The following is a 71,298-nucleotide window of genomic DNA, read 5'->3' as shown; positions in this document are numbered from 1 at the left end:
CAGGAGCAGAGCAGAGCTTTGATTAACCTCACTAGCTGTGGAGATTTATAAAGAGAAAGCTTCCTATATAGTGAGGCAAAATGAAAGAATAGGAATTAACTGAAGAGTATTGTCTTCACTCACCCAGGGATTCAGAGGGTTTCTGCTGAGGATTCCTTGGATAATAGGCATAACCCAACCAGACAGCCTAGGACTAGGTTTCCAGTGTTAATGTTTTCATCTTGTATTCTTCCTGATGAGTATATTCTGTCTTTTTAGAACCCTTCCCGTCTCAAGTCAAATTCGTGCACGAAAAAATTTTAAATATAAAATAAATCTGTTACTCTTGTCTTAAGAAACTTTCTATAGATTTCTCTGATATTAAAAGTAAAACTTACTGACATAGTCTATATTCTTAAATGTCTTTGCTTCTTATTTAACTCTATCTCACCCTGAATAGATGAGTGACTGTTGGATTGCTTTTTCTATGAGGTGCTCCTTTTAAATTTTCTTTCTTTTTTATTGAGAGGGAGAGACATACAGACAGGGAATCCACTTATTCACCCCCTCAAATGCTTGCAACAGTCAGAACTTCAGACCAAGGCTGGCAACCAGGATCTCAATCCACATGAGAGGCAGGGACTCAACTACTTGAGCATCACCTGGTGCCGACCAGGGCCTGCATTAGCAGGGAGCTAGAATCAGGAGTGGAGCCAGGACTTGAACCCAGGCCCTCCAGCATGGGAAGCAGCATTCTAGGTGGTGTCCCAAGTGCTGTGCAAAATGCCTGCTCTGGGAATACTGTTTAAACAACCAGAAGATAATTAATGATATGGGTGGATTACAACCTTGCCTATCAGTAATTACTGTGACTGTAAAATGATTAAGTTATCCAATAAAAAGACATACAGAGACTAAATAGGTTAGAAAAGAAGGAAGACACAGGGTATGCTGCACACAACAGATTCACATCACCGGTGAGGATGCATGCTGATTGAAAGCAAAGAGACAGAACACATATGTCATATAAAGAGGAAGCAGAAGAGCAGGGGTAGCTCTACTTACTCCAGACTAGACAGACTTTAAGTCAAAAACAGCAAAAGAGACAAATATCATTTTATAATGACAAAAAGGCCAATTCTAGAAGAGCATGTAATGGTAAATGCCTATGTACACAACAACGCAGCATTTGAATACACGAAGCAGGAGCAGGTGTTTGTGCAGTGACAGAGCTGTTCATGGGATTCCCATACCCATACTGGAATGTGTGGTCATGCCTGGTCATGGCTTTGTGATTGGGTTCCTGCCACCCACATAGGATTGAGTTCTAGGCTCCTGGGGTGAGGTCCAGGCTCCTGAATTCAGCACTATAGCCTTGGCAGGCATCTGGAGAATGGGCTGGAGAATGGGAGCTCTCTCTGTCTCTCTAATAAGTAAATGGGGACACATAATACACATAGGAAGGAAGTTAGGAAGGGAGGGAGGGAGGGAAAGAGGGAGGGAGGGAGGAGGGTGGGAGGGAGGGAAGGGGAAAGGGGGAAGGAAATGAAATAGACATGGTATGCTGCTATAAAGAAATAGTTTTAGGCCGGCGCCGTGGCTCACTAGGCTAATCCTCCGCCTAGCGGCGCCGGCACACCGGGTTCTAGTCCCGGTTGGGGCGCCAGATTCTGTCCCGGTTGCCCCTCTTCCAGGCCAGCTCTCTGCTGTGGCCAGGGAGTCCAGTGGAGGATGGCCCAGGTGCTTGGGCCCTGCACCCCATGGGAGACCAGGAAAAGCACCTGGCTCCTGCCATCGGATCAGTGCGGTGTGCCGGCCGCAGTGCGCGGGCCGCGGCGACCATTGGAGGGTGAACCAATGGCAAAGGAAGACCTTTCTCTCTGTCTCTCTCTCTCTCACTGTCCACTCTGCCTGTCAAAAAAAAAAAAAAAAAAAAAAAGAAATAGTTTTCAGCCTTTCAAAAAGAAAGAAATCCTATGTCATTGTGATAGATGCCTGCCCCTGCAGAACCTGTCAGTAAATGAACTAAGCTGGGAAGAGAAGCATGCTACTCGTATGAAAAGGGAAAAGTGCAACGTTCCGCTGGCTTGCAGTACCTGAAGCCCCACAGTCACAGAAGTAGACAGTGGTGGTGCTACGGAGGGGAGACAAGAGACAGGGAGCTTTCCTCCAGCATGCATTTCAGTTATGTGAGAGAGTAGGTCAGGAGCTCTTACAGCGCAGTGCCTGCAGGAGCGCTGTCCCATGCACCTGGAAAGCTGTCTCGTGCTGTGTTCTCACAGTACAACAGCAAAAAGGAGGTGCAGCGAGGTGTCTAAGGTGATGGACGTTCCACTGTCGTGGCCGTCATCTTCCCCTGTGTGTGCACGTGTCATGACTCAGCAAACTGCCTGCACTAAAAGTTATGCCTCTTGCCTAGCAACTACACCTCAATAAGGCTGTTTTCCAAAAAAAGGGAAATCATGTGTCTTGAAGTCCAATAATTCTATTGATCTAATGAATGAAGAGGTTTAGAGCAAAGTTATTGACCCACTTTCCAAAGGCACATATCCACAACGCACAGAGTAACCTTCAGACCCCTAAAGAAAATGAGCTAAGCTGTAAAAAAAAAAAAAGAAAGAAAAAAGAAAGAAAAAGAAAAAAAACGATGCTTTGAGTATTTCTTCTCTTCCACCCATCTTTGAATTCTGAAAATATATTTTTAAATAAGAAACAATCTATGGAGAAGAACAGTTAATATGATATCCCTCCTATCCAGGCACTGGGACAAATTTTCTGCCTGACAGAGGAAGCACATGTAGAAATCTGTCATTTTGTAACATGCAACTTTAATGTGTGACATTATGAAGTAAATAAAAAGTCTTTGGCCAAAAACTAAACATTTCACTCAAATTATTAAAAACCTCATAACTGAGAAACCATTGTTAGATATGTAACATTTAATTGTTTGAATTTCTGGGAATAAGTATCAGAAATAAAGTTTGGGACCAGCATTGTGGTGTAGCAAGTAAAGCTGCTGCCTGTGATGCCAGCATCCCACATGGGCACCAGTTCATGTCTTGGCTGCTGCACTTCCAATCCAGCTCCCTGTTAGCCCACCTGGGAAAGCAGTGGAAGATGACCCACATACTTGGGCCCCTGCACCCACATGGGAGACCCAGATGAAGCTCCTGGCCTCTGGCTTCAACCTGGCCCTGCCCTAGTTGTTATGGCCATCTGTGGAATGAACCAGCAGGTGGAAAATCTCTCTCTGTCTCTCCCCCTCCCTGTAACTCTTTCAAATAAGTCTTTTAAAAAATAAAGTCTGAACGTTGAGGTGAGGCTCCCAGGTTACACCCATGCAGAGATCTCTTCCCTGAGTCTGAGCTCCTGGTTAAATAGCACACCTTCCTTGGTTACAGGATGAAATGAAGGGATGGCAACTGCACGGGCATGGTGTTTGGAACTCTGAGTGTGACCAAGACAACGCTGGGTCACAGGGCTCACAACCAGTGCCTGGAGCACCACCTCCATGTGGTGCACAGCTGTCCGGAAAAAAGTCTCTTTAGTGCCTCTTTAATGTCCTTGTTCCTCAACGTGTAGATGATGGGATTCAAGGTGGGGGTGACCATGGTGTAGAAGAGAGAGATGAACTTGCCTTGGTCCTGGGCGTAACTGTGGCTGGGTTGCAGGTACATGTAGATTATGGTGCCGTAGAAGATGACCACCACCGCCAGGTGGGAGGAGCATGTGCTGAAGGCTTTGTGCCTCGCCTCCACTGACCTGATCCTCAGCACAGCCTGGGTGACGAAGCCATAGGAGATGAGGATGAATGCCGGCGGGAGTACGAGGAACAGGACGCTCACCCCCAGGAGCACCAGCTCGTTGATGGTGGTGTCCACACAGGCCAGCTTGAGGAGAGCTGGGACTTCACAGATGAAATGGTCCAGCCTGTGGCTGCCACAGAGAGGCAACTGCAAGGCAAGGGTGGCGTGGACCAGGGCATTGGCCAAGCCACTGAGCCAGGAGGCGCAGGCCAGCTGCCAGCATATGCGTGGGCTCATGATGACAACATAGTGCAGGGGTCTGCATATGGCGATGTAGCGATCCAAGGCCATCACTGCCAAGAGGACGCATTCGGTGGAGCCCAGGGCCAGAGAAACGTAGAGCTGCACCACACAGCCGCTGTGAGTGATGGTCTTCTCTGGTCCTCGCAGGTTGACTAAGGTCTGAGGGGCAAGGCTGCTGGTGAAGCAGAGATCCAGGACAGAGAGGTTGCCGAGGAAGAAGTACATCGGGGTATGCAGAGGGGGATCCAAGTAGGAGACAACAATGATGGTGAAGTTCCCCACGAGGGTTAGCAAGTAGAAGAACAGGACAAATACAAAAAGCACAGCCTCCAGGTGAGGGTGATCCGAGAAGCCTACGAGGATGAAACCCACCAGGGCACTCTCGTTGGCCCATCCCATCCCTCCAGAGGAAGTGGCACCTGCTAAGAGAGGAACAGAACATGTGCGCTTGGCATCCTTCATTCTAGAGTGACAGAGTGCGAGAGCTGAGAGGACCACGGAGGCTGCCGGCCCGGCCCATGATGCTGACTCAGAAGACACGTCCGAGACTCCTCTTTGAAAACCATGAGCACTTCCAACATTGGAGTTCTCTGGGGACTGACTGTCAAAGCTGATCAAAGTGGGTATTCCCAAGCGTATCCAAAAATGTGCCAACACCGACTCTGAAAATAAGTTAATTGCTCTCAAGATAAAGAAGTGGGCAGCATCTTGTGGTAAACTGTTGAGGAAATCCTGCATGCAAAATGCAATATTGAGGTCTGGCAGGCACAAATGAGTGATAAAAATTTAAAAGGGATGTTTGAAAGCTGACCAAAGTAAGTGCTTTGTCAAACAGATTTGCAAAATGATATTATTTTCAAATATAGAGATGGGGAAGCTTTTATTGATGAAATTAATTAATTAAAACAATACCTTTAAAAATGACTGACATTTGTATGAAAGAGAGTTTATGATTTTTTATATATAGGAGAACATTATAATAGGTAGAAAATATAGATGTGCTTGTGGAACTAAAATATATGATATTTCAAATTACCTCATACAAGTTCTCTTAATGATTAAACAGCAAAAAACTCTCATTTTGAAATATTATTTATTATTTATACAAACCAGAAAAATAAATCATACTCCAAAGAGCCTACAGTATTAATAAAGAAATTAAAATAGTTTCTTACAAATATATAATTTATTTAAAAGAACTCAGGTAAATCTATCAAAACTCCTTAACTTTCAACATGACAAAAGCACAAGTGGAATCACAAACAGAAGTGAGAGGAGGCTGTGTGGGCCACATGGACGGTCCTCTTGTCTCTGTGAGATCAGGAAGGTGAGTGTGGAAGGTGTGCCCTGGAGACAGCGTCTGAGGCAAACCGTGACATACTGAGTGAAGCAGAAGCCTGGCTTTGCCAAGCAGAGAGCCATGGGCCACGCAGGCACCCAGGAGGCTGTGTGGGCCACATGGACGGTCCTCTTGTCTCTGTGAGATCAGGAAGGTGAGTGTGGAAGGTGTGCCTGGAGACAGCGTCTGAGGCAAACCGTGACATACTGAGTGAAGCAGAAGCCTGGCTTGCCAAGCAGAGAGCCATGGGCCACGCAGGCACCCAGGGCACAGCAGAGGGGCGTTTCCTGTCCCTGCTCTGGTGTTGGCAGGAAGGTGGACAGCTTAGACAAGGACGGCAGGGAGTTATGTTGTCGGCTGGGTTTGTGCATGAATAGACAAGAACCACCAACAGTGACATTAAAGAATGACAGAAGAAAAGCAATCAAATGAAAATAAGAAAATTAATGCAATTCTCTGTGGAGAGGGAAGCAGACTGAGGCTGCACGCTGACCTCTTCCCTGCTGTTAGCACTGGGGACTGGGAATGAGGGAGCACAATGCCTGCTCTCAAAACCTTGTCTCATTTACCCAGATTCCCAATTCAAAACTGGCCTCCCATCAGCCGGCACAGCAGGGGGAGGAGGGTGGCAGTCCCTGTGGGGCCTGCGGCTCCCTGCCTCTCTGGGGAGGGAGCTCTGCTTCTGTTTGTCCCTGTGCCTGAGACACTACAGAATACGTGACAACAGGGAATGAAAAACAGACCAAAAACCAGCATTAATGCAAGCTTATCACACGCACAGTTACAGAAGTGGGCAGTAAACAGCCACAAACACACAAATTAACGACAAACAGAACAGGGTTCAGGGAGGGCCAGGGAGGGCGAGGAACCTCAGAGAGGGACTTCTCGTGTTTTCCAAACATGACAATGACGTGTGTGTGACTGTGTGTGCATGTGCATTGTGATTGTGTGCATGTGATTGTGTGTGTGGGTTTGTGTGCGTGTGCATGTGCATGTGCATGTGTGTGCGGATGCATATGATTGTGGGCGTGTGTGCATGTGTGATTGTGTGATTGTGCACATGTGTGCATGTAAATATATGTGACTGTGTGTGTGTGTGTGTGTGAAGGGGAAAAATGCACATTGCACAGTGAGAACTATAGTTTAGCTTGCGAAGGACTTGGAAATTCACATTAAGAAAGCAAAACTATGAATGGTTTTGAATGAGACTGACTTGAAACATCTTAATCTGACTGCATAGACTTGATTGGAATAAATGACGGGGGTCGGCACCATGGCTCACTTGGTTAATCCTTTGCCTGCGGCACCGGTATCCCATGTGGGTACCAGTTCTAGTCCTGGCTGCTCCCCTTCCAGTCCAGCTCTCTGCTGTGGCCCAGGAAGGCAGTAGAGGATGGCCCAAGTGCTTGGACGCCTGCACCTGAGTGGGAGACCAGGAAGAAGCACCTGGCTCCTGGCTTTGGATTGGCTCAGCTCTGGCTGTGGCGGCCATTTGGGGGGTGAACCAACAGAAGGAAGACCTTTCTCTCTGTCTCTCTCTCTCACTGTCTAACTCTATCTGTCAAATTAAAAAAAGTGACAAGAGAACGAAGGTAAATAATAGTCTGAGTCAAAAACGAGTGGCCTTGGCCTCTAATTCCCCTTCACAAGAAGCCCCGTGCAGCCAGCCGGACACCAGCATCTTGGCTCTTGTGCTCCCGGCACCCTCCTGGGTGCCCGCTTGCACACACACACCTCACCCTCAGCCTCACCGAGAGCTGGCTGTGTGCTGACCATCCTCCCTCCCTCGCTCAGGCAACCGCTCCACAGGCCCTCATCACCAGCACCCAGAGCCCACCCCGCCACTGAGATCCACTCTGTGGCCCTCCCACACCCCACCTACTTCCGTTATTCACTGTGGCTGTCTGACACTGACCGAGGTCTGACACAGAGGGGCTGGGTCTCCCGATATCAGGGACGTGTGTGACGTCAAATGTTCACTAACACACCAGGAAGCGCCCGACAAGGAGATGAATGCATTTGCGGTGCCCTGTTTCTGTGCTCAGATCGCTGCAGGGTCCCTCTGGATAGCAGACACTGGGGAAACAGGAAGTGGCTAATGTTGGGACCTGCTCGGCTGGGAGCCAGCTGCACCACAGGCATCAGAGACCCAAGTAAGGCCACAACAGCAACGTGGAAGGCAGGAAGCCCAATCTCCAGATGTGATGGAGTAGCCCGGAGCCTGAGCCCCTCTCCCTCCCCGACTGTGCGTGTACATGGAGAAAGCGAGGCAATCAGCACAGCTGTGGAGTCTACACCTGAGAGCATGCTGAGAATAAAAGGTCCCTGCAGCTCCATGCCCTGGGAATGGGCAGAGGGAGTTGGGGAGGCCGGGTGTAGAAAAGCACTGCATACAAGTCAAAGATGAGAGAGCTGACTTTAGGGTCCCCTCTCCCCCTTACAAGAATGTCATGCAAGAGACCCTGAAGAAGACCCTGCCAGAGCACCGAAGAACAAGAAGGGAGACACCTAGGACAGAAAGGCCCCATGAAGGAGAGGGACCAGAGGGGCGTGAGCTGCAGCAGCCCCTTCAGAGTCCTCGGTGCTGCCTGGGCAGCAGCCGCAGTGGGCGGAGCAGCTGCCCCAGGCCTCCACGTCCAAGAAGAGCCTTTGCCACACCTGGCTCCCATCCACGGGCTGACACCAGTATCCTACCCTGCAGGACCGCCCAAGCCTCCTGCCTGCAAAACACTCAGGACAGTCTGAGAAGTCATGGCCATTGCCTCCCTCTGGAGAAATCCCATTTAAGGCAGGGTTTCATTTTCCAGTCTGTTCTACTGTGCACTAGTCTTCCGTGATTACTCTGACAATTGTTGAAAATATAAGATGGTGGTTATGGTTCCCTGTATCTGTGAGATGGGTGGTTATGGACTCCCTGTATCTGTGAGATGGGTGGTTATGGACTCCCCGTGTCTGTGATATGGGTGGCTATAATTCCGTATCTGTGAGGTGGAGGGTTATGGTTCCCCATGTCTGTGACATGGGTGGTTAAGGACTACCCCCCGTGTCTGTGAGAGGGGTGGTTATGGACTCCCCGTGTCTGTGATATGGGTGGTTAAGGACTCCCAGTGTTTGTGAGATGGGTGGTTATGGTTCCCTGTGTCTGTGACATGGGTGGTTATGGTTCCCTGTATCTGTCAGATGGGTGGTTACGGACTCCCCATGTCTGTGACATGGGTGGTTATGGACTCCCCGTGTCTGTGACATGGGTGGCTGTAGTTCTGTGTCTGTGAGGTGGAGGGTTATGGTTCCCTGTGTCTGTGACATGGGTGTCCATAGTTCCCTGTGTCTGTGAGATGGGTGGTTAAGGACTCCCCGTGTCTGTGAGATGGGTGGCTATGGTTCCCTGTGTCTGTGAGGTGGAGGGTTATGGTTCCCTGCGTCTGTGACATGGGTGGTTATGGTTCCCTGTATCTGTGAGATGGGTGGTCATGGACTCCCTGTATCTATGAGATGGGCGGTTATGGATTCCCCGTGTCTGTGACATGGGTGGCTGTAGTTCTGTGTCTGTGAGGTGGAGGATTATGGTTCCCCATGTCTGTGACATGGGTGGTTATGGCTCCCCATGTCTGAGATGAGGGTTATGGTTCCCCGTGTCTGTGACATGGGTGGTATGGTTCCCCATGTCTGTGACATGGGTGGTTATGGTTCCCCATGTCTGAGATGAGGGTTATGGTTCCCCATGTCTGTGACATGGGTGGTTATGGTTCTCTGTGTCTGAGATGGGGATTATGGGTCCCCGTGTCTGTGACATGGGTGGTATGGTTCCCCATGTCTGTGACATGGGTGGCTATGGTTCCTTGTGTCTGAGATGGGGGTTATGGTTCCCCGTGTCTGTGACATGGGTGGTTATAGACTCCCAGTGTCTGTGAGAGGGGTGGTTATGGACTCCCAGTGTCTGTGAGATGGGGGTTCTGGACTCCCCAGTGTTTCCTGAGGTGTCTTAGGACCTGGGTGGAAGTTGCCAGCCTCGTCTGATGTTGAGATAGAGTCCTTCTTTCTGCACCAGTGTTGATTCTTGCTGACTCGAAAGCCTGAGCAATACAGAGCCACCACAATTTCACCTCACAGTGGTAACAGTCAAGAAAGAAAGGACCTGGAAAGCATTTTAATCCTAGTCAGTAAAATGCAGCCATTGACTCACCACCCACCCCCTTCTGGTGGCACTTGCTCTGTTCCCCCGTCTGAGCTGGCACAGAGCCCCCAAGTGCAACCATGTGTGATGCCGCAGGACACTCCTTTCAGCTCTCCTACATGAGTGTCAACACTAGGCTGAGGTTGCTGCCCCACTGGACTGACCGTTGTGTCCTTGTATCTATCCTTCTCTCCACCACAGTCATCACCTTGATCATTACCATCACTACCTATCGTGTTCTTAGTGAAGAATTTCTCACTTTAAAGTGTGAATCAGTTGTAATAACTAACTGCATGGCTCTAACTTGCACTTACAAAGAATGACAAAAATTACCCCGTCCCCTTATTTGATGCCACTAAACGTCACCATTACTTTAATTAAACAGCAAACTCAACAGTGACAGGAACTCATTAACTTTCATAAACCCATTCAAAATGCAGAGATACTCAAGGCTAAAAAGACTGAATTCTTACTATCAAGAACACTTAAATGGATTCCCATTTTCCATCTCTCCGGAAAGCAAGTGATCCAGCATTTTCTCAGGCTTGTGTCTTGGTATCCAACTAACTTCCAAAACACGAGACACCTGGCTTAAACCAGCAACTGCCAAGACTCAGGTTTCTGGCCTTTCCTGAGAATGGTATTGGAGAAATGGGCCGCCTCATGAAAAGGCTGGGGTTTGTTTTTGGTTACCCACGCTTAGGGGAAACCTGTGTCCCCAGCAGACAGTCAACTAAGGGACTGACTCCCCATGGGGATCAATCAGGGAGAAGGCTGTGCCCATTCCCCCAGCGTGAGGTCTTCGGTCTCCCTCAGAGATTGTTCCGGAACTTTCTGCTTCACAAGGGAAACAGAAGCCAGAAACTATTATCTGATAAATGTCTACATTTACTGTCCATTTTGCAACCTCACCTTTCGTTCCTAAGCTTTTACACATTGCATAAATTCATCAGACCCCATTCCCATAGCCTCTTGTCACATCTAGACTGTGTGTGGATCCCTCTCCTGAAGACCAGCCTACATCCTGCAGTAGCCAGCTATGTCCATGATGGACCTCAAACTCGCTGAGCTTAAGTCAAACCCTGTTCTTGCTGCAGTGTTCCCAGCAAAAACCAACCTGTCTCTATCTTCCATTTACACAAGTTAGAAGCTCGAGACCATCTTTAATCTGACTTGTGATAACTTTGTCTCCTTTACTCTCTACACTCAGTAATGTGGGGGCCAGTGCTGTGGCATAGTGAGTAGAGCCTCCCCTTGTAGTACTGGCAACCCACATGGGCATTGGTTCCAGTCCCAGCTGGCTCCACTTCTGGTCCAGTTCCCTGTTGATGCACCTGGGAAAGTAGTGGAAAATGGCTCAAGTCCTTGGACCCCTGCACCTACGTGAGAAACCCAGAAGAAGCTCCTGGCTCCTGGCTTTGGCCTGGCCTGGCAATTGCAGCCATTTGGGGAGTGAATCAGCAGATGAAAGACCTCTCTCTCTCTGCCTCTCTCTCTCTCTCTCTCTCTGCCTCTCTATAACTCTGTATTTCAAATAAACAAATAAACTTTTTAAAAAGATGAAGTTACATGAGCAGATGTTAACACCTCAATATTCAGTGTATCTTAAATCTCAAGATGTCATTTGAGCTGCAGAATAGCCAATGATAATTGTGTATAATTTCTGAGCTGAAAGAAGATATCCTCTGTTAAAATGTAATTATTGTATCAAATTAAGGAAAAAGGGTGAGTTCAAAATAAGTCTTCAGATTTGTGCCTAGTAGAAGAAGAGTTGTGACTAAGACCCAAAGCTTGTCTTTCTGATTCCCATGTTCCTTGCATCTGTGGGGCTTGTCATGTGGGGCACTAGTTGGGATGGAGTGACATGCTGAAATGGAATTTATTTTACAAATGTCTGTCTCCCATTCTCCTTCAATAGCCAGATCCTGACACTGTCTTTATATTTGGTTTAAATTTTTTGTGAACTCTGGATATAGAGTCTTCAAATTTTAATTGTTTCCTATATGAAATATGCCAACATAGTTTTGATATTATTTGGGAAGAAAAAGCATCATGTCACATCTTGTTTTTAAAAATCACCTTCACTTTTCTTGGCATGCAACATCACTAATTTACCTGTGTTACATGAGCAATTGCATTAACTTGCTGGTCATGCTCAGATTGTTGTTACACTAGAGGTTCTATTAATTCATAATGCATTCACTGGCTGCACTCTAAGTGTTACCCTCACTTTTGCCACAGCATCCAGCCAAGAAGAATGGGAGAAGTAAATTTTCTCCAGGTGCTCCCCGATGCTTCTTAGGCTTGCGCAGCCCCTTCCCATCACTTAGCCACTGCCAACAACACACTTTTCCCTCTTCTCACCTTGAAACCTTTGTTCTGAAAAGGCTACATTTAGTCCCATCAAGATGTTCCTATCTCATTGATTCCAGTTGTTAAAACATGCCAGTCTGTATTTATCACGTTTCCTAATCCTCTTCATCTGCCAAAAATCTCACACGGTTGAGAAATTCCCCTCTGCTCACAGGGAGGCCATGCTGCTCTGTGCAGGCCCCCACTCACAGGTGACACATCTGGCTGCTGGTGCCCACGGCCACCCCAGCTGGGCTAAAAGCTCCAGGAGCCCCGCGAGCCTACCCCATGCCTGGGTGTCATTCACGCTTCCTAAGCGAGCTTGCTAATGGAAGAAATGTCTATCTCCATGGGCAATAAAAGAAACACAGGGGCCCCACTTTTAAGTGTTCTGAAAAGCCTGTCTGCAAACATGGAGGCCCTGTAGACCCTGGGCAGCCACTGCTCCTACCAGAGCAGGTTGGGAGGACTTGGAATCATTGCTGAAAATCCAGAGCTGCACAGCGCAGGAGGACTCATTCTGGAAACATCAGCAGACGCTTTGCACTAGCACCACAGCAGCAGCACAGCCACTCAAGGGAAGCCATTCCAGCAAACTTGAAGCTGGGACACTGGTAAAGGTGTCTGCTAGTATCAAAACACAGCCGGAAAGCAGATGACTGCTAAGACATGGGGGAGAATGTGGTGTTCCTGCCAACGCGAAGCAGCAGGGCCACTGGGAGACAGCGGGGGACTTTGTGGGTGCTTTGTCTTCTCTGAGTCTTCCCTGCTCAAAACACAACTCTGCTTCAACCATCCAAGCCCATGAGGGACTGATATGGAGCCAGAACAAGGCCTCCACTGCCCTCAGCACAGAACTTTCAGGGGTCTGTAGCACTTTGGGGAGCTTTGGGAAACAGCAGGCTGTGTCACTGGAGCACATGCCCACACAGCCTGGACTGGGGGTGGGAGGAAGGCTCTGTCTGGCAGTGGGGCCACTCTGCTTGTGCCCAGCCTTCCTCTCACAAGGCTTCATCCAGCCCCACTACTGGGTGCTCCAGGGCTGCAGCTTGGGGAGGCCCGAGAGAATGCCGCCAGCCTGCGAAGCCTGTAGTCAGCTCTTTGATGTCAATGCCACAATTCCTGTTCCTTGTTTTTTCATGGGCCTTATCCCAGTCTCATTTCTCTGATTCTCTGGTGGCTTCTGTAGGATCCATATTTCCTAATGGCAATGAATTCAATGTTATTTTTTTTCTGATTTTCTTTCTATTTCTGGCAAACAGCACTTGTGGCAATCAGTAACTTACAAAAGCAGTTAACAAAGGGGCAAATAACCAGTTGAGAAATCAATGCCCCGAACACTGGAGAGGCAGAAGCAGGGCCGGGCATCATTCTCCTGGTGATACTTCTGCTTACGGCTGGTTACCAAGGACACTTAGAAACGACTGTCACACGTGGACATCCCACACCCTCCTCCAGTATTTTTCCTCATCTCATAGAACTCATTCACTCTGAATATAGATTGCTATTTTCTTTCCACATTGATCGTGAAGTGAAATAGAAAGTATACTACTCCATGTTCACATGTTTTCCTAGAATCAAGATGTGAAAATTCTTCCATCCAGAAGGGAGAGGACAAAGGGAAAGGCTGTTCATTCAGTGGCGCCATGGGAAATGAAGACGGGCACTCAGTGTAAGTAACTGAGGGGCCTCAGTAAGCTTACTAAGCTTTTTTCTGGAGCTTAAATCTCCAAACTCTGAAGATGCAAGTGTGCTGTAGCTCTCCTGGAGGTCGACTCTGCCCCTGTGACACACTGACACCAGGGCTGGGGTGATGTTCCCACCACCAAGACACACCTGAGTGGGCAGTCACATGCTGTGTGACGACAGTCACTGCTGTGCCCCGGCCTCTTTGAAGAAGCAGGTGTGGCCTGAGTCTCTGCTCTGAAGTTAGTTACTGAAAGCAATCCACCTTAAGTGTTTGTCTTTCTCTAAACCTCCAGCTTGTCTCAGCTCATTTGCAAAAGTTCTTTTTTGTCATCAAAATGGACCTATAATCAGTGTCCTGCCACCAGGACATCATCATCCTCTCTGGTGGCACTTGTGGAGCCCTGTGGTGTAATGAAAACTCGAGGACGCTGGCGACAGAAAAGGCCTGGGGCCAAGCCCTGGTCTTCCATGCTTCAGATGTGGTACTGGATCCTGCTGGGCTTCAGTGTCTCTCACACTGCTGGGATGGTAAGGACCACGAGAAACCTGCCCAGTGGTGGGGCGAGGGCACTGGGTAAACAGGGCACTAGGTGAGGTCAGCAGCTTCGAGGGACTCACAAGCTTCCCAGCCTTGCACAGCCCCTGCCAGCCCACCCTCAGTGTCCTTCCCGCCATGCTTGGCACTGCGTCCACTCACAAATCTGCCTCCACAGCTCCACACACCCCCTCAGACTCTAGAGAAAAGTCACCTTCCTGGGACACTGCTTCACCCCCCGTATGCACTTCTATATTTATACAGTACTAGCACTCAAAGACAGTGACGGTAATGCCCAGCCTAACTCTTTGTCCTTAATATCGAGCATTTTCTCCTGCAAGTTTGTTAAGTAAGTATGTGGATTTGTCGAGCACGGCAGTGGTGTTGGAGGTGTTCAGAGGAAGCACAGGAAAGAAGCCTAAGAGAGAACGAGGCACACGCCACAGGGAAGTGGCACCGTGTCCAGGGGCGGCACACACAGCGGCATGTGTGCCACAGACCCCTACCTGCACGGTCACTGCAGCGACACCTGGGCCCACACCATAGCTCACAACACAGACAAGCAAGTACACTAAACACATGTGTGTTTACACAGGGGTGAGAATTTACATGAAGGCCTTGTCATTTATTTCACTGTATTTTCTATTCTATGTAGATGTATGTATAGTCTATTTCATTTTTACAGACCGTTCCATCCAATTATAAACTTATTGAAGGTAATTTCCCCATCTTTTTTAACAATACATTTTAAGTACTTCTTTATAGACTAGATTAAAACTATTATTTAGTTATTTCTTGCTGGACATTATTGCAACTAATCTACCCATCCATTCTCTTGGACACATGCTATGTTCCTGTCCATATGCTAGATATGAGGAATATAAAGTAAGCAAGAGATTAACTTTGCCAGCCACTTGTTGCTGCTGCATTTGTCCTGCCCACAGGGGCTGCCACCAACTTCCAGCTATGCAGGGGTTCAGGAGCTGGACACTGCTCTCAGGGTGACCGCTGACCCCTCACTTGCCTTGGGAAGTGGTGCTGTGGCCCTGGGACTAAGGATATTCATGTGCAACATGGGGCTGTTTCCTGGTGCACCTGAGACACACTGCCACAAGGAACTGAAGTCATACTTGCCGTGGGAACACGAGAGCCGAAACCAAGTCCACAGGAGACTGAGAAACATCAGGGGCTCACTAGGAGCCAAGTTATGTTCTGAAGACATTGCTCACATGAACCTCTTTAATTCCCTCCCCAGTGAATAGGGGCTATCCCACCCCATCACTGCCAATAGTGAGTAAGGCTGAGTGCAGCGGTAACACACTCAATGCAAGACCACCGGTCAGAATCTGAGCCCGCTGTTCACATCCCAAAGCTCCAAGAGACCAAAATGCACACCCTCTTACAGGTGGACACACAGGGCAGGCACAGCCCACCCCTCTAAGTCCTCTCTCAGCCCGCAGTGCGGGGCTTTCCCCTGGTAAACCACTTTTCTGGCTTATGGCTCTGAGCTTCCTGGGCTGCACCGGTTCCTTGGGGAGCCTTCAGATACTTAACACTGGGACAAGGAAGGACTGCAGCAGGAACTGTGTCCCCTGGGGCTGGGTCAAGTCCTCATTCAGATAAACCTATCTGATACCTGAATGCTCTCCCTGAGGAAGGAGAGGGGGCAGGTTCCACCAGAACACACAGAGAAGCCAGTGACAGGTGGGACTGAAGGCTGTTAGAGACTGAGGGTGGCTCTGTGAAAGGGGTGAGGGTGGAGATGTGACTGTGGAGACTCGGGCAGACAGGACACCACTTTGTCCCTCTGGGTCTGGGGACGTGAGCTCTGTCAGGCCCACCGAGAGAAGCTGGCGTGGACAAAGCCAGTGCTTATGGCTGCACCCAAGGATACTGCTCTCTGGCTTCAGAGGACGGGGGGCTGTGGGGAGCCATCATAAAATGCTCTGACATCCGCGTGGGCCTCAGCACATTTCCTCTAACCAATGTGCAGCGAGTTCTTTGCTGGCTGTACCAGAAAAGGTTCAAAATCACTTCAAAAACTCTGTAGTGCATACAGGCTTCCATGGAATGTTTCCCTGAGCTGCCCAGTGTGGAGCCACAGCCCACCCTTCCTGTGACACAGGCTCACTGGCATCACTCATGCAAGAGGCACTGAGTTTTCTCTGCTGTGGACGAACTCTCCCCTTTGCCTGAAGTAAAATGAAAGGACCCAGAGCAAAACTGAACTGTGAATCAAGTTAGCACTGGGCTAAAAAACTTCAATTTTGAGGACACCACAAGCATAAGCATTGTGTAACGGGGAAGACTTGTTTGCTACACCCTGTTTTGCACAATGCCTGCACTGTTCTTGGGAAGCAGTGTTAAAGGCGGTGCTCTCAGCCCAGAGAACTGGCAGAGCTTCCACAAATCCCAGTGTTTTCACCATGCACTGAGGCCCTGGCACTTCCGAAGCCTTTCAGGGGTGCGTCTCCCTTACCCCTGGAACATCTCCGTCCGGTCCCCCACAACACCTCGGAGCATCTCTCCTGTCTCGCATGCCCACCACAACTCCGACTTCCCATCTCCCTGAAGCATGTCCGTCAGCAACCCACTCCAGTTACCTTTCCAGTCTCCAGGGTGATGCTCATCGGAGCGACTGCCAACTCACTGCAGAGCTCTGCACTCGCAGGTCCACCTTTGCTCATCTGCATATGCTCTGAAGAAAAATGATGAACATCTTTAAGGTTTTCAAATATTATTTAACCTTAAAGTGATGTTTAAATCAATAATGTACGGCTCACAAATTAAACTGCTACAAATACCTCAGCAAGATGTCCCTAAAGCAGTAAAACTGTTATCACAACCAAATAGTGGTCGAATCAACTCTAAGTTTTTCCAATCCAAAACTCTTTTTTTTTCTTTTGATCAGAATCCCAATCCAACAAGAAGAATTCTAGGAAGTGCATTTAGAAGCTATTCTTCCATATTACATACAGGAAACACTGGCACTAAATACATATGAGACTCAGAGAGGCTGCACATACGAGGTGGGTGAGGATGCTGGTCCTCTCTTGAAATCCAGAGAACATCCACATTTTTAATGAAATTGTCCACTTAAATCCAGCATGGCAGCTTATACACTTGAGAGGGAGCTCACAGGGTGGCCCTCTGGGATATCATGCCCCACCAGGAAATGCTTGCTAAACACAAGATGGCCAAGGACAGCAAGGCATTGGAATCCCTACAGTCATAATTTTCATCATACAAAGAATTCTTTTTAGCCTAGAAAATTTCAACAGCAACTCTGGAAACACTCAGAACCTCACTGAACAGATCTGTGGTCTCCTGTGAATCCATCTAGCCAACCTTCCACCCATTCGTCCATCTACCCATTCATCCACCCACCCACCCATCCATCCACTCACCCATCCAGCTACCCACTCACCCATCCATGTACCCACCCATCCACTTGTCCATCAACCCAAACATCCACCCATCCAGCTGTCCATCCATCTATCTATGCTGATTGTACTTACTGCACTGATTTTTACTTACTTCAGTGATTCTAATTACCACCACTGAAATACATACATGAAAGTGATCAAATTGGCAATTTTAATGTTTGTATTTACTTTATCATAATAAAAATACTAAGTTTCTTTTTTTAAGATTTTATTTATTTATTAGAGAGGCAGAGTTACACAGAACAAGAGAAGGAAAGACAGAGAGAAAGGTCTTCCTTCTGCTGGTTCACTCCCCAGATGACTGCAATGGCAGGAGCTAAGCTGATTCAAAGCCAGGGGGCAGGAGCTTCTTCCAGGTCTCCCACATGGGTGCAGGGCCCCAAGCACTTGGGCCATACTCTGCTGTTTTCTCAGGCCACAGCAGAGAGCTGGACTGGAAGAGGAGCAGCCAGGACACAAACCAGTGCGCATATGGGATGCTGGTGCCACAGGCAAATGTTTAACCCACTATACCACAGCACTGGCCCCAAAATACTGAATTTCACATCCATCTCAAGATTTTCATGAAATTCCTAAGTGGACTACAAGTGCAAATTGAAAAGGGTCCCTACCACCCAGGTGAGACCTAGATTGAGCTTCCATTTCTGACTTTGGCCTGGCGCATCACCAACTGCTGCTGTGGGCATTTAGGAACTGAATCGACAGATATGAACCAGATGTGTGTGTGTGTGTGTGTGTGTGTGGTGTGTGTGCATGCGCGTGTTTGTGTTTCCTCTCTGTCTGACTCTAAAATAACAAGGAAGAAAACTTTCATTTGTACCCAGCGTAACTTTTCCAAGCCCATCTGCACTACAGGGAGTGAGGATGAGAGGCCCTCTGCTTGACAGCGCTGTTCTCCTGGCTGCTGTCACATCTCACTGAATCTTGCATCTGATTTCCCACTTTCACCCTTGGCTTCCACACTCTGTCCACAACACAGCAGCCAACTGGGATCACTGTTGTTAAAAAGCCAGATACGGGGTCGGCACCTTGGCTTACTGGGTTAATCCTCCACCTGCAGCACTGGCATCCCATATGGGTGCCAGGTTCTAGTCCTGGTTGCTCCTCTTCCAGTCCAGCTCTCTGCTGTGGCCCGGGAAAGCAGTGGAGGATGGCCCAAGTGTTTGGGTGCTGCACTCGCATGGGAGACCAGGAAGAAGCACCTGGCTCCTGAATTCGGATCCGTGTAGCTCTGGCTGTGGTGGCCATTTGGGGGGTGAACCAACAGAAGGAAGACCTTTCTCTCTGTCTCTCTCTCTCTCACTGTCTAACTCTATCTGTCAAATAAAAAAAAAAGCCAGACACATACCTTTGGGTCCAGCACACTTGTAACTTACAAATCACCACCCCATTTAATAATATGTAGAAATGAATCTAAAAACTAAAGTCCCTGCATCCTTGCCTCAGTCTTACTTGGTCACTGAGTGTCATGAGTATTTCTGGAGAGAGCTGGAAGGACCCCTCCTGCCCCTTAGTGCAGCTGCTACCAGAGAAGCCTGTTAGTGTGATCCGTGGTGTTCCAGGCTGGGAGAATGACTCCAATGCTAGGGAAGAGGGTGAAAGAACTGCAAACCGACACCTAGCACCCCTTATGCTACCTCCGTGTTCTCAGTGCACTGATTCTATCCACTCCTTCCCAGGCCAGCGTGTTCTGAAGGAACCACAGCGATAACTTCCTACTTCAATTCTTGCCTCCATGTGCTCCATGCTCTACAGTAGGGAAAACAGAATAAAAAACATATGTGGACAGCTCAATCAGTTGATAAGACAAAGACAACTATAGGGACTAAATAAATTTATTTCACAGCTCGTTTTTTCTGGAAACTCAAGCAGGTTTTCTAAGTTGCAGTCTTGGAGAGAATTCTTTCTTTCTGGGAAAACATCCATCTTTTTCAATTGATGCCTTTAACACTTGGGTAAGACCCAGCAACATTATGAAGATGTAAAAAGCTTTACTAAAAGTCTTCTGATCACATCTAAAAAAATCCCTTCACAGCAACATCTAGACTGGCATTTGACCAAACATCGGCACCCCAGCCTCGCCGGCTGACACATCAAACTTCCTGCAGTCCACCTTTTTCTACTGGCACTCATATACAACTCCTTAAGCCATAATGAATCTCCCAATAAATATTCATTCTGCCCATGACATCCTGTAAGTTAAATACTATGATTTAAAATTAATGCATCTTGTGTTACATGATAAGGGGATAAAAGAGGGAAGAAATCAGTTTAACCCATATGTATACACACATGTATATGTAATACATAAAATGCTTACATAGTATACACGTGTTTAAGTCTGCATATACATATACATGCAAACACATATGTACATGCACACAAACATGCGTCACAAAATAAAGAAGCATCAGCCACCATCCTCATTTCTGCACATGGTCAGACAGTGGTAGCTGGGATCACCCCCTGCCTCCTTTCATGGCTCTGGCTCGCTCCACATCCCGTGTCTCCTGCAAGCCCTTCAGCCCACATGTTCTTCACCTGGCTGGGCCCAGGGCATTCACAGCCCTGCCACAACTGGGTTATTGTAGTTTTTCGATTGACCCTCATCATATGGCCTGGTAAGACCAAGAGACACCTGCAGAGACCTTCAGCATCCCGGTGTACTCTTCCTTACCTCCATTGCGGAGAAGCCATCCTGCTTCTCCTTGTTGGTCATCAATTGTCACCACCACTACTGGAACTTCCTTCTTCACCTGTTTATCCAGAGAAGCCAGGAACCCAGAGTGACCAGGTGGCAGCCCTAGCTTCCAGTTTAACGGGATCTCTGTGGTGTCTCCTGGTCTAGATACTCCTCCCTTCGGAATGAAGACCTTCAGGCCAGCAGAGATTAAGGCTGTGGGGATAGGAAGCAAAAGTGAGTGGTGCGCATGGTCACTCCCATTTCCACCCTTTTGATTACAAACCCCGAATCCTCACTAGGTGAGAAAAGCCATGTGTTGAACATGGACCCAGAACATGCACAGTAATGTCCTGAGAATCATCTCCATTTCACAAGGCTTTGCCACCTAACTGATGCTGCCGGTGAGTCTCCCAAAGGCTACTGCTCTGTTTTAACAAGTCATCAACTTCAAAATGCTGAGGGCACAGTGAATGAATTCCATCAGCCTGGGTCCAGGGGCACAGCTCACTTACTCTGAAGTCCGTGTCTTGATCAGAACCAAAGCTGTGTAGGATAATGTAAATGGTAGGTAAGTGTGCAAGTTTTAGTCAGCTTTCCCTTAGTTTCATGAGAAATCTGAGGCAGACAAATTTTATAGAAGTTTAATTAGCCTCATAGTTCCAGGAGTTCATGTCTAAATTCAGGTAGCCACACTTGTCTGGTCTCTGATGAGAGTAGAACGTGGCATCAGCAGAGCACAGGCAAAGGAAGGATCCCAAGGCGAGCCAGGAAGCAAAGGGTGTAGGTGTGCCGACTCATGGTTTCCCAGCAACCCTCTCATGAGTGAGCGCCACTGCTGAGGGCACGCCTACTGTGCCCTGAGGACATCCTATAGGGCTCCATTTCCCATTTTCCCCCATTACCTCCCTTTGTGCCACCCTAGGATCTAAGCTTCTTTAACACATTGGCCTTTGAGGAACGTCCAAACTGTAGCAATAAGCATTCCGTAAGTCCACGTTCAGGAGTTCTGGCAGAAACATTTTTTGAAGACAAAGAAAATCCATCCCCAGAGTGTCTGTCCAGTAAGAACTTCCTTCCATGATGAGGTGGTGCAATGTAACCAGTCTCCCACTTGGTAGTTGGCTGATCACCCTGAGGAATGGTGCCTGAGCAGGGGCTGCTTGTAGATTGTGCACACCACAGTGGCCACAGCCAGTCATCCTCCAACAACGGAAACCCAGTGTAACTTCCATCTCTATTGCCAGGGCCACTCTGTCGTGAGCCTACTGGGTGTGACGGGGTGGCTGGAGAAGGCAGCTGACTGATATCCTCAGAGTATACTGTGCTGTTCATGCTATTGCTAAAAGCACGCAACATAGAATCTGCATATTTTCAGCCTGTCAGGAGAGGTCTGTCCACATCTTCCCCAGACCTTCTCATCACCAGTTTTCCAGTGGTATCCCTTGCAAGCTCCCCATCCACCAAACCACTGGACACACCCTATGAACTGGTAAAGAGTGGCACCCAATCTTATCTTCAATATATTTATTACATATTAAAATAGCTACAAAGGCACAGAAAGTAAATGATTTATCATTTTTGACAAAGTTGGCTAATTTCTATGGACATATTTCTGACAGGATGAATTTTCTAGAATTACAAGATTTCTGTTAACTTCTTCTATGCATTAACATCACAAGGGAGCACTAGACTTAGGCAAAACTTGTATACAAATAAGTTAGCTGAAACGCACCTATCAATTGAGGCCTGTCAATCACCAAAAGGTCAGAATATTATAACCAAATAGAAAAAATGCATCATGGATATTCTCTCAATGAAGGATTTTGTGTATATACTTTTGGGAAGTTGGTGTATCCTTTAAAAATTCCTTTAAAGGGGTCAGCGCTGTGGCGCAGCAGGTTAAAGCCTCAGCCTACAGTACCAGCATCCCATATGGGCACCAGTTCGAGTCCCAGCTGCTCCACTTCTGATCCAGCTCTCTGCTATGGCCTGGGAAAGCAGCAGAAGACGGTCCAAGTCCGTGGGTCCCTGCACCTGTGTGGGAGACCCAGAAGAAGCTCCTGGCTCCTGGTTTCGGATCAGCTTATCTCTGGCCATTGCGGTCATTTCAGGAGTGAACCATTGGATGGAAGGCCTCTATCTCTCTCTCTCTCTCTCTCTCTCTCTGGCTCTACCTTTCTGTATAACTCTTACAAATAAATAAAAATAAATAAAATAAATCTTTTTTTAAAAATTCCTTTAAGAAGAAAAAGGTTAAATTAGCTAGTCTGTTGTGAACAAAACTTTAAGCAAAGATTTATTTCCTTTTTTTTTTTAATCTTCGAACAGAACCCTTCAATTTACTATTGGACAGAAAGGCAAAGATAGGCAACTGTTTCATTGCTTTTTCTTGTGACACTTTCAGTTCCTCCTCTCAGAAAATCCAGTATTAAACACCACTGGTTCTCACTTATTACCATAAGTTCATAAGTAAGACTTTCCAGTACACAGAAAGAAGCAAAAGTGATGTATCAGGATAACAAAGGGTCTGGTCACTGGTCTTATATTTTTGAAGTTTACTGAGAAGGTTACACCTCAAAAAGGAACCAGATCACTGGAGACATTGGTGTTTGAAATTTGGAGAGCAAAGTTGGAAGTGAAGACTCTAGAACATACATTTGTGCATCCTTATTGTCCTCAGAAGATTTTTCAACATCTCTGTGTCCCAAACATCACAAGCAAAAACACAGGGACGCCACAACTGAGGAGCTGCCCAAAGTGATCTAATCAAACTATGTAACTTATAAACCCTGGCCAGCAATGAACGTGTCAGGAGCTGCTGAGGGTGAAGAGCAGTCCCAAGGCTGCCACTCGGCCTCGCCTGCGTTGCTGGAGGATGACGAGGCAGTGCGTGCGCTCTAGTGTGGCAGCACAGTTTCGTAATCATGCTCAGTGGTGTAGGAAGAGGGCCCAGCAACAGAAGTCCTCAGCAGGGCGTAGTCGGTTTCTGACCCCTCTCTCAGCACCCTCACTCTCCTTGTGGCGTCTACGTTCTCATAGCCATCATCATTGGAGTTCAGTGAGGACCTCCGGTGGCGGGCGTGATTAATGATGCTGTAGCACACTTCATCAGATCCACTGCCATTCTCAAGCTCCTACCACACACACAGAGAAAAGAAATCAAGGACCCAAGATCATCAAAACAGAACTCAGTGCCCACCAAAAAAAAAAAAAAAAAAGCCCTTGTCCAAGCCCTAGTGACTTAAGCCTCATTATAAGGGGCAAGCACTGTGGTTCAGCGGGTTAAAGCCCCACCCTGAAGCGCTGGAATCCCATATGGGCACCAGTTTGAATCCTGGCTGCTCCATTTACAATCCAGCTCTCTGCTGTGGCCTGAGAAAGCAGTAGAAGATGGCCCCAGGACTTGGGCCCAAGTTCTCCCACCCATGTGGGCAACCCAGATGAAGCTCTTGGCTCCTGGCTTTTGACTGGTGCAGCTCTGGCCGTTGCAGCCAGTCGGGGAGTGAACCAGCAGATGGAAGACTTCTCTCTCTCTCTCTCTCTGCATAACTCTTTCAAATAAACAAATCTTTAAAAAAAAAAGCATAAAATCACCTATATTGTGATATATTCAGACAAATGGAATGAAGGAATTGTTTTTCTATTTCTTTGTTTTTTGCTTTGTTCTTACTTTTGTCTAATTACCTGATTAGAAGTAGATGAAATTTCTTGCCCTGTAGGATAAAAAATAAAGCAACTTGAGACCTCTGGATCATCACAGGTTGAAGAGGATGAAAAGGAGCGGAGGCAGTGATGACGTTGCAGAGAGGTGGCTACCTAAGCTGCGGCCACTCACACATGCCAGCTTCCGCCATGTGCTGAGGGTGCCTGTAGCCCAGCTGACCCCAAGTCTGCTGGACACACCAGAGCTCGGAATTTAGTTGTAAAATATACCGCCACAAATGGTGACAATGGAGTGTGTAAAGAAGGAAAGAAGAAATGCTGCTGTAAATGTGAGATAAATTCTATAAAATATCACCAAAAATTATTATTGTAAGTTTTAAAGATGCAGTCATCTCAGGGAAAGCTGCAGAACAAGAGTAATTTTTCAAATTCCACACAAATACACAAATTCGGATCGACTGCATTGTGACTTCAGAAGCAATGTGGAATCTACTTCACAGCCTGTGCTCAGGGGCGTGCCCACTATTCACAGGAAGCTGGGGCAGATGGGATACTGCACTCACACCTGCACCTGCAGAGGCTGCCCAGGCACTAGTGCCTTGGAATCGGCATTGAGTACCACAGGACCCATCTGACCTCGCCAAGAGTCTGTTGGCTGATCCTCATACACGTGTGCACACATACACACCACACACCTGCACACACCCACATACACACCCCCCATACCACATCTGTGTGCACGCACCACACACACCCCACATATATACCACACACCTGCACACACATATACCACACACATGCACACCCACATACACCACACACCCCGCACACACAAGAACACACACCTGCCCGTGTACCCACACACACATGTACATGTGCACACACACACCACACACCCACACACGCAGTAACCATGCGTGGTAACCAATATGCTAATCAAATTTGATGCAGTAATCATAATATAATACATACATCAGACCATCACATTGTAGCCTTGACTAGGTATTATTTCTACTTGACAATTACAGTCAATGAAGCTGGAAAAAAGGAAAAAAGAAAAAACAAGGTGTTTCCCTCAGGTATACCTGTTCTCAGGTACTGAACATACTTATTCATTATCTACTTTGAGCTTTTGCATGATTGCTGCACAAAAATACTGTGGTAAACTGCAAATAATTAAGCAAAAAAAATGCACTGGTCACCAACTCATATTCAAACTGGCCCTGCTTTAAAACACCAATGTTGGCCGGCGCTGCAGCTCAATAGGCTAATCCTCTGCCTGCAGTGCCAGCACCCCGGGTTCTAGTCCTGGTTGGGGCACCGGATTCTGTCCCGGTTGCCCTTCTTCCAGGCCAGCTCTCTGCTGTGGCCTGGGAGTGCAATGGAGGATGGCCCAGGTGCTTGGGCCCTGCACCCCATGGGAGACCAGGATAAGTACCTGGCTCCTGCCATTGGATCAGCACGGTGCGCTGGCCGCAGCATGCCCGCTGCTGCGGCCATTAGAGGGTGAACCAACGGCAAAGGAAGACCTTTCTCTCTGTCTCTCTCTCTCTCACTGTCCACTCTGCCTGTCAAAAAACAAACAAACAAACAAAAACAAAAAAACACCAATGTTAAATTAAAATCTGCAGTATCTTAGTTAACTGCTTCCCACAGAAGCTAATCAAATGTGAACTGAAATAAATCATAATCAGATATTACTATAATACAGAGAAGGAGATGATCAACCTCACAAGACAGAAAGGACTACACAGTATCTCCCACAATCCTTCAAACAGCAGCAACAGGAACTGATGACATTTGCACTTCCCACAATGAGAAACGGAGCACAGCAGTGACGTACTTCTTTTGTGTTGCCCTTGAATTTCTCTTTCAGATGTAGTCACTTCTTGCCTACAAGCAAACACAGTAATGTGTTTCGTTAAAAAAAATAAAAATGAAAGAGAGAAAAAAAGAGCATTTGCTCTTTAAATCATCTTACAATTAAAAGTCTGCTTACTCTAGCCTTTCTGAAAAGCCACAAAAATCTAGGAGAAGAATGAGAAGTATAGAATAAAACTACATGCTTATATCATGAAACTGAGGAATTACGAGGCTATCAGAGTACCTAGATCTCCAGGCAGATGGAGGACACATAGACGACATGATGCTGTCATGATACTAAGATACCAGACTGCCTCTATGTTACCACGTGCGAGGAGGACACAGGATGACAGGTTTATCATGAAGCACTCAAGCAGCCAACAGTTTGATGTCCAACTTTTTCAGCTTGTAGAATTATGAAATAATAAATTTCTGTCAGATAAGCCAATGTGCAGTACTTTGTTAGAAAACTCTACAACTAAAGCAGCCTGCTGTGCAGAAATGGGACCAGACTAGACCAAAGAACCAGGTCATTGTGTCTGCCAGTTAGTTCCCTGTTCACCTTGACCTCCTGCAACATGGACCCTCCTGTTTCAGAAATTGACTTTAGGCACTGGGATCCCATATGTGCGCTGGTTCATGTCCCAGCTGCTCCTCTTCTGATCCACCCCTCTACTTCATTTTCAGAGTGAACTAGTGGTTGCAAACTTCTCTCTGTCTCTTCCTCTCTCTGTCTGTAACTGTACCTCTGAAACAAAAAAATATTTTTAAAACATAAGTAAACCACTCTCCCTCACTTCAGAGGCAGCCAGCCAAAGGATGGGATGATAAAGATTAAAACCCACAAATACTACTGCCATGAATTGTTACACATCAAAATATTTGATTGATATTAACCAACAAAAAAGAAAACATAAAAGGTAATGCAAACAAATTGTAGGTAAATTAGTCATCTAATGACAGGCAGGAAAAATAAGAAGAGACTATCTGAAATTCACTGTTAAATGTTCTCTAACTCATACACTTCCAATTACAATGTTTGGCAAAAGCTTACACAGCATGCTTTCAAAATCTGTGGACATCATAAACATCATGGTATTTTCTGAGCACTAAGCCAGCCAGGCACGCACTGACCACAATCTAAGGTGAAGGCTATTCTACAGAAGAAGAAATCAAAATCTAGAGAATGTAAAAAGCTTGTCTCGATGAAGACTAATAGAACCTACAAAGCAGAAATAACATAGACCACACAGATCCTCATGACAAATAAAATCAGAATTACATTTAGGATTGTAAAATAATGTTTGAAATTAAAAACTACCTATATCCAAGAAAAAAAAAGCAAATTTGAAAATATCAGATAATAATAGATTTTCTAGGCTGGCGCCGTGGCTCAATAGGCTAATCCTCCGCCTTGCGGCACCGGCACACCGGGTTCTAGTCCCGGTCAGGGCGCCGGATTCTGTCCTGGTTGCCCCTCTTCCAGGCCAGCTCTCTGATGTGGCCCGGGAGTGCAGTGGAGGATGGCCCTAGTGCTTGGGCCCTGCACCCCATGGGAGACCAGGAGAAGCACCTGGCTCCTGCCATCGGATCAGCGCGGTGCACCGGCCGCAGTGCGCTGGCCGCAGCGGCCATTGGAGGGTGAACCAACAGCAAAGGAAGACCTTTCTCTCTGTCTCTCTCTCTCTCACTGTCCACTCTGCCTGTCAAAAAAAAAATAAGAAAAAAGAAATAATAGTTTTGCTATAACAACAGATACAATGCAGAAAAAAATATGGAGAAGGAACTTTATACTTCTATATGCCGCCATTCCTAGGCAATAAATCTTGAAAATCCAAAAAACATGAGTTTTGAACACAAACAAGTAAAATTTTAAAACAACTTTTAAAAGCTAAAAAAAGAAAAACTAAGATGTAATAAAGATAAAAGTGTACCATGACCAGCTCAGTGGTCAGCAGGGGCTGCTGGGGAGGGAGGGAGGGTGGTGGACATAGTCCATATCTCCACTGTGCTGGTGGTTACATCACTGTCAGTGTTTATACAAACTTACCACACAGTGTATGTAAAGTGGTAAATTATATCTCTATAAACCTGCATTGTAAGTTAAATATCTTGAAAGAATTCATCTGTCCTTTCTGTAAATAGGTTTAAAGTTACGAAATGAATGATATTCTGGAAAAATGAAATAACCAAACCTGACTCGGGAAGATGTTCAGATTGTAACTCTATGCAAAAAGTCTCACCCATGGGGCCAGCGCTGTGGCATAGCAGGTAAAGTCATTGCCTGCAGGGCCGGCATCCCACATGGATGTCGGTTCAAATCCCAGCTGCTCCACTTCCAATCCAGCTCTCTGCTATGGCCTGGGAAAGCAGTTGAAGATGGCCCAAGTGCTTGGGCCCCTACACCTGCATGGGAGACCTAGAAGAGGCTCCTGGCTCCTGGCTTCAGATTGGTGTAGCTCTGGCCGTTGTGGCCACCTGGGGAATAAATCAGCAGGTCGAAGACCTCCTCTCCCTCTCCCTCCTCTCTGCCTTTCAAAGATATAAATCTTAAAAAAAAAAAAAAAAAAAAAAAAAAAGCTTCATCCTGTGAAATTAGCCAGCTGGATAGCCAACCTCCATTCCACTCCTGGAAGCTACGCAAATGTAACTGCAGTGACCAGGACACAGTTCAGCTCCTCCTCACCAAGCCGACTGCTGAAGGGCCACCGGGCTCACTCACAGAATTCCCTTCAGTACTTAATGCTCTTCATCTGGCTGTTGTCTGTTTGTGATTAAGACTTGCTGGCACTTGAAAATGTTGACATGCTCACTTCCTTGAACAGCAAGGAACTGGAGAACAGCATTTAGCACCAGCCTCATTTTATACACAATGAAGCAAACACTAGGTTTCCGTACCTAACTCAAATGCTCACATCCAGTGCCTGGCTGAGGTGGCACTGACAGAACCAACCTCTCAGCAGCAGCCTGAGCAGAACCCTGGATCAACAACGGTGCCATCCTCACTGTCTCCTCTCCAGCTACAAGCCCTCCACCATCCCTGAGGGTCAGGATGGCCTCAGCCCTCCCCTTCATGCAAAGTGCCAGGGAATCATTTTCCAGGTGGCTGATGTGGAAACCAACCACACCCAGCCCTGCCCTTTCCTACCACAGACGAGAAGGAAGGCCATCCTAGAGACAGAAACCCAGAGCTGGAGATGAAGTGATTAGCAAAGAGGGGAGCAACGCTATGAAAAGCCCGTGGCTGGCAGTCACGGCAGGGTGCCTCTGTCCATCTAAGGCCAGGCAAGATATCAATGTCCAGATATCTATTTTCCACCCCTGTGGTCAGTGTCTTAAAGAGGCTGTGGTTGGTAAAGGGAGATGGACGCCACAGGTTACGACAGCACATCTAGAGTTACAGGTGGAGATAAAGCCACAGCAGATGTTAGCAGGGTGGTACCCAGAAGTGCAGCTCCCCACAATCTAGGCATGGGGGCCTCAAAAGCCAGCACATCCAGGAGAGTGTCAGTCAGCCTTAGGTTGGAGAGCAGGATGGAGGGCAGGGGGATGGAGAGCAGGACGGAGGGCAGGGGGATGGAGAGCAGGACGGAGGGCAGGGGGGTGGGTTGGAGAGCAGGATGGAGGGCAGGGGGTGGAGAGCAGGACAGAGGGTAGGGGTGATGGAGAGGAGGACAGAGGGCAGGGGGATGGAGATCAGCATGGGGGCAGAGGGATGGAGAGCAGGACAGAGGGCGGGAGTGGAGAGGAGGACAGAGGGCAGGGGGATGGAGAGCAGGACAGAGGGCAGGGGGTGGAGAGCAGGACAGAGGGCAGGGGGTGGAAAGGAGGATGGAGGGCAGGGGGTGGAGAGGAGGAGGGAGGGCAGGGGGTGGAAAGCAGGACAGAGGGCAAGGGGGGTGGAGAGGAGAAGGGAGGGCAGGGGGATGGAGAGGAGGAGGGAGGGCAGGGGGGTGGAGAACAGGGTGGAGGGAAGAAAGGAGGCGAGGGGGAGACTGTGCAGTGGAACAGCAGCACGTGCCAGTGCCCTGAGGTGAGGCTGGAAGAGCATGAACTGCAAGCAAAGGCCTGGCAACACTGCACGAGGTGGGGTGGGGAACGGTTCGGAGAGGTGTGCAGGAGCAAGTGCTGGCGGCACTGCACACCCTGGTGCGGAGTCTGCGTGGAGAGCACAGAGTGGCGTCAAGGAAGGGAAAGGCATGACTGGACCTGGGTGTTCCACAGATCACTCTGCCACTCTAGAGGAACAGGTTGGAAGTGTGGTGTGTGCAGACAACCAAAAACAAAAATCCTTCATTCCCGCTTCTCACGCCCACCTGCTTTACAGAAGTAAGAAACAAAACAGGCACATGTGGGGTCTGCTTCTCTGGTTCAGGCAGCCGCCATCTAAGCTGCCGCCAACTCACCGAAAGGATCCCCAAAGAGGCCATCCTGCCTGAGGGACAGAGACCGTGGACTCGAACCTTGGAGAAGACCAATGGCCTCTTACCTTGTCACGCCTGGGCTTGCCTTCCTGCACTTCTTCCGGCTCCTTCCCAGGCAGCTAGATGGAAACAGGGGAAAGAGAGCTTGTTGCTGCCCCCCAGATTGTCCCACCCCCTTCTCCAGCTTCACCGACTGCTGCCGTCGAGCGCACAGCTTCCTTCTGCCAAGCGTCTCTTTTCTGCCCGTCAACAGGCACAGACACAGAACACATCTCAGAACTCGACTGGAGACCAGGCTTACGCTGTCCTGGACAACATGCCTACATTCTAACCACCGAGTCCCTGTCTGTATTTAATCACAGGTGGCTCCGGATGAGGATTGATCCTAATCAGCAAACTCCCTGGCTCTCCAGAAAAGGTAAGAGGTCCAGAAGAGCAACCCGGGAGGCTCAGCTTCTCCGCCGACCCCAGCAGCAGCAGCAGCGTGTGTGCCCTCAGCCCGGGCAGCAGAGCCACAGCAAGCACCTCTGGAGCCTGCTGAAGAAGCCATCATTACCCACTCCTGGGGAAGCTGACCTTTGGCATGTCACTCCTGTCCTTGTTATTATCTTTGTGATACTTAAGCAAACACTAAATGATGAAATTAACTCAGAGCAACCGGGTGATTTGCACGGTTAACACAGCAGATAGAAAGACCAAAGCATGTGATTCAAAAGTTATGAGAAGAGGGGCCGGCACTGTGGTGTAGCAGGTAAGGCAGCTGCCTACAACACCAGTATCCCATGTGCACACCGGTTGTTGTCCCAGCTGCTCCACTTGCGATCCAGCTCCCTGCTGATGTGCCTGGAAAGCAGCTGAAGATGGTTCAAGTGTTTGAGTCCCTGCACCCAAGTGGGAGACCCAGATGAAGCTCCTGGCTCCTGGCTCCTGGCTCCTGGCTTCAGGCTGGCCCAGCCCTGGTGGCTGAGGTCATCTGGAGAGTTAACCAGGAGATAGAAGATTCTCTGTGTCTCTCCCTCTCTCTCTGTACCTCTGACTTTCAAATAAAATAAATAAATCTTTTTAAAAAATTTATGAGTAGAAATAAATGTCATATTAGAAAATAATATCATCAGTACAATGGCACAAGTCTATTAAGATGAATTAAGGAAAAAGGGAAGAGGACTAAATATAAAATGAAAACAGATAATTTAGAATTCAGATCTACAGACATGAGACAAATATGAAAATGTATATATAATAAACATGACAGCTTAAAATGAATAATATCCTGGGGGAAAATATGTAAATATTGATACATGAATACTCTCAATAATTCAAAAAAATCCTACCTCACATGGTTGCATATATAATTTTACCAAATTTCAAGTGACACCTAGTCCCTAGAAAAATGCAAAATAATGCCAAATTCCTTAAATGAGATTCATATATTTTCATTCCAAAATCAAATAAATACAGAGAAAAAAATCACAGGCCCAATTCACCCAGGAAAATGAATGCAATAATCACCAACAACACATGAATTAATTAAATCTAAAAGTACAGTAAATATAATACACATAACAATTAAGTGGTTTTTCTCCCAGAAACTTCAGGATGGATCATAAGGGGAAAAATCCTGTTAACATAATTAATGACCTTAGAAATCTATGAAGACAGGCAAGAGTTTATTTCAGTAGTTTGAAAACTTAATTTGATAATATTTAGCCCCATTAATAAAAATTCTTATAAAACTTGTTATAAAATATATTTTGATAAAGGCAATATACCAAAAATTATATAACAAAGTTAATGGAAAAATTTTAGAGAAAAATCCATTAAAGTTAGTTGCAAGCAAGGAAACCTAAGAATACTGACATTCTTAAACATAATAATAATATAAACAAGAAAAAAGCATGAGAACTGAAAGAAATGACAAAAGATAGAAAATTATTTAATTTTGTAGATGATATATTAACTAAATAGAAAACACAGTAGAATTAACCATTAAAGGCCGGCACCGTGGCTCAATAGGCTAATTCTACGCCTGCGGTGCTGTCATACCAGGTTCTAGTCCCGGTCGGAGCGCCAGATTCTGTCCGGGTCGCTCCTCTTCCTGTCCAGCTCTCTGCTGTGGCCAGGGAGTGCAGTGGAAGATGGCCCAAGTGCTTGGGCCCTGCACCCGCATGGGAGACCAGGAGAAGCACCTGGCTCCTGGCTTCGGATCAGCGTGGTGCGCTGGCCGCAGTGCGCTGGCTGCAGCAGCCATTGGAGGGTGAACTAACAGAAAAAGGAAGACCTTCCTCTCTGTCTCTCTCTCTCACTGTCCTCTAAGCCTGTCAAAAAAAAAAAAAAAATTAACCATTAAAAGAAATGACAAATTCAGCAAGGCTGGTAGAGAGTACAATTATCTTACAACTTTCAATAATATTCTAGCAAAAGCAGACTGGGGGGGGGGCATAGATTTGTTGCTGTGTATACTATCTATGCAAGAACAACCAAAACCTTAAAGCCCCAACAGAACACGTCGAAGGTGTGGGTAAACACAGTCCCAGACCACTGTGTGACTGGACTAATAGATCTGCAGACACAGCACATAGACTTTGAATTAAACTCATCAGAAGTCAAGTGGAACTTTCCGTAAAATCTGTTTACAGTTTTACGCGAACACGAGAGGATAAAGTCCTCAGAGAGCTGCATCAGTGTTGAGATGAAGAATCATCACCCAGCAGTGCCTCATGGAGAGCAGTGGAAAGCACTCTGCCTGGCGTTTACAGTGTGATTCCCAGCCACGCCCTCCTCCCCCCGCCTCTGCAGCACCCCCACTCACACATCTGCTGGAGCCCCCCAATGCTGGCCAAAGCCGAGAAAGGCAGGGGACATCCTGGGAATAATGTGTGAGTTCACTGTGTAAGCCACACGGGGGTCTCTTCACAGCAGAGGTGACCTTGACAAGTTTTAACTCTCTCAGCTTTAATGATCTCGGCTCTGTAATTTCTATGTTCTTAAAGCTACAACAAAGCATTAAGTACAGTGCTTCTTCAGGGGCCTGTCCTTTCTAAAATCTGCTCCCACAGCCACTTCCCCTGGATGCTTCATTTGTTTTCTCTAAGCCAAGACCATAGCTTCACGCAGCTTTCCACAAATGACAGTCACCCTACCAGCAGAGAAACACCAATCACCACAGCACGTGATTTAACTCAGCTCTGATCACAGCGGCGTCGCTTCTCCACTGACTCTCGAGTCATCCTCACTCTAAACTCCCATAGCCCTTCTCCACCCACTGCCCTCCAGGCTCCTTAAGAAACAGAAACTGAAAACCCAGAGGACAAAGTTGGGGACGGCAGTGCTGGCAGCACAGGCGGCAGGGTGTGGTTCATCTGTCCCCTGACAACACCTGTCCAGTGGGCTTGGGTGAGCAGTAAAGTCTACAGTGAAGGGAGAACTGGCCCAGTGGAGCAAGTGGCATTAGGTGATGCGAGGAGGACAGAAATTGGAGTGGGAGCACTCAGAAGAACCAGCTATGGGGCGTGGAGTGGGCAACTGGCAGTCCTGCCCTGCCCTCTGCCCTCCCCACACCACTGCACACCATGCTCACACCTGGCCCAGGGGCTGTCTCTAAGGTTCCTGTTTCTGGAAGCAAACCCCACACATCTACCCTGCTGCAGCAATGGCAGCATCCCCCCAAAACCCAGGATGAGATCCCAGTGCCACTGGCTGTACTGGAAATGGGGCCTGCAGGGGATGAGTCTTGAGTGAGGCTTCTATGGCAGGGTTTCCCCGGGGTAGGCACTGCTTGACTGTAAACCTGAGTTCTGTCGCACGTGAGCCCTCCCATCCCTTCTCTCTCTGCCACGTTACGATGCAGCAAGACCTGGCTCCGTGCTCTTGGGCTTCCAATCCTCCAGCCTGAGAACTGAATCTATCTTCTTTACAAATTACCCAGTCCAGGATAGCTGAAGCAGCAAGTAGACCAGGGCCTTGTCACTCTGTCTCTGCACCGCCCCTCACACCTCCACCTGGGCTGCAAGCCCTCCTCTGCTGCCTGCTGTCTGCAGGACTCACCATGGTGCGAGTGTACTGTTCATGGGGTGGTTACCCTTCCTGCTGGAACAAGCTCCACGGGGTGGAATTCTGCCACCTGTTCTCACGGGCACTTGCCGTGCATGTTAATGCACGGCCTTCTAAATGATGATTCCTGAGAGTGACTCAGGGAAGCAATGCTGAAAACGGATTGGTTACACAGCAGCTGGCATGGACTAGTCACCTGCTGTCTCCCCTGACATCTAGCCACTGGTCCACTTATTCCTCACAATCACCCCCAGGCTCCATCAACCTTGTTCTGTCTTTGGACACGGGGCAGTGAGGCAGGTTTATGGAGGTGCAGGGACAGGGCCCAGTACAAGCCCTGAGCCATCTCCCCAGACACCACTTCTGCTGCGGGCAGCACCGTGGTAAACGTGTGTGTTCAGAAAGGATGCCATCAGCCCGTGACATAGAGAAGGCAGGTGCAAAACGCCAGTGCTGGACAGCCAGGGGCAGCATCCACCACGAGTGGAACTGCAAGGCACGCAGCAAGGCCCCAGGAAGTCAGGCCTATGGCCGCCTGGCCACATGGGCACCAGACCCAGACCCTGGGTCCAGACGTTTATTACTCTGTTCACACGCAGTCTTGATTCTAACGGAAGGAGATGGACACTAAAGCACGAACAGCCAACAGACAAGGGCAGTGGGTACCTGAGCTCGTGCAGAGACTTACAGATGGCTTTTCCGGCCTCCCGAGTTCTTAGCTGAACCGTCCACAGAGGCAGGCCCCAAGAGTTGTCAACACACACACAAGGTGTCTGTGAGGTGAAGGGTGCTGACCAGCCTGGCTGTGGGAGTCACGTCCACAGTGGACAGGTGCACCTCACTTCACACTGCATACCTCCAGCACGTACAGCTTTCATCTGTCAATCATGCCTCAATAAAGCCAGAGACAAAGCCGTCCACCACCTTTTCCTCCAAGCTGCGCTGCTGACCTGGCTTCCCAAGTTCAGCAGACACAGCGTGCTCAGCAGAGGTCGCCTCCTATGACCAGCTGCCACACGTATCCTGACGCAGTGTGTTACCAAGTGGTGCCGTCTTTTTCCCAGCTCACAGTAACAGGATCACAGTATCAACCACCTCACACAGCAGCTGCAGGAAAACCAGGGAAGCTGTCCTGGGAGGATGGCAGCTGCCACAGCTGGCAGCCATGCGCACCAGCACAAGCAGACAGCTCTGGGGCCCCCGACACTGCTGCCCTAGAGAAGGGTCGGGGCAGAGTGGGGAAGACCCTGGACTGCGCTGGGCTCCATCACACATGCCAACCATAGGACCCCTCCTCCTAGTCCTGGCTGCCTGGATTCCAAAATGGAACTGAACCCCAGGCACAGGCTCCTCCAGGGTTGCCATGTAGGAGAGAGAGGGCTGGGAGGCAGAACAAGGAGGGGTCTTTGCTGATTTCAGCAAACCCAGGCACTTCATCCCTGACTACAAATGCCCACAGCCTCTGCGCTGTCATTTTGTGAGTTGAGGGGGAGGACTGTGGCTGCCTCCAGAGAGGTGACAGGCAGAAGGCAAAGGCCTAAAACCCAGTGCAACTAAAGAGTGAGAGCCCCCAACCTCAGCATGGCAAAGCACATCACCATGTCCCTGCTCGGGGACGTCAGTGAGAGTGCATGCGCGTCAGAGCAGGCAGAGAGCACTCTCCAGGGGCCCCCTCTCTGCACACAGCAGCAGTGGCAGGGACTGCAAAGGACATGAAGGCTCCATAAGGCAGACGCACATGGACCGTGGTGCCGACAGAGCTGTTCCACGCATGAACGTCTGGACCACCCACAAAAACCCTGAAAGAACACTGCAAAGACCAGTGCTGGCAGCAGCAGGAAGACGCAGGCATGGACCACAGCGTTCCAGAGTGCAGACTGAGACAAGCAAACACGACTGAAAGTGGGCTCTGGAGCAAGGGACCCGCTGGCTGAGGCACGAGACGTGCATGGAGGCATCAGCAGTGGTCAGGTTGAGAGGACTGCAACGTCCACACCATGTGTTCATGGCAGAAAGGGCAGAAAGCTGCACCTGGCTGATAAAGCTGAGCTGCAGAGAGGCCAGGCTCTCCACAGCAGCACCTGAGACTCCCTGTTGGACACAGGAAACTGAGTTAGAGTCTGGTGCTAAGAAAGATGGCAGACAAAGCCCTAGGGGTAAGAGGACAAGAAGGGAGGGACTGGGGCCTGCGCTGTGGCATAGCGGGTAAAGCCACATCCCATAATGGGTGCCAGTTCCAGTCGTGGCTGCTCCACTTCCAATCCAACCCCCTGATAACACTCCGGGAAAACAACAGAGGATGGCCCAACTGCTTGGGCCCCTGAATCCACGTGGGAGACCCAAAAGAAGCTCCTGTCTCCTGGCTTTGGTCTGGCCCAGCCCTGGCTGTTGCAGCCATCTGGGGAGTGAACCAGCTGGGTGGAAGGTCTCTCTTCTCTCTCTCTCTCTCTTAATGAATAAATAAATAGGGAGTGTTTAAAACAGGGTCCCGGAACCTTGAAATCAACACAAGTATGGGGTGGCTGTTGTGGTACAATGGGTTAAGCCTCCGCTTGTGATGCCAGCATCCGATTATCAGACTGCCTCATTCAAATCCCAGAGGCTCTGCTTCCAATCCAGCTCCCTGCTAATGTGCCTGGAAAACAGCCAATGATGGTTCAAGTTTTTGAGTCTCCACCACCCATGTAGAAGACCTGGATGGAGCTCCTGGCTCCTGGCTTCAGCCTGGCCCATCCCAGGCTGCTGTAGCCATTTGGGAAGTGAATCAGTGGGTGGAAGATAGAGCTTGCTCACTCTCTTTCTCTCTCTCTCATTAATAAATAGTTTATATAAAAAAATCTAACATAAGTCAGGCTAGTGGAGAGTGAATGTCCCCACTGGAGCACAGGCACATGAGCAGGGTCTCGCCCTGAGCAGATCTGTGTGGCCTGGGAGGAGTGAGCAGATGGGCACAGAAGGCTGCAGAGCCAATAATCTAAGACTCAGCAAAAGGTCGGAACAGCATTCGTCCTGTTCTATAGCTTATAAAGCCGAGGAAGAATGCAGGCCTAAAAAGCACTGGTTACACTCATTTCAGTGCATATTTGGGGATGCATCCTTTTCAAGACCCCGACTGCTCACCTTCACACTGACCCCATGCAGCTGATGGTTTGGAAGTGAGCCCTACACCCAGTGAGAAAAAAACGGGCAGAGAGATTCAGGAGACCATAGCCCAGGGTTTCTGGATAGAGGGCAGCACACATAGTCAAACTGAATTTCAGATAAACCAGGAGTAGCTTTCTGGTGTAAAGATGGCCCATGCAATGACGCACAGCGTGAGACACACAGAGACACAGCCACAGTGGCCACCCTCCAGCCTCAAAGTCAGGGCACTGTCTCCACGCTCAGCCTTCCTGAAGCTCGGCCTGCTCACCACCTGGACAGGCACCCACTCCCAGCCACGTCCTGGGCTCTGCCCAGAGTCACACTCACCGTTGCTCCCGCAGGAGGTAATTGCCCATCCTCTCCCAGGACCCAGCTGCTCAGCTGCTGTTCGGTTCACTAGGGGCTGTCCCGACCACAGCAACAGCGGCAAAGTGCGAGAGGCAGGACGCTGCCCTGACCACTGGCTTCTGCCTGCCAACCGCCAGCTGCCAGAGGGCGGGCACTGCAGAGGAGGCAGGAGCCACTCCAGGGGAGGGGACAGAAAGCTGTGTGTGCGCACGCATGTGCGTGTGTGTGAGAGCACACGCACAGGCAAGTGTGCACAGTGTGGGAGAATCAGGCTGAAGGTTTACAGAAGCGTTCGCTCTGCTCCCAAGTAAATTCCAGGATTGTGAGACCCAGCAGGCAGGGCTTGTCCCTCTTCTCAGAAGCCAGAGGCCCCAGGACACTGTGTTTTTCCAAACATTCCTTCTTAGGAAAAGAAGAACAAAAAAGCAAAAGGTCTTTCTGTGGTTGTGGCCACAAAGTCTGGTCCAGTGTGCCAGTCCTGAAATGCCAAAGAGTCCATGGAAAAGAAGGGAGAACAGGGAGACGAGACCCAAAAACTGCAGGGAGGGTGTGGAGCCCCCGAGAAAGCCCCGCTCTTGTCCCCACACCACAGGAACGCATGCAGCCCCGCTCTTGTCCCCACACCACAGGAACGCATGCAGCCCCGCTCTTGTCCCCACTCCACGGGGACGCATGCAGCCCCGCTCTTGTCCCCACTCCACGGGGACGCATGCAGCCCCGCTCTTGTCCCCACTCCACGGGGACGCATGCAGCCCCGCTCTTGTCCCCACTCCACGGGGATGCATGCAGCCCCACTCTTGTCCCCACACCACAGACACAAGCAGCCCCGCTCTTGTCCCCACTCCACGGGGACGCATGCAGCCCTGCTCTTGTCCCCACACCACAGACACAAGCAGCCCCGCTCTTGTCCCCACACCACGGGGACGCATGCAGCCCCGCTCTTGTCCCCACACCACAGGGACGCATGCAGCCCCGCTCTTGTCCCCACACCACGGGGACGCATGCAGCCCCGCTCTTGTCCCCACTCCACGGGGACGCATGCAGCCCCGCTCTTGTCCCCACACCACAGGGACGCATGCAGCCCCGCTCTTGTCCCCACTCCACAGGGACGCATGCAGCCCCGCTCTTGTCCCCACACCACAGGGACGCATGCAGCCCTGCTCTTGTCCCCACACCACAGGGACGCATGCAGCCCTGCTCTTGTCCCCACTCCACAGGGATGCATGCAGCCCTGCTCTTGTCCCCACACCACAGGGACGCATGCAGCCCCGCTCTTGTCCCCACACCACAGGGACGCATGCAGTCCCACTCTTGTCCCCACACCACAGGGACGCATGCAGTCCCACTCTTGTCCCCACTCCACAGACGCATGCAGCCCTGCTCTTGTCCCCACTCCACGGGGACGCATGCAGCCCTGCTCTTGTCCCCACTCCACAGGGATGCATGCAGCCCCACTCTTGTCCCCACTCCACAGACGCATGCAGCCCCGCTCTTGTCCCCACTCCACGGGGACGCATGCAGCCCCGCTCTTGTCCCCACACCACAGACGCATGCAGCCCCGCTCTTGTCCCCACTCCACAGGGATGCATGCAGCCCCACTCTTGTCCCCACACCACGGGACGCATGCAGCCCCGCTCTTGTCCCCACACCACGGGACGCATGCAGCCCTGCTCTTGTCCCCACTCCACAGGGATGCATGCAGCCCCACTCTTGTCCCCACTCCACAGGACGCATGCAGCCCCGCTCTTGTCCCCACACCACAGGGACGCATGCAGCCCTGCTCTTGTCCCCACACCACGGGGACGCATGCAGCCCCGCTCTTGTCCCCACTCCACGGGGACGCATGCAGCCCCGCTCTTGTCCCCACTCCACGGGGACGCATGCAGCCCTGCTCTTGTCCCCACACCACGGGGACGCATGCAGCCCCGCTCTTGTCCCCACTCCACGGGGATGCATGCAGCCCCGCTCTTGTCCCCACACCACAGGGACGCATGCAGCCCCGCTCTTGTCCCCACTCCACAGGACGCATGCAGCCCCGCTCTTGTCCCCACTCCACGGGGACGCATGCAGCCCCGCTCTTGTCCCCACTCCACAGGACGCATGCAGCCCCGCTCTTGTCCCCACACCACAGGACGCATGCAGCCCCGCTCTTGTCCCCACACCACAGGGACGCATGCAGCCCTGCTCTTGTCCCCACACCACGGGGATGCATGCAGCCCCACTCTTGTCCCCACACCACGGGGACGCATGCAGCCCCACTCTTGTCCCCACTCCACGGGGACGCATGCAGCCCCGCTCTTGTCCCCACACCACGGGGATGCATGCAGCCCCACTCTTGTCCCCACACCACAGGGACGCATGCAGCCCTGCTCTTGTCCCCACTCCACAGACGCATGCAGCCCCGCTCTTGTCCCCACACCACGGGGACGCATGCAGCCCCGCTCTTGTCCCCACAGGGACGCATGCAGCCCCGCTCTTGTCCCCACTCCACGGGGACGCATGCAGCCCCGCTCTTGTCCCCACTCCACGGGGATGCATGCAGCCCTGCTCTTGTCCCCACACCACGGGGACGCATGCAGCCTGAGGACCTGGCCCACCATCTGACTCAACTTCCTGTCTGCACCACCCACAGCCACCACAGCTGAAACTGGCCCTGCAGATAAGCTCAAAGACTGGTATCAGTGGCAGATCAGTAGCAGCTGACTGAGCCGTTGGCCTCAGGCAAGGAACAGCAGGCAGCTGGGTTTCTGCAGCCTTCAACCAACAGGAAGTCAACTTGCAGAATTCAGAGGCCAAGGCTCATCTATTCCAACTGGTATTCCCAAGGAGGACACCAGGACCCAGGAAGTTCAGGTGACTGCAAGCCACAGAGTGCGGGTGTTTTCCAGTCATCCCAAAGTTTGGAGTGATTGTTTTATTCATCGATCATACACATGATAAACAGATGTCAGAAGCAGGACTGCCACACACCCCTCTCAGATTTGGGGTCCCCATAATTCACACTCCAGCAAGACACTTCTCAAAGCTGCACAAACCTTTGCAAATCCTGCGGGGATGACATCAACTGCGGACTCTGGGGTCCACATGCTGCCTCTGGGTGGCATTGTCCTGCCACTGTGGGCAGCACCAAGGCCAGCAGGTGCTCCTGTGGTGTGTAGGAAATGCAGGTGCCCAGGATCTGCCTCAGACCTGCAGAACCGGGAACCCGGAGTGGAGTCCTCCTGGCCATGCTACTGTGAAGGCTATCCTCCTCTCAGCTGGTCGCTCACCACTAGACACGCCAGCACCACATGTGTGGTTCTGGGGGTTTGTGCAGGTGCCTCACACCAACTGCCCCTTATCTGTGGGAGGCATCTCTCCACAGGGAAGCTCTTTTGTTTGGGGTTTCCCTGGTCTATGGAGCAAGGAGTACAGGGTCCATCCTCTGACAGAGACATGTTGGTCACCAGGAACTGTCAACTCTCTCTGTGCTTATCTAATGCTCATATGCTTCGTGTACAAAGCCTAGACAAGTAAGCACTTACCCAGCACAGTACCCATGACCCAAAGCAGCCCCTTGTGTGTTCTGATGCATACCTTGACAGTCTGCCCTGGGGACATGTGCCAGCCCCGCTGGTTTAACAACAGCCAGAAAGAGCATCCTCTGCACGTGTCTTCCCACACCATCAATGCCTTTCAAACATTGCTTTTACTTTGTTCTCCATCCTTATTAAGGTTTACTTAATGCACCAAAAAATGGAGCATAATTAATGTATACAACCTGACCAGTATGGACCTTTGCGTGCATTTCATATGACCAAGGGATGAGTCACTGCATCACCCATCACTACACGTGAGATCTGCCCTCTTAACAGATTATTAAGTGAACGTTGCCTTACTGTTAACTCGGAAACTGTATCATGACAATCAACAGATGGAAAAGGCAACTGATTGGATGAGAGAAAATATAAACAATTGGGCTATGCTGTGGCATAGTGGGTAAAGCTGCTGCCGGCAATGCCAGCATCCTATATGGGCACAGGTTCAAGTCCCAGCTGCTCCACTTCTGATCCAGCTCTCTGTTTTGGCCTGGGAAAGTAGTAGAAGATGGCCCAAGTCCTTGGGGTCCTGTACCCATGTGGGAGACCTGGAAGAAGCTCCCGGCTCCTGCTGGGATCAGTCCAGCTCCAGCCATTACACCATTTGGGGAGTGAACCAGAATACAGAAGACCTCTCTCTCTTTCTCTCTCTCTCTCTGTCTCTTTAACTCTACCTTTCTAATAAATTAATTAATCTTTTAAAAATATATAACTGATCACTTTCCAAAATACACGAGGAACTCACAGAACTACTAGCTTAATTAATTAGTTAATAACAGTTTAAAATGGGCAAAAGACATCTCAATCAAAAATGTGCAATTGTAAGGGCTTCCAAGATGGCAGAGTATGGGGGCAGCTTACTACTCTAATCTAGGAGAAGATAGTTTTAAAAAAGTGGAGAGAGCGCAGTCTCAGGGAAGAGTTAGGGAGAAAACCAGAGGAAAGTCTACACAAATTAGAGGGACACAGTGGACCTAGGTGGAGGATGTAGACATACACAACTCAGGACCCCAGCAGCTGAGACCCTACACAACAGTGTTGGAGAATGAGGTTAGACCAGACTGCAGCAGCCCAAGCCACTGGCAATCAAGCTGCAGGAAGAGCCTAGAGGCAACCTGACTTGGATCCCATTGGGGGATAGTGTACCTGCCAAACTAGAGGAGCAAAAAATAAAAAGGAGGGGCACATTTCTCTCTCCCCCAATCACCTTGCAATGGCTTCCTGTAACAAGCCGATAGAGCGGGTGTCATTTTAGACATATGTAACAGCTGCATCAGCTTGTATCCATGCCCAAAAACCAGCCAAGACTCCTGACTCCAGAGGGGAGAACTAACAGGGGTCTGGGAGCTCATGACTGTGAGAGGCTTGTGTGCCGGGACTGTGAAAAAACTGAGGCTGTGTGGGAGGGCTCACGGTGTGGCTGGAACTTTGGGCAATCACTATGGGAGGCTCCACATGCTCAGGGCTCCCTGGTTACCTGGGGAGGGACATTGCTGGGGAATCTGAGCTTATACTGAGGACTTCACAGATCTTTTGTGTGGTCCTTGTGGTAGAGGGGACATATATTATACCCTCTAGGGCTAGCCCTCAGGCATTGGTCTCCTTTGAGGAGAGGAGCTCAGTGAACAGAAGAAACTTCCCCTCTGATAAAAAAGAAAAAAGAGATTTACCACATCAAACCTGGGAGTGTCACCTCAGACACACCTTTCACCCTGGAGAACTGAACAGAGCTCCCTGGACACACCCACCACACACCTCTAGATATTCACAAAAAGAAGACATTCCACTAATCCACTCAGACATAGTACAAAGATAAAAAGCCACCACAGTGAAAAAACAAAGGAGAAACCAACGAATATCTCCACAAATACCAAATAATAAACATACCAATTCAAGAAACAAAAGTAAGGAAGACAACATGACACCCCCAAAAGAACTCAATACTAGCTTGTGAAGATGATGAGATTGAAAAAATGCCAGAAATGGAATTCAAAAAATTGATCATAAGATTACATAGAAGTAATCAGAAGCAAATGCATGAGCTACTGAAAATTGATTTGAAACAATTTTCATGTCAATCATGACATGAAACAAAATTTCTCCGATGAAATTGAGATCTTAAAAAGAAATCAAAATGAAATGAATAATTCTACAGAACAAATAAAATTGCCATGGAAAGCCTTAACAACAGAATCGGTGAAGGAGAAGAAAGAATATCTGACCTGGAAGACAGAGCACAGGAAATTACAGTCAGAACAAAAACAAGAAGAGGAAATCAGAAAACTGAAAACACTGTAGGTAATCTAGAGGACACTATCCAATGACCCAACACATGGGTCCTAGGAGTTCCTGAAGGCATGGAAAAAGAGAGTGATTAGAAGGCCTTTTTAGTGAAATAATAACAGAAAACTTCCCTAAGAAAGAAAGGGGCATCCAAGTACAGGAAGCACAAAGAACTCCTAATAGACATGACCAGAAAAGATCTTCACCAAGACACATTGTAATAAAACTCATCACAGTAACCATAAAGAAAAGATTCTAAAATATACACAAGAGAAACACTAGATTACTTTCAGAGGATCTCCAAATAGATGCACAGTGGACTTATCAGAAACCCTACAGGCTAGGAGAGAATAGCAAGATATAGTCCAAGTTTTAAGAGGAAAAAAATTGTCAACTCAGAATACTGTATCCCGTAAAATAAAGCTCTCACTTATGAATGAAGGTGAAATAAAGACCTTCCATAACAGAAACTCAAAGAATTTGTCACCACCCATCCAGCCCTGCAAAAGATACTTAAGAATGTGCTACACATAGAAACACAGAAATGTGGTCATCAATATGAAAGAAGGTGAAGGAAGAAAATCTTTTAGTAAAAGTACAAAAGAAATCCAAAGTAAAAAAAAATAGGAATATTTATGGAAAAATGGCAGGGCAAAGTTGTTACTTATCAAGTTAAAAGACACAGACTGGCCGATTGGATTAAAAAACAAAACCCATCTATTTGCTGCTTACAAGAAATACATCTCACCAACAAAGATGCATGCAGATGGAAAGTGAAAGGACAGAAAAAGATATTCCATGCCAACAGAAACCAAAAAAGAGCTGGCATAGCCATCTTAATATCAGACAAAATAGACTTTAACATAAAAACTGTTAAAAGAGACAAAGAAAGGCATTATGTAATGATGAAGGGGTGAGTTCAGCAGGAATATGTGACTATTATAAAGATATATGCACCTAATTACAGGGCACCTGGCTATTTAAAAGAAATGTTACAGGACCTAAAGGGAGATATAGACTCTATTACAATAGTAATGGAGGACTTCAGTACCCCACTTTCAGCAATGGACAGATCAACCAGACAGAAAATCAGCAAGGAAATAGCAGAGTTAATCAACACTGTAGACCAAAAGACCTAACAGATATCTACAGAACTTCTCATCCTACACTTGCAGAATATACATTCTTCTCACCAGTGCTTAGAACTTTCTCTAGAATTGCCACATGCTAGGCCATAAAGCAAGTCTCAACAAATTCAAAAAAATCAAAATCATACCATGCATCCTCTCGGACCACAATGCAATGAAGCTGGAAATCAGCAACTTAGGAATTTCTAGAACATATGAAAACACATTGAGACTGAACAACATGCATCTGAATGAACAGTGGGTCACAGAAGAAATCAAAAGAGAGATCAAAAATAAAAGAAGATGACAATACAACATATCAAAACTTATGGGATACAGTAAAAGCAGTGTTAAGAGGAAAGTTTATAGCAATTGGTGCCTACATCAAGAAATTGGAAAGGCGCCAAATAAATGAGCTATCAATGCACCTCAAGGGCCTAGAAAAACACAGAAAACCACACCCAAAACTAGTAGGAAAAAGGAAATAATTAAAATTAGAGAAGAAATCAACAAAATTGAACAAAAAATTACAAAAGATCAGCAAAGCAAAGAGCTGGTATTTTAAACAAATAAATAAAATTCACACACCATTGGCCCAACTAACCAAAAAAGGAGAGGGAAGACCTAAACCAAAAAAAAAAATTAGAGATGAAACAGGAAATGTAACAACAAACACCACAGAAATAAAAAGAATCATCAGAAACTACAACAAAGAGTTGTATGCCAAAAAGCTGAGAAACCCAGAAGAAATGGATAAATTCTTGGACACATACAACCTACCTAAATTGAGCCATGAAGACATAGAAAACCTAAACAGATCCATTACCAAGATGGAAATTGAATCAGTAATAAAGACCCTCCTCACAAAGGAAAGTCCATGACCAGATGGCTTCACTGCTGAATTCTACCAGACATTAAAAGAACTAACTTAAATTCTTAAGTTATTCAAAACAATTGAAAGGGAGAGAATCCTCTCAAATTCTTTCTATGAAGCCAGCATAACCTTAATTCCTAAACCCAGAAAAGATACAACAGAGAAAGATAACCCACAGGCCAATTTCCCTGATGAACATAGATGCAAAAATCCTCAACAAAATTCTAGCCAATCAAATACAACAACACATCAGAAAGATCATTCACATGGACCAAGTGGGATTTATCCCTGGTATGCAGAGATGGTTCAACATTCACAAATCAATCAATGTGATACATCACATTAACAAGCTGTTGAACAAAAACCATATGATTATCTCAATAGATGCAGAGAAAGTATTTGATAAAATACAACACCCTTTCATGATGAAAATTCTAAGCAGAATGAGTATAGAAGGAACATTCCTCAACACAATATGGCAATTTATGACAAACCCACGGCCAGTGTCCTATTGAATGGAGAAAAGTTGGAAGCATTCCCGCTGAGATCCAGAACTAAACAAGGATGTCCACTCTCACCACTGCTATTCAATATAGTCCTAGAAGTTTTAGCCAGAGCCATTAGCCAAGAAAAAGAAATCAAAGGGATACACTGGGAAGAAGGAAGTCAAACTATCCATATTTGCAGATGACATGAGTCTACATAGGGGATCCAAAAGTCTCCACTGAGAGACTAATGGAACTCATAGAAGAGTTTGGTAAAGTAGCAGGATATAAAAATCAATACACAAAAATCAACAGCCTTTATATACACAGACAATGCCACAGCTGAGAAAGAACTTCTAAGATGAATCCTATTCACAATAACTACAACAAAAATCAAAATACCTTGGAATAAATTTAACCAAAGATGTCAAAGATCTCTACAATGTGAATTACAAAACATTAAAGAAAGATATAGAAGAAGACACAAAAAATAGAAAAATCTTCCATGTTCATGGATCGGAAGAATCAATATCATCAAAATTTCCATTCTTCCAAATTCAATTTATAGATTCAGTGGGATACCAATCAAAATACCAAAGACAGTCTTCTCAGATCCAGAAAAATGATGCTGGAATGCATACGGAAACTCAGGAGATTTTGAATAGCTAAAGCAATCTTACACAACAAAAACAAAGCTGGAAGCATCACAATACCAGATTTCAAGATATTCTTCAAGGCAGGTATAATCAAAACAGCCTGGTACTGGTACAAAAACATATGGATAGACCAATGGAACAGAATAGAAACTCCAGAAATCAATCCATGCATCTACAACCAACTTACATTTGACCAAGGAGCTAAAACCAATCCCTGGAGCAAGAACAGTCTCTTCAACAATTGGTGCTGGGAAAACTGGATCTCCACATGCAGAAGTATGAAGCAAGACCTGTACTTTATATCTTACATAAAAATCCACTCAAATTTGATTAAAGATCTAAATCTATGACCCAGAACCATCAAATTATTAGAGAACATTGGGGAAACTCTGGAAGACACTGGCACAGACAAGAAGTTCTTTGAAAGACTCCAGAAGCACAGGCAGTGAAAGCCAAAATTAACAAATGGGATTACATCAAATTGAGAAGTTTCTGTTTGACAAAAGAAACACTCAGGATAGTAAAAAGGCAACCAACAGAATGAGAGAAAGTATTTTCAATTTGTGTAACCAATAAAATATTAATAACCAGAATATACAAGGAGATCAAGAAACTCCACAACAACAACAACAACAACAACAACAATAGCAACAAACAACCGAGTTAAGACATGGGCAAAGGAGTTAAACAGACATTTTTCAAAAGAGGAAATCCAAATGGCCAACACACACATGAAAAAATATTCAGGATCACTAGCCATAAGGGAAATGCAAATCAAAACCACAATGAGGTTTTACCTCATCCCAGGTAGGATGGCTTTCATACAGAAATCAACAAACAACAAATGCTGGCGAGGATGTGGAGAAAAGGGTATACTAATCCACTGTTGGTGGGAATGCAAACTGGTAAAGCCACTATGGAAGACAGTATGGAGACACCTCAAAAAATCTGAATATAGCCCTACCACATGACCCAGACATCCCACTCCTGGGAATTTACCCAAAGGAAATGAAATCAGCAAACAAAAGAGTTATCTGCACCTCCATGTTTATTAAAGGTCAATGCACAATAGTTAAGACATGGAATCAATCTAAATACCCATCAACTGAAGACTGGATAAAGAAATTATGGGATATATGCACTATGGAATACTACACAGCAGTAAAAAAAAAATGAGATCTGGTCATCTACAACAAAATGGGCAAATCTTGGAAACATCAAACTTACTGAAATAAGCCAGTCCCAAAGGGACAAATACCATATTTTCCTCCCTGATCTGTGAGAACTAATAGAGCACATTAAACAAAATCTGTAGAAGTGAAATTGACACTTAGAAAAGGGATGACTTGAGGTGCCCTTGTCTTGACTGTCTTGACTGCTGAGGAACAGCTTTTTTGTTTTGTTTTGTTTTTCTTCATATTATTTGTTGAACTCCTTACTTAACATAGAGTTAATCATATATGTATAAAGTCAATTTAAAATAGATCTCAGTAAAAAAATAAGAGTGGGAGTAAGAGAGGGAGGAGGAAGTTTGTAACTGCAAAACTATATACTGTAAAGTTCTGCATACATTCCTATGGACTTACTTCTAAGGGTTTAAAAACTTGCCACCGGATCCAAAATCCCATTAAGCTGGGTGGTAAAAACACCATCTTAAGTGTTAAAGTGATCATATTAAGTGTTAAAGTGAACATATAGATAGGATTAAGTACTAAAGTGACCATATACATAAGATCAAGTGTCTGGTAATAATAATAGAATTAAAAAGGAGAGAATGGTTCAACATGGGAAGCAGTCCACACAGCAGATACATAGAATGACAATCGCTTTAAGTAGCACTCTGATCTCAGAATCAGCCCTCAAGGCTTCCTGGTCTGGCTGAAAAGCCCATGAGAGTATTTCAGGCATGGAAAGCCAAGACACTGTGGCAAAAAATATTCTACATGAAGGAACTCTGTGAGTGAGACCCCAGCAGAAAGAAGTGACCATCAAAGAAGGATGTACTTTTCACTAAAGGGAGGAGAGAAATTCTACTTTGCTTAAGGCTTTGTCCAAATACTGATGGAGTTTGTAGACTCAAAAGGCTTCCATAGCCTAGGCAGCTCATTTCAAGAGCTTTGGGTGGTCTCTGATATTACATAAGTGACATATGGTCACTGATGTTACATAAGTGACATAACACATAAGAGTGTTAATTGTTAAATTAACAACAGAAGTCACTGTGCATTTACTTTCCATGCGGGACTTCTGTCCTCAATGAGTTATATTATGAGAGTTAAATGTAAAACTTGTTCTCAAACAGTTTGTGTGTGTGTGTGTGGTGTGTGCACATGCACATGCAAGTACAAACTGTTGAAATCTTCACTTAGTATAGAGTTGGTCTTTTGTGCACAAAGTTGATTGAAAATGAATCTTAATGGAGAATGGGACTGGGAAGGTGAGAGGAAGGAGGAGGGGGAGTGGGGGAGTGGGAGTGTGGGCGGGAGGGCAGGTATGGTGGGCAGAATCACTATATTCCTGAAGCTGTACTTACGAAATGCATGAAGTTTGTGTTCTTTAAATAAAAGGTTTCTTTGGGGGAAAAATGTGCAAATGTGTTGAGAAAACATTTCTCCAAAGAAGATAGGAAGTAGCCAATAAGCACATTGACATCAATAGTCACTGGGGAAATGTAAATCAGAACCATGAGATGGGAGCAGGCACTGTGGCACAGCAGGCTAAGCCTCCACCTGCAGCACCAGCACCCCATACGTGCACCAGTTCAAGTCCCAGCTGCTCCTCTTCTGATCCAGCCCTCTGCTTATTGCCTGGGAAAGCAGCAGAAGACGATCCAACTGCTTGGGTCCCTGCACCCATGTGGGAGACCTGAAGGAAGCTCCTGGTTCCTGGCTTTGGATCGGCCCAGATCCAGTTATTACAACAATTTGGGGAGTGAACCAGCAGATAGAAGATCTCTCTGTCTGTCTCTCTCTCCGTAACTCTACCTCTCAAATAAATAAATAAATAAAATATGTAAAAAAAAAAAAACTAGCTTCATTAAAAAAGGGGAAAAAAAAAAACCATGAGATGCTACTTCACTCCAACCAGGATGGCTTAATAAAGAAGAATGTCAATGACAAGCGCTGGCAATGATGTGGAGAGAAGTGGGTGATGCGCTGCTTGTTGGAATGTAAAATGGAGTTGCTACTCCAGAAAGGTTCAACAGTTCAAGCACTTCCATTCCTAGATGAGCACTCATAATAATTTAAATAATGTTGAAACAAAACTTGTTTATGCATGTTCATGGCAGCCCTACGCACAACAGTCAATGGAAAAAACCCTGATGTTTGAACCCAAATGCCCATCAACTGATAAATAAACCAAAGAGTTGAGTCATGGAGTGGACTGTCACTCAATCACCAAAGGGAATGAAGCACTGACATGGCTGAAGCCAGACACAAAGGCCCCATGTTACATGATCTCATATATGTGCAACACCTAAGGCAGGCAAGCCCACAGAAAGAAAGCAAAGTAGTGGTTCTAAGGACTGGGAAGAGTTGGCAAATGGGAAGTGACTGCATAACAGGTGCAGGTTTTCCATTTGGGGCTTGGAAAATTTCCAGAACTTGATAGCAGTGATGGCTGTGTAATATTGCCCCAAAAATGCAAGAATGGACTCATACACTTTAAAATAGCCACACGATAATTCGCCATGTGATTTTCCCACAATAAACACAAACATCCATTAAGGAGAATCAGCTCATCACTGAGGTGTGCACCAACAGTGACTGCTTTCCTTGTAAGACCAAAGCAGCCGGCACCACACCTAGCAGAGCAAGCGACTGTGACTCCACCACATGATCAGTTCTTGCATTCGCCAGCGCACAAGCCTGAAACAACGTTCTGTTCACAGGAAGAAACAATTCTGTGGTGCACATTACAATTAAATTATAATTACCCAATAGGGGAAAACTCCCAGGCCCCACCTGCCTTCCTGTCCCCTGACAAACACCGTATTTCTCTGTTTCCCTCCAGAATGCACCAAGGGAGACCAATGTCTAGTGCCCATAAGGGCTTCAACGAACCCTCGGCCCTCTGAGGATCAGCTCACAGATATTGCTCCTGGAAACACAGTGAGAGCTACCCTGACTCCTTCCACTACCAGTTTTCCTCGGAAATAATTAAACTCGTTTTCCTAGCTTGCACCTATTCATGTATCTTCAGGCATAGTCTGAGCACATGGTGCCCCTCTGGCCTGGGGACTTCCAGTGCTCAGGGGGCTTCCACACCACAAGAATGTGGCTCATGATGCTATCAAGTGACAGCACTGCCACCTGCATGAAGGGAGACACCACCGCCAGCTCACCTCGGTAAGTGACACACGTGTCTTTGTTTGGTTTCCATATTTGACATAAACCAGGGTTCTGTCAGTCAGGATTGCTGGGCACTGACTCATTTAAACCATCTGATTCTCTCTGCTGCAGGCCTTGTATTTTAACAGGCTGTGGGGCACAGATTATCTGCAGTTAGCTCAGACAGACTGAACTGGACTCACTTCCACAGCTGCCACCAATCACTTCTCCCTGTCCTGACAGCACAGTATGGGGAAGGGGCGGCATTTAAGGATTGAGCTTTTATTGTAACCATTTTTACAAACTTGAGTGGAAATGCTGCCTCTGTACCAAGACTCTGGATGGCTCGGGCACAGATCCAGTGCCACAAAGCAGCTCTGGGCTTTGAGTACCTCTAGAAATAGGTCAGGTCACCAGGTGCCTCGGAGTCCCCAGTTCGTGGAGACATGGACACACTATCTGCATATAATCTGCTGTAACTGAGTCACCTCAGTTTCCACCTTTCCACACCAGGCACACCTGCACGCAGGCACACTCACTGCCCTTGTCACATAGCCTCCCATTCCAGCTCAGCTGCTGCGGCTCTCTTCAGAGGACTCGTAAAGCTCCACCGTGTGTGACTGTTCCAGCTTGCCTCCCTTCTCCCACATCCACACCACAGCAGGTGCCGGCTGCCTCCTGATCTGCAGGAGTGGGACCCTACTCCCCAGGGCTCCTCCCACCACACCACACACACACACACACACACACACACACACACCTGCTGGTGTGGGAATCACCAACATCTCAGTGTCACAGCAGTGTGTGGGGGTTTGGGCAAATGCCCAGGGTCCGTGGCTATGCCTACACCATGGAAAACCTGCATGTGCTTTACAGCACTGGGAACACAGTGCGTGTCCATGTCCATGGTGCCTGGTCAGCTTGCAGTCAGAGGGACAGGTAAAGTCCCCTCTCTGGAACTGGAAAGCTAACAGCTGTCTCCATATCTGCTCTGGTCCCCACGCTTGGGTAAAACTGGGTTAGAATAAACTGATACTTCCTCTTAAAACACAGTGGTTTCTGGGGATGTCTGAAGAGGCCTGCAATTGTCCAGCTTCCCCTGTGGAATCCTCTGGCTTCAGACATGCCTGCTAAGCTGGGATTGTTCACCACGATCTGTGCAAGAGTGGAGGGCAGCTGGGCCCCTCTGCAGCCACAGCTGCCCAAGTCCTTTCCCGGGCGGCCTGCAGCTGTGTCTGGTTAGTGCTCTTATCCTGCCCTGCAGGGCTGCACAAGGTTCAAACAGCTTTGTTCCCTGGGTTCACTGCTGCATTCCCTGAATGCCAACAGAGGGACCTCTGTGATTCAGACCTGGGGCTTGGCACTGGGGATGCAGAAGTAAACTGAATGGATAGGAAGTCCTAGCTCTGTGGCATCTGTGATGTAGCAAAATGAGATGGCAGTAAACAGAACCAATGTCAGTGTACCCACAACCAGGGAACAGGTGCTGTGTACAAACCAAATCCAGGAGATGGAGAGAAGGAGTGGGGGTGAGGGGGGTTTCTATCTCATACAACACCAGGAGGGGGGCTTCAGCCAGAAGGTGGCTTTTGAAAAGTGACCTAGAGAGGTGACAGAATGGGTGTGCGGATGCCATGGGGGGGAAGCACCATCAATGTGGAACAGAGCCGCAAGCCTTGCACCAAGGCAGCAGGGGAGATCTTACCCATCCTACTGCAGCCCCCGACTATGCTAGGATCACCTGCAGGGGAACAGATCACAATTCAGGTGACAAACAATGGTAGGACCTGCATAGCCAGGGGCAGCCAACCTGGCAAGAAGGGACAAGGGCCTGGATAGACTTGACGACACAGAAGAAAACCACCAGGGCCTGTGAGGATGGACACAGTTCTAATGCCTGCCCAGTGGTTATCACAGGAAGCACTGCCCCTGCCTGCTGAACATTTCACCAGTAAACACTCAGGTGAGTCCCGATGTCGCTGCAATGAGTGATGTTTCAATCACAAAATCCGTGTCCAGAATTTTGCATAAATGTTCATTTTCCCCAGGCTCTGCCCATCCTCAGGCTCCCATCACACGCTGCAAGCTGGCCTCCGAGAAGCTAAGGCAGCGACACTCATGGGCAGCTGGGGGCCGGTAACTGCTTCTCATGCCACTCCCTGATGCAGTCATTCCACCTCTCCTGTCCTGTGCCCCCTCCCCCGCACACACACCCCCAGGGGGCCTTTCATCCCTGCATGCAGCTGTGGCTGACAATGGAAGGAGCCAACACAAGCTCCCCTCCAGTCTTCATACTCCTGGGCTTCTCGGCACGGCCCTCACTGGAATCTGTGCTCTTCCCAGTTGTCCTGGGGTTTTATGTCGTGTCTGTCCTGGGCAATGGCCTCATCATCCTGGTCTCCTGTGTGGACGTGCACCTGCACACGCCCATGTACTTCTTCCTTGCCAACCTCTCCTTCCTGGACATTAGCTTCACCACCAGCATTGTCCCGCAACTCCTGGCCCACCTCTGGGGACCGCAGAAAACCATAAGCTATGCAGGCTGTGTGGTCCAGTTCTACATCTCTCACTGGCTGGGGGCCACCGAGTGTGTCCTGCTGGCTGTCATGTCCTATGACCGCTACGCCGCCATCTGCAGGCCCCTGCACTACATAGTCATCATGCGCCCACAGCTGTGCCTTGGCCTGGCCCTGGCCTCGTGGCTCGGGGGTCTGAGCACCAGTGTGGTGGGCTCCACACTCACCCTGCTTCTGCCTCTGTGCGGAAACAACCGCATTGACCACTTCTTCTGTGAGATGCCTCTCATCATGCAGCTTGCGTGTGTGGATACCAGCCACAACGAGCTGGAGATGTATGTGGCCAGCTTCCTGTTTGTCGTCCTGCCCCTGGGCCTGATCCTTGTCTCCTATGGCCACATCGCCAGGGCTGTGGCAAACATCAGGTCAGTGGAAGGGCGGAGAAAGGCGCTCAACACCTGCTCCTCCCATGTGGCGGTTGTGACCCTGTTCTATGGGAGCATCATCTTCATGTACCTGCAGCCAGCCAAGAGCAGCTCTCACGAGCAGGGCAAGTTTGTGGCTCTGTTCTACACCGTGGCCACGCCCACACTGAACCCACTCATTTACACCCTGAGGAACAAGGATGTACAGAAGGCTCTCTGGCACCTCGTCTCAGAGGACTGCTGCAGCTTCCTGGGGAAACAGGGGCAGGCTTAGCACTGCAGCCATTTTCGAGGAGGAAAACTAAGTTCTGAGTCATCAGAACCAATTCTGGATGGTGGACTTTTACAACCCACATCCCACATCAAAGCACCTAGGTCCCAACTCCAGCTTCCAACTAATGCAGACCCAGGGAGGCAGCGAATGATGGCTCAAGTGATTGGGTTCCCGCCCACCTTGTGGCAGACCTGAATGGGTTCCTGGCTCCCAGTCTTGGCTCAGCTAGATGGTTGCAGGTATTTCAGAAGTGAACTAAAGGATGAAGTGAACTAGATGATGTCTTGTTCCATGGAGGTGTGTGTGTGTTTGCCACTCAAATAAAATAACATTTTAAATATTTATTTTGGAGGGCTAGATATTTGGAATGTGATTTTCATTCTGATAGTTGCTGGGATCTGAGGCAGACAGAAATCTGAAATAAATGTGCTCCTATATAATTTCCAGGCCAAAGCAAAGAGAAAAGTGTTCTCTATTTTAATCTGTAGTTAGTGGGTGTATCGTTCTGTTATATTGTTTCAATGGTCATATTGCTCTGTTGCGTGTATATTTATATATTTATATACATATGCATAGGTTGACTGCCATCTTGTTAACTGTTTATGTTTCACTGATGTTCACTGATACATGATTCTGTTAATTCTTTATAATTTAATTCTGCCATTATTTGAGGTAGACACTGTTAACCTCTAGCAGCTAAGTGATGGCAGAGACTGAGGGTTGGCACTGAGGTTTAGGTGTAGATCCACCTGACCATGGGTGTGCACACCGTTTGCCTATACCCCCTGCATACAGTCTGTTCTCCAGTTCCCAGCCTGGAGGTCCTAAATGCCTAATCCTTCCCTGAGCAACACAGGCAGTAGATCTTTTGCTGGCCAGACAGAGCTTCTTTTAACCACATTTAAGTCTATGCTAATCAGGTGACCTGCAGTGGCCCTGGGAAGCTTCAGGAAGGGGCTGCTGCCAGAGTAACAGGTCTCACGGTCAGAGGAATGGTCAGTTGCAGAATGCAGAGAAGGGGGCTGGAGCCAGAGTCTGGAGCCAATGACTCAGGTTTACCCAGTCACGCCTGTGCAACATAACCAATGACATGGGGCCAGCACTGTGGCATAGTGGGTAAAGCCACTGCCTGCAGTGCCAGCATCCCATATGGGCACCGGTTCTAGTCCTGGCTGCTCCACTTACGATCCAGCTCTTATCTATGGCTTGAGAAAGCAGTGGAAGATGGCCCAAGTGCTTAGACCCCCTGCACCCACATGGGAGACCTGGAAGAAGCTCTTGGCTCCCAGCTTCAGAAGACCACAGCTCCAGCTGTTGTGGCCATCTGGGAAGTGAACCAGCTGATGAAATACCTCTCTCTCTGTCCCTCTCTCTCTCTGCCTCTCTGTAACTCTGCTTTTCAAATAAAATAAATAAATCAAAAAAAAATGACAGAGTTCAGAGGGCTCTGAGTTGTTGACCACATCCACATGCCAGGAGGGTGGTGTTCCCCAGCCTCACATGGACAAACCTTCCTGCACAGGACGCTTCCAGCCCAGCCCAGGGACTTTCTTCATCTGCCATAACATCCTTCACAACAAACAAGGAAGAGAAAGGCCCAGCAAATCCCCCAACCTGAGGGGAAGCCCTGACTCACAGCCAGGTGATCAGAGATGCCATCTGAGCTGAGGGTGTCTTGTGGGGTTGGGTCTTTGGATCTGTGGAGCTCAACACTCAATCCAGGTGTTAATGCTAGAACTGAATTTAATTGTAGGGTACCATGTGGTATCCAGAGTTGAAGAACCCCACACATCTGACATCAGAAATACCATGAGCAGGCACAGCCCCTCTTCCTGAGGAGTGAATCCACCCATGAGGACATCTCAGCTTGCAGCTTTAAGCTGCACCGTCCACAAATTCCTGCTTCATCAAACACGTGCTCCACTGACTTACCTGAAACTGCCAAACTACAGATTTTCCTGCTCAGTTCTGTGTTTGCCCTGTGATTTCAGAAAGCATAGGGATGCTTCCATCACTCACTGGTGCATCTGCTTGTTTTACATGCATCGAGCATGCATGCATTCATTCGCACAGCAAGATCTGTTCTGAAAGTTGTGAACGTGAGCACAACACTGCCCTGAGACAGGTAAGTCCACAGGGGGACACTCTACGGTAATACTGACACTGTAGAGGAGGAAATTCTGACCAGAGAGAAAGGAGTGTTATACCCATCCTTAAGCATTCCATAGCCAGGGATCCACAGTCATCTACTTATGAAAATGTTTTGCACAGTTATTCCTTATGTGGCTTTTTCTCAAAAAATCCCACCTCCAGAAATTTCCTCCACTTCTCTGAATTAAGCCCAATGTCACATGTAGTCTCACAGACTGTACTTTTAATTCACACCAGCAGATGCTGGGAGATCTGGAGAAACACCCAAATACAGTCAGGGCTTAGCCCCAGCAATGGCCGACACCTTCAGTGTCATTTCTAAAGCAATCAAATACAAGCAAAGAAATGTGGGAGCTATGTACACACTAAAGAGCTCAGGGTTTAAAAAGGCAAAACGTGGATTTTCCATAACTTTCTGGAAATTGGTGACAACGATTATGTTAGCAAGGTTCTCCAGAGAAATTGAAAGGGGGAGTGGATTTTAAGGACTTGACGCACGGGACTGGGCCAAGTCCAGAAGCCACAGGGTAGGCTGGGATGCAGGAAGGGACATGCTGCAGCCAGGCCCAGTGGCAGCTGGTGAATGGAATCCACTCTTCCTTGGGGGACCTTGTTTTGTTTTCTTTCAGAGCCTTCACAGGATAGAATGAGGCATACCACATTGCTGAGCACAACTTAGTTAACTTGGAGATTTCAATAATGATCTCATCATTTAAAAAATTACCTTCACAGCCCATCCAGACTGGTTTTTGACCAAGTAGATGGGTACCATGGATTAGCCAAGTTGACATGTAAAATTAGCCATCACATTTTTTGTAAAAACCCCAAAAGTACAGGACACAAAAGAACAAATGGGTGACAGCAAATTTAAAAGCTCCTGCACAGCGAAGGAAACTATCGACAGCGTGAAGAGACAACCTGCAGAATGGGAGCTGTACTTGCTGACTCTTCCTCCGGCAAGGGGCTATCATCAGTAAAGAACTCTAACTCAATACCAGCAAAAAACAAACTCCGCTTAAAAATGAGCGGGGCCGGTGCAGTGACGCAGTAGGTTAATCCTCTGCCTGTGGCGCCCACATCCCACATGAGTGCTGGTTCTAGGCCCTGCTGCTCCTCTTCCAATACAGCTCTGTGCTATGGCCTGGGAAAGCAGTGAAAGATGGCCCAAGTGCTTGGGCCCCTGCTCCCGCGTGGGAGACCCGGAAGAAGCTCCTGGCGCCTGGCTTTGGATCAACCCAGCTCTGGCTGTTGCAGCCATCTGGGGAGTGAACCAGCAGATGAAATACCTTTCTGTCTCTCCCTCTCACTGTCTATAACTCTCAAATAAGTAAATAAAATCTTAAAAAAAAATAAGCACTAAAAGGACTGGCACTGTAGCACAGCTGGTTAAACTGCTGCCTGTGATGCTGGTGTCCCATATCGGAGAGCTGGTTTGAGTTCCAGCTACTCTGCTTTCAATCCAGTTCTCTGCTAATGCACCTGGGAAGGCAGCAGAAGACGGCCCAAAGTACTTGTGCCCCTGTACTGACAAGGGAGACCAGGATGGAGTTCCTGTCTCCTGGCTTCAGCCTGGCCCAACCCTAGCTGTTTTAGCCATTTTGGGAGTGAACCAGCAGATGGAAGATCTCCCTCTCCCTCTCCTCTCTTCCCTCTCCCCTCCCCCACCCCCTCCCCTCTTCCCTCTCCTCTTCCCCTCCCCTCTTCTCTCCCTCTTCCCCTCCCCCTCCTTCTCTGTGTGTCACTTTGCTTTTCAAATAAATATTTTATTTTAAAAGGCAGGAGGTACAGGGCAAAGACCTAAACAGACATTTCTGAAAATAAAACATACATGAAAACTGCTCCTGGTTTTCACTGGTGTTCTCCTGACAATTAACAATGTTTCTTCCTTTAAGAAACAACTGTTCACATCCTTTGCCCATCTGTAGCTCAGATTCTGTTTTCTTTGTTACACTGTTTGAGTTCCTTATTTGTATTGGATGTTAGGCCCTTATCAGATGAATGTTTATAAAATTTTCTCCAGCCAGCACCGCCGCTCACTAGGCTAATCCTCCACCTTGCGGCACCGGCACACCGGGTTCTAGTCCCGGTCAGGGCGCCGGATTCTGTCCCGGTTGCCCCTCTTCCAGGCCAGCTCTCTGCTATGGCCTGGGAGTGCAGTGGAGGATGGCCCAAGTGCTTGGGCCCTGCACCCAATGGGAGACCAGGAGAAGCACCTGGCTCCTGGCTTTGGATCAGCGCAGTGTGCCAGCTGGCCGCGGCAGCCATTGGAGGGTGAACCAACGGAAAAAGGAAGACCTTTCTCTCTGTCTCTGTCTCTCTCTCTCTCACTGTCCACTCTGCCTGTCAAAAAAATTTTTTTTCTCATAGTCCATGATTTGTCTTTTCATTTTGTCCATTGTTTCCTTTGCTGTGCAGAAGCTTTCCAGCTTTTGTACGTAGAAAACCCTCAAGACCATCAAAAACAGTTTTTGATGGATCTTTTTGTTGCAAACCCATTTGTCTGTTTTTCTATTTGCTGCCTTCACCTTTGAGGCCAACTCTGAAAAGTAATTGCTCAGACGAAGGTCTTGGAGCATTCTCCAAGCTTTTCCATTTCAGGTCTTGCATTTCAGTTCTCTACCATTTGAGTTGGTTTTGTATGTTGTGTGAGATAAGTCTTCGGTTTCATTCTTCTGCATGTGGACACCCAGTTTCCCTGAAACCATTTATTAAAGGGACTGTTCTTTACCCACTGTGAATTGACCATATGGTGTGGGTTTGCATCCTGTCTCCTTGGTCAATATGTCTGACTATAAGCCAGTGCCATGCTACCATGATTACAATAGCTTTATGGCATGTTTTGAAACCAGAGATTTTGATGTCTCCAGCTTTGTTCTTTTCACCCAAGATTACTTTGGCTATTCTAGATCTTTTCTGCTTCCATTAAAATTTTGGTATTGTTTTTCCTATTCCTGTCAAAAGTGACAATGAATCTTTGATAGAGATTTCACTGAATCTGTAAATATATTTGCATAGTATAAACATTTTATTTTTTCTAGTACACAAACATGGGATATTTTATGTTTACTTGTGTCTTCATTTCTTTCATCAATGTGTTATCATTTTCAATATATTTTTTAAAGATTATTTATTTAAGAGGCAGAGTTACAGACAGAGAGAGGGAGAGAAAGAGAGAAGGTCTTCCATCCACTGGTTCACTCCCCAGATGGCCACAACAGCCAGAGCTGGGCTGATCCAAAGCCAGGAGCCAGGAGCTTCTCTGGGTCTCCCACATGGGTGCAGGGGTCCAAGCACTTGGGCCATCTTGTACTGCTTTCCCAGGCCATAGCAGAGAGCTGGATCACAAGTGGAGCATCCGGGACTAGAACAGGTGCCCATATGGGATGCTGGCGCTTCAGGCCAGGGTGTTAACCTGCTGCCCCACAGTGCCGGCCCCACCTTAATCTTCTAATCTGTAACTACACTGAATTTACTTATCCATTCCATTTTTGGTGGTCTTTAGGGTTTTCTATATATAATATCATGCCATCACCAAACAGAGAGTATTTCACATCCTCTTTTCTTATCTGAATTTTTTAAATTTCTTTTCCTTGTCTGATTGCTCTACTGGCTAGAACTTTCAGTACTGTATTGAATAGGAGGGGTGAGATTGGGTATCCTTGTCTTGCTCCTGAAATTGGAGGAAAAGCTTTAACTTTTCACCATTGAGTGTGACATTAGCAGTGGGTTTGTCATATTGTGGCCGTCACTCAGTTGAGGTACATTTTTTTCTGTACCTGTTTTGCTGAGAGACTTCATCATTAATGGGTATTAAATTTTTAAATGCTTTTACTGAATCTATTGAGACGGTGATATGGGTTTCGTTCCTCATTCTGTTGATACGTTGTATCACATTTATTAACTTAAATATGTTAACCCACCCTTGCATCCTCGGGATAAATCCCACTTGCTCGCGGTGAATGTTCTAGGCATTATCCCAAGCATTCTAATCAAATGATTTCATTGTATCTTCATCCCAATGGTAAAAGAGAAAAGAACCAGGCATCGGATCTCGGTAGATGTGGATTAGATTCCAGAATCTTCTACGCACAAGCTCTTTGACTACGGATAAATGAGATTGAGCCGGCTCCGCGACCTCCGGATCAAGCGAAAGAGAAACGGCTCCACCTACTGGTGCAGAGGTGCCGGCGCCCTCACTACCGATGACTCCCCGAGCGCGTGGGGCGGGTTAGTCCCAGTGTTTATTACATGAAGGACCTCACCGTGGGTAGCAAACAGCTGCGCATTAGGAACCAGAAAAATACGAAAAAGCAAACTAATTAAGGTAAAAAAAAAAAAAAAGAAGAAAGCCGAAGTCAATCCATTCCAACCGGAAAATGAGAGAATCTTTTCCAATAGAAGTTATAAACATCTAATGAGATTGACAAAGAAAAAAAAAGAGATTCTGCGCCTCAGGAAAGAGCGCGGCCTCAGTTCACACCACACAAACACTCCAAGGATTTTCAGAGATGAGCACAAAGGTCCTGGAGCGCAAATTCTCCGAGGAACGGCCCCGCTTCTGAAATCCCAGCGCCGAAACTGGTCCAGGACACCGCGTCGTCCAGAACCAACGCGCAGCCCCGCAGCTCCCCGCGAACTCCACCGAACAAAGAGAAATGAAGCGCGGTCTACACAGGGAGGGCAACACGATCAACACATTCCGACCCCTGGGTGGGCAGGCGCCCCAGAGGGAGCGACGAGGCCCAGCGGCGACCACGACCCACGGAGCCGTCCCTGACGGGGGAAGCGCGCGGGGCGGGCGGGAAAAGAGCGCGGGGCGGGCGGGGGAAGAGCGCGGGGCGGGGGAGGAGCGCGGGGCGGCGGGGCGCGGCGGGGGAAGAGCGCGGGGCGGCGGGGCGGGGGAAGCGCGCGGGGCGGGCGGAGGAAGAGCGCGGGGCGGGGGAGGAGCGCGGGGCGGCGGCGCGGGGCGGGCGGGGGAAGAGCGCGGGGCGGGCGGGGGAAGAGCGCGGGGCGGGCGGGGGAAGAGCGCGGGGCGGGGGAGGAGCGCGGGGCGGGCGGAGGAAGAGCGCGGGGCGGGGGAGGAGCGCGGGGCGGCGGCGCGGGGCGGGCGGGGGAAGGGCGCGGGGCGGGCGGGGGAAGAGCGCGGGGCGGCGGCGCGGGGCGGGCGGGGGAAGAGCGCGGGGCGGGGGAGGAGCGCGGGGCGGGGGAGGAGCGCGGGGCGGGGGAGGAGCGCGGGGCGGCGGGGGAAGGGCGCGGGGCGGGGGAGGAGCGCGGGGCGGCGGCGCGGGGCGGGGGAGGAGCGCGGGGCGGGGGAAGGGCGCGGGGCGGCGGGGGAAGAGCGCGGGGCGGGCGGGGGAAGGGCGCGGGGCGGGGGAGGAACGCGGGGCGGCGGCGCGGGGCGGGGGAGGAGCGCGGGGCGGGGGAAGGGCGCGGGGCGGCGGGGCGGGGGAGGAGCGCGGGGCGCGGCGGGGGAGGAGCGCGGGGCGGCGGCGCGGGGCGGGGGAGGAGCGCGGGGCGGGGGAAGAGCGCGGGGCGGCGGCGCGGGGCGGGGGAGGAGCGCGGGGCGCGGCGGGGGAGGAGCGCGGGGCGGCGGGGCGGGGGAGGAGCGCGGGGCGGCGGAGCGGGGCGGACGGGGGAAGAGCGCGGGGCGGCGGGGGAAGGGCGCGGGGCGGCGGGGGAAGAGCGCGGGGCGGCGGGGCGGGCGGGGCGGGCGGGGGAAGAGCGCGCGGCGGGACTCACCGGGAGCCTCGGCCGAGGTGACGCGCCTGTGCCCGCAGGGGCCCCCGCGCTGAGGGGAGCCGGCCGCTCTCGGCCGCCCGCCAGCTCTGGCGAGAAGCCGCTGCCCGCGAGCCCAGCACGTGCGGCCGGAGGACGCCGGAGTCCGAGGCCCGAGGGCGGAACCGCGGGCTGCGCCGTCAGCGCGGGTCCGTGCCGGCTCCGATGTTACTGCGCAGGAAGGCCGCCAGGAGCGAGAACAGTGAAACACGCGGCCGCGCCTGAGGGGCAGCAGGCGGTGGTCAGCGCCGGGGTGGGGTCGCTGGCGGAGCTCCTGTCAGACGCCGCCGCGGGCTGCTGAGGACCGATCCGCACTCGGAAGATCTCGCTGTGTCTGCCTACGCCTTTCCGCCCTTCAAAGAAAATTTTAAAAATAAATGAAAAGTTTTTAAAAAGAGCTATGGGTTGAAAGCTAAAAAAAAATGAGACAAATAAAAGCCAACAATAAAAGAGCATAGTGAGACACACCATGCTGATGCTGTTTAAGTAAAAACGTGACACAGCAAAGATGCTGAGTCAGGACAAGTTGATCTTTTAATTTTAATGCAATCTCAGTCAAAATTCCAACAATATTTTGGAGATAGACACGAGTTAATTCTAGTTTGTATGGCAAGGGAAGGAAACTTAGGAATACATTTTTAAAATAAAATTAAAGTGTCATTTGACTAAATCACAGTCCCTGATTTTAAGACTTACTATCAAACTAAAATAAGCAAAGCAGAGTGGTTTCAATGAACAGTCAGACACAAAGACCAACAGAGCAGGCTAGGGACGCACAAACAGATCCAAGAACTGGCCAATATTTGACAAAGATGCAGAAATGTTTCAGCAAGCATATTCAGCACTTTGTTGGAGTCAATTGATGTCCATATGCAATTTAGAAATCCTCCAACCAAATTCCCTGTGTCTGTAAGTCGTAGATCAAAATACTAAATGTTCAACCATAAGACTTTTAGTAGAAAACTTTGGTAGAGTCCTTAGGACACAAAGACCTAACGTGTAAGAAAAAAACTGACAAGTCAGTCATAATTTAAATTTAAACCTTTTGCTGAAATTCACTGTTAAGAGAATAAAATATCATGGTATAGAATGGGATAAAGTATTTCAAAAATTATATGTCAATCGAATTACTTCTTTCTGTAATTGTTAAAGCTCTCAAAACTCTACAGGAAGAACGCAATCAACCTAATTCTTTAAATGAGCAAACATTTGAGCCAATTTTAAAGTATATATGGGTGACAAACAGAAGAAATGATATCCAATATCGTCAAGCATTAGGAAAACTAGGACCTCACTGAAATGCCACTGCACATCCATCAGTATAGCTAAAATGAAACACTGACACTGTTGGGTGCTGATGAAGGCACAGAGTGCCTGGAACACTCACACTGCTGGAGGCATGCATCAGGGCCCCACCGGGAGAGCAGCCTGGCATTTCCTTATAAAGGTGCACTTCTGCCACGACCCTGTAATCCCACTCCCGAGTATTTGCCCTACAGAAACCAGATCTGATTCTCCATGGAAACATGCAGGCAAATGTTTATGGCAGCTCTATTTACAATTCCCAAAACTGGAAGCAACCCATATATCATTCAACCGATGAACAGATACACAAACTGAGGTCACCCACACAACAGAATTCCACTCAGCAAACACGAGGAATGAACTATTGATGCCACAGATTCTGCTGGTTAGAGAAGAAACAACTTTAAATTCAACCACAGTACCTTACTCTTATGTTTACACATCATTTCCAAGACATAGGCTGTGGTGTTAGAAATGTGAGTGGTTTCCAGAGTCAAGGGTAGGGAGGGAGGGTGTTGCGGAAGCCCACACAGTGGCACTTGTTGGGCAGTGGAGCTATTTGTGTCTTCATCTTGGCAGTGAGTACGTAAATGTATGTGTGAGCACACGAAACTCACAGACCTGCTCACCAACAAATCTACAGCTGTGCTTTGTGATAAATTTAAAAATAAACCGCCAAACAAGCTGAATAAAGCCTTACATGGGTATCCATAACGACACATATACAGGGTTTATATGTTTACTCTTGAGAAAACAATGTCTGGCAGGAATCATCAGACCTGAAATTCATTTATTTCTCTAGATATGGAACACAGAACTAAAGCCGGAATGCCCGGGTTTTTGTCTCGGTCCCTTTGCGTCATGTGCGTGGGACTGGGACACTTGTTGCTCTGTTTGTGGTGTGATTCCATGACTTGGGTGGAACCGGGACACTTGGTGCTCGGGTTGTTGGAGTGATTCTGTCTCCAAAACAAAGGCAAAGGAGGGGCATGGTCACTTCAGTGAAACAGCCTGGGTAATAAAATGAAACCTGTTCACAGTGGGCAGCTTACTGAGCTGATTTACCACCCCAGTGCTGAGCTTGTTATTAATCATATGGCGTGATCCCCAGGGCTTTGCTGCTCACTGAATTGCATCAGACAAGTGAGGAAAGACCCAAGGATGGGTGCTCCTTGCACACAGGGCAATGGGACTCCAGACTTGCTGAATGCAAGACAGAGCTCTCACTGTGTCTGGCGTCATCCCCCAGGCCTTAGGGATCATTCCAGGAGGATGGCCCTCCGAGGCCCAGCCCAGGCAACAGCAGCCCAAACTTCTTAATGGCCCAATTCACAGCCTGGGGCTTAATGAACCCTTCTCCTCAGGGACTGTCCCCAGAGGACTCTGAGCCTGAGATCTTTAGTTCTATGGGATTTGCTCTTTCAGTCTTAAAATAATGATTCTTAAGATCATTCTACTTGGGAGAAAAGTGCTAATTCTGAACCCGTGATTAAAATCAACTGCTCAGCCACCCTCCAGTGTGGTCCTTCCGCACCCAGGGAAGCAGGCCTGACCCAGGGATCATCCAGGTCCTCCCTCTGCTGTCCCACTTCCCAGCAAATTCCAAGTCCTGATCATTCCATTCTCCTGAATTCCCAAAATCCAACTGACTCCTCATCAGCACGATGGTGTTCTTAATTAAATTCTCACAGCTTCTCTCTGGAGTCATCAAAAGGCTTTTCCTCCTCTTGTCTAAGAAATGCCTTGAATGGCAGCAAAAGATCCACCTGCAAAATACAAATGATGCCTCCGTCTTTCCTAAAGGCACTCATTTCCTCTCTGTGTTGGGCAAAATAAAGTCCCAGTTCCTCAGCTTAGTGTGAGGGGACGGTGTCCAAAAGCAGCCCTTGCCTGTGCCCCAGCCGCCCCCTAGGAGCCTTAGATACAAACGTGCAGCCCCTGGGCCCACAGCGCCTTCGTCTTCTCCTGGCCTACAACACCCTCTCCATTCCTTGCTTGTGGCACCTTCTTCCCATTGCTTACCCTCCACCTTGTTCGTGTTTCAATACACAAACGGGATACCATCTCGTACAGGAAAACAAAACTTCAGTGCCCAAGACGAGCCCTGCATTTTCCTTACATCACTCACAGTTTCATCATCATTGTCCTAGTCATGCAGAGCCCTTGCTGAGTGAAGAGGGAAAGAGTGAAAGAAGTGACAAATCACTCAGTATGTGAATGATTAATTATTCATCCTTAGTAATACCCAAGTATTTTCTCAAAGCTAGAATTCGAGGACATCAGATACGTGTATCACTTATAAATACCACAGACAAGGAACCACATACTGTTTTCAGACTGGTTATAGTGAAGCTTGATTTTTATTTCTCATTTTTATTCTTGTTATGAAATTGACAGTCACTGTGCAAAGCATCGTAGGAGAAGAAACAGTAGAAAATTACATTGTCCCTGCCTGCAAGGACACTAACTTTTGAATTTACAATTATTTAAATGTGTGCAAGTTCTCCACAGGTCTCCTGTGGCCCGGAGCTCACTCCACTTGCAAACCCCTGGGAGTGGGGTCCGCTCGTGCTGGTGGAAGAGAAGAAGGGCTCCGCCAGCCCCGTGATCAGGGACTCCAGCATGGGAGGCGTCTTCTCTGCCTCTCCAAAAGCAGACACGTCCAGAGGGTGGAGGGCTCTGCTTTCTTCTGAATGGACCCCACCATTCATTCTCACACTGAACGTGTCTGGTGTGAGATGGAAGAGCAGATGTCAGTGTCGAAAAGCTCAGCAGAAGCCTGCAGGGGATTTTCAGACTCGAGGTAGCGTCAGCTGTCCTACTGTAGGACATTCTGAAATTCTGCATCAGGAAGCACCAGCTGAGCATCTGCTGTTAAAAAATTAAACCCTGGGGGGGGGGGGGGTGCTGTGGCATAGCAGGTAAAGCCACTGCCTGCAGTGCCAGTATCCCATATAGGCACTGGTTCAAGACCTGGCTGCTCCACTTTCAATCCGGCTCTCTACTATGGCCTGGGAAAGCAGTAGAAGATGGCCCAAGTCCTTGGGCCCCTGCACCCACATGGGAGACCTAGAAGAAGCTCCTGGCTCCTGATTTTGGATTAGCTCAGCTCTGGCTGTTGTGGCCATTTGGGAAGTAAACCAGCAGATGGAAGACCTCTCTCTCTCTCTCTCTCTCTCTCTCTCTCTCTCTCTCTGTAACTCTATCTTTCAAATAAATAAAATAAATCTTTAAAAAAAATTAAACCTTGGAGACTGATTCTCAGAGACGCTTGCTCACAGGTCTGGAGGGCAGAGGGCATGAGTCTGCATTTCCCAGGAGCTGTGAAGCTGACAGAGGCCCTGCCAGGCCCCTGTAGCAGACCCAGACAGAGAAAAGCCATGAGGAGTGAGGACAGCACAGGCCAGTCTGGGGAACAGCCAGTGTGACCACAGCTGCAGGATGGTAGCATCCCCCGGGTGTCCTACCAGAGGGGCTGAGCTGTCGCCTGGCCGCCCCAGCAGATCACACCTTCCTGCAGTGTCGGCTCCCCAGTAAAGAGCAGGTGCCTCCCACAGGCCCCACAACCACCTTCACAACAGGAGAGTGACAGAGCAGAAGGGTTTCTAGATACTTTCCTCTTAATATCTCCAAAACCTTTGGTTGAATGACTCTGAAATATTTTTTCCATTTCCATCTGGACATTTTGTTATCTCACAGACTTAGCTTCGATCATACTCGGTGGACTTACTCTGCCCATAGTCCAAAAGCGCAAAAGGGCATCCTCTACAGTTCTGTCTGCATCTCCACTGCGCAGCCCACGCCTACGCTTGGACACTAACCTGTGCAGCAAAGTCCTGAGCAGGTGAGGGGCACGAGGAGCCAGCCTGGGGCGACTCCTGACTCTGGAAGGCAACATTTCCACCACACAGAGAGTGAGCCAGAGAACACCGAAGCAGAGCTTTGCTGAAAACAAGGAGAATCACATCTGTGCAAGGTGCCCAAAGGAATGGATTTCCCTATCCATGAGAAGAAAGGTAAATGTGATGGAGAGACCACCTGCCCTTGCTGACGTGGCCTTGCTTAATCTACCATAATCCCCTAAGGAGGGGGTCTCTGCCCCCATGATGCAGAGGCTCCGAGGGCTAGCTGCTGGGAGAACGTCTGGTCTGACCTCAAACACCACCTCCCCAGGCTGGTCTGCTGCACCATTTGCTCCCGGTAAATGTGGCAAACATCCTGAATGCTGCAGGCAGGTCCCAGAGGAGATGAGAAGTGGGATTTTTATTCTCTCTAAAACAATGGTCTAAATCTGTCCATCACCTGTGATAAGTGAGCTCTATAAAGACAGTGGATCCTGGGCAGTTTTGACTCCAGATGCTGAGGGAGAATTTGGCATGGAGGCACCTGCAGACACCTACAGCAGGAGGAGGTGAACAGCGGGGGGCAGGGCTGGGCCAACCTCACAAGCACGGTGCTTCCTGGTTCACTCTACTCTGAGCATTAATTCTTACCTGATAACAGCAGCTCTGAGAGAAGTCTAGAAAACCATCTACAAAGATCGGGCATCCATAATCCAAAGACCCAAAATGCTTCAAACCCTGAAACTTTGAGCACTGACAGGATGCCAGGAGTGGACAATTCCACTCCTATCACATGACGGCCACAGTCAAAATGCAGGTGCACTGGAAATATGACATAAAATCACCTTTAGCCTGCGCATGTAAGATGCACGGGAAACACAGATGAATTTCTTGCTCAGACTTGGGTCCCCTCCCCAAGATACCTCTTTATGCATAAGCAAACACTCCGAACTCAAACAAACAAATAAACAAACAAACAAGCTCCACAGCACCTCAGTCCCCAGTGTGATAGGGACATGAGGATCAGGCTATGCGAGGGCACCTCCCTTAGTCTTCCCCACCCCCTTTTTCCCACCCCAGGAGCCTCCTCAGCGCCCCCTTCATGTCCTTATTCCTGAGGGTGTAGATGAGGGGTTTGATGCTGGGCGTGACGATGGTGTAGAAGAGGGTGAGGAACTTGCCCTGGTCTTGAGAGTAGCTGCTGGCCGGCTGCAGGTACATGTAGATGATGGTTCCGTAGAAGAGGGAGACCACGGTCAGGTGGGAAGAGCAGGTGTGGAAGGCCTTCTTGCGCCCTGCGTTGGACTTGATCCTTAGCACGGCGACGGCAATGGCACCGTAGGAGGTGAGGACCAGGGCGAGCGGCACCAGGAGCAGGGCAACCCCCAGGGCAAAGGCAAAAGTCTCCACCAGCGTGGTGTCCTCACAGGACATGGCGATGAGAGCAGGCATCTCACACAGGAAGTGGTCCACCCTGCGGCGCCCACACCGTGAGAGCTGTACCGTCTGAGGACACATGACAAACGCGTTGACAAAGCCACAGCACCAGGCCATGGTCACCAGCTGTAGGCAGAGACGCGGGTGCATGAGCACCGTGTAGTGCAGGGGCCGGCAGACGGCCACGTAACGGTCATAGGACATGACAGCCAGTAGGACACACTCAGTGGAGCCCAGCACCATGTAGATGTAGAGCTGGGCCACGCAGCCGTGGTAGGTGATGGTCTTCTCTGGTCCCCACAGGTTCCACAGCAGCTGGGGCACGATGCTTGTGGTGAAGCAGAGGTCCAAGAAAGACAGGTTCCCCAGAAAGAAGTACATGGGTGTGTGCAGCCTGGTGTCCAGCACCGACACAAGCATGATGGCAGCGTTGCCCACCAGGGCCAGGACGTAGAAGACCAGGACCACAGCAAAGAGAATGACCTCCAGGCCAGGCCGGTCAGAAAAGCCCACCAGGATGAACGGCTGCAGGTGGCTGGCATTGTACCCACCCATGGCCTTCACCAGCCGCTGTGGAGGAGCCGCAGCAGACTGCCTACGAGGACAAAGGCCGGCTACGCCCTGGACTCTGCTCTGGCCCTTCCCAAGTCTGTGGAGGCAGGAGAGCCACTGGCCCTTGCCACTTTGCTGCCGTTCTCCTGTTGACACAGTGCCCCCAGAGGATGGAGGAAGAATCGACTCGGGAGGTGCCCGGGGAGGCTGGTGTCTGAAGGGAGTGAAAGCTCAGTGAATGGTTTGTTAGGGGCCAGTGTTGTGGCACAGCAGGTAGGGACACTGCTGCAGTGCTGGCACCTCATATGGGCACCGGTTCGTGCCCACCGGTTCTCAGCTGCTCCATTTCTGATCCAGCTCCCTGCTAAAGGTCTGGGAAAGCAGCAGAATAGGGCCCAAGTGTTTGGATCCCTGCCACCCATGTGGGAGACCAGGAAGAAGCTCCTGGCTCCTGGCTTCAATCCGGCCCAGCCCTGGCCTTTGCTACCACTTGGGAAGTGAACCAGTAGATGGAAGATTCCTCTTTCTCTCTCACTCTCGCTCTCTCTCTTTCTCTCTCTGATTCAAAAATAAATAAATAAATAAATAAATGTTTACTAAAGTTTTGTTGAAAGGTTAAGTGTTAGGCAGATCCCTTCCAGATGGTTATGAGACCCTTGCAGAAGAGTTTGCATTAAGGGAAACTGCTGACCGTGTTCCAAACAACGTGCAAGAACTCACCATGTGGCAGACTGAGCAAAGTGTGTTCCAAGAGGAGAGCACACAGGACTGAATGCAGGCCTGGGGGCTTGGCTTCATGAACATTCAGGTCCAGCTGCTCCTTCCGGTTGTGACCTCCTCGGCAGGAACCGGTCACCCTTGACCTGTAACAGGAAGGTCTGCAAGTGCATGCCCTCCTTCCGGTTTATCTTTCCATAGCATGGCTTTTCCTTCGCAAGATGGAAAGGAGGCCAGATTCCCCCACTTTCCCCCACAGGTCCATGTGGCTGGTGACATTGGGTATATGCCCTGAGCACTCTCAGCCACTCACACTTGCAGTGGCCTAAGCCACGGTCACTGATGGGGACTCAGCCCACCCAGGACTGTACATGCTGTGAGGATAGCAAGTGACTTATGGCAAACAGACAAGAAGGAAGCAGTGGGAATGAGGGTACAGGGGCACTCAGGAGGACACGCAGCTGCTGCAAGCCTCCAAATCCTGCCGGGAGACACATCATGAACTCTACCCGCTGGAGCTGGGAACTCTGCATCTCCCCACTCATTGGCCCAGGCACAGAAGGCTCAGAAAGGGTTCAGGGTAGAAGTAGTCAGCCATGACCCAAGAGTGAGGGACCTTCTGAAGGTGCACGACTCTCCCACTCAAGGTGTTGGTTCTGAAAATTAACTTGTGCTTCTCCCCATCCACAGACCTGTCCCAAGTTCTCAACCAAGTTCAAGAGGCCCCAGGAGAGGCAATGACAAGCTACTACTTCATTCAACAGCCTGAGTCTCTGGCTAAAATTGCAAATTTACCATGTAGTCATCTATTCAAAACTGTTTATTTCTAATCCTGTGTTCTCTTGGTCTGTGCACCCACACCCACAGGTCCTCCACATTTTGCCCAACGAGCATTCACCTGTGAATTGGGCACCCTGTTAGCCCACAGCTCCAGCTCAGAGCCATGGAACTCCAAAGGATAGCCAGGAAATCGTTTTAATCCTTTAGTGGGTTAGTTAGCCCAAGACTAAATGCCTACTAGTTTTGAGAACTTTGTCCCCAAGGTCTGAAATGGATTGATTCTGGCAGAGGTTATGCCTCACAATTCACCAACCCACGAAGCAGAAGCCACCAAATGGCTCTCCATGCTGACTCAGCAGGACTGCATGCACCAAAAAGTGAGGCGCAGGGCACGCCCTGGACAACCACCCATAGACTTGTGTGTAGCTCCTACACCTAAGGCTTCAGGCCGT

General features: G+C 48.7%; 4 protein-coding genes across 4 annotated transcripts; 1 reads left to right on the top strand and 3 right to left on the bottom strand.

Annotated features, from left to right (window-relative positions):
- Positions 1–1,977: 1,977 nt before the first annotated feature.
- LOC100354396 (olfactory receptor 2G3) lies at positions 1,978–4,846 on the bottom strand. The gene has a single exon (XM_002723164.5). The coding sequence runs from the start codon at positions 4,764–4,766 to the stop codon at positions 3,462–3,464; it is 1,305 nt and encodes a 434-aa protein (XP_002723210.4). The 5' UTR covers positions 4,767–4,846; the 3' UTR covers positions 1,978–3,461.
- A 16,911-nt stretch (positions 4,847–21,757) lies between these two features.
- Positions 21,758–38,334, bottom strand: GCSAML (germinal center associated signaling and motility like). Its single transcript, XM_017339171.3, has 5 exons — positions 37,718–38,334; positions 30,262–30,315; positions 25,753–25,802; positions 23,931–23,959; positions 21,758–23,380 (listed from the first exon to the last, which is right to left on the bottom strand). Exons 1-5 carry the CDS (start codon positions 37,744–37,746, stop codon positions 23,144–23,146), a joined length of 399 nt encoding a protein of 132 aa, XP_017194660.3. The 5' UTR covers positions 37,747–38,334; the 3' UTR covers positions 21,758–23,143.
- Positions 38,335–53,321: 14,987 nt separating this feature from the next.
- LOC100354653 (olfactory receptor 2C3) lies at positions 53,322–54,287 on the top strand. The gene has a single exon (XM_002723165.4). The coding sequence runs from the start codon at positions 53,328–53,330 to the stop codon at positions 54,285–54,287; it is 960 nt and encodes a 319-aa protein (XP_002723211.3). The 5' UTR covers positions 53,322–53,327.
- Positions 54,288–68,407: 14,120 nt separating this feature from the next.
- On the bottom strand, positions 68,408–69,784 carry LOC100351117 (putative olfactory receptor 2W6). The gene has a single exon (XM_002723155.4). The coding sequence runs from the start codon at positions 69,350–69,352 to the stop codon at positions 68,408–68,410; it is 945 nt and encodes a 314-aa protein (XP_002723201.2). The 5' UTR covers positions 69,353–69,784.
- Positions 69,785–71,298: the final 1,514 nt, after the last annotated feature.

The sequence above is a fragment of the Oryctolagus cuniculus genome, chromosome 6 (assembly GCF_964237555.1).
Source record: "Oryctolagus cuniculus chromosome 6, mOryCun1.1, whole genome shotgun sequence".
Classification (NCBI taxonomy): Eukaryota; Metazoa; Chordata; class Mammalia; order Lagomorpha; family Leporidae; genus Oryctolagus; species Oryctolagus cuniculus.
This window is presented reverse-complemented; position numbering and strand designations above follow the sequence as displayed.

Excerpts from the sequence above, each read along its gene's own strand:
- LOC100354396 (XM_002723164.5), bottom strand. The coding sequence starts at position 4,766 with ATGCAGGATTTCCTCAACAGTTTACCACAAGATGCTGCCCACTTCTTT.
- GCSAML (XM_017339171.3), bottom strand. The coding sequence starts at position 37,746 with ATGGGCAATTACCTCCTGCGGGAGCAACG. Across the intron at positions 30,316-37,717 it reads TACCTCCTGCGGGAGCAACG|CTGCCTGGGAAGGAGCCGGA; the intron begins GTGAGTGTGACT and ends GTTTCCATCTAG. Across the intron at positions 23,381-23,930 it reads TTTCATCTACTTCTAATCAG|GAGCTTGAGAATGGCAGTGG; the intron begins GTAATTAGACAA and ends TGTGTGTGGTAG.
- LOC100354653 (XM_002723165.4), top strand. The coding sequence starts at position 53,328 with ATGGAAGGAGCCAACACAAGCTCCCCTCCAGTCTTCATACTCCTGGGC.
- LOC100351117 (XM_002723155.4), bottom strand. The coding sequence starts at position 69,352 with ATGGGTGGGTACAATGCCAGCCACCTGCAGCCGTTCATCCTGGTGGGC.